This window comes from Procambarus clarkii, chromosome 89 (genome assembly GCF_040958095.1).
Source record: "Procambarus clarkii isolate CNS0578487 chromosome 89, FALCON_Pclarkii_2.0, whole genome shotgun sequence".
Lineage (NCBI taxonomy): Eukaryota > Metazoa > Arthropoda > Malacostraca > Decapoda > Cambaridae > Procambarus > Procambarus clarkii.
In genome coordinates, this window is record NC_091238.1 from 20,717,870 (window position 1) to 20,789,958 (window position 72,089).

The window sequence follows — 72,089 nt, forward strand, 5'->3', positions numbered from 1 at the left end:
GAAACGTCGTAATTTGAAACTGAAAATAGGCGCAGAGTCAGAATTCGGCTCAAAAACAACGCTCAGGAGTCAAATTTCCGATATTTCAGACATTTTGAAAACTGCAGGGGGGTTTGGGCAAAATATGACCCATCGCCGTTTTCAGTAATTTGCATTTTTTCGCTATGAAATGTTGTAATTTGAAACTGAAAATAGGTGCAGAGAGTCAGAATTCGGCTCAAAAAACACGCTCAGGAGTCAAATTTCCGACATTTCAGACATTTTGAAAACTGCAGGGGGGTTTTAGCAAAATATGACCCATTGCCGTTTACAGTAGTTGGCATATTTTCGGTATGAAACGTCGTAATTTGAAACTGAAAATAGGCGCAGAGAGTCAGAATACGGTTCAAAAATCACGCTCACTAGTCAAATTTAAGACATTTGGAAAACTGCAGGGGGTTTGGGCAAAATATGACCCATCGCCGTTTACAGTAATTGGTATATTTTCGGTATGAAACGTCGTAATTTGAAACTGAAAATAGGCGCAGAGAGTCAGAATACGGCTCAAAAATCACGCTCAGAAGTCAAATTTCCGACATTTCAGACATTTTGAAAATTGCAGGGGGGTTTGGGCAAAATATGACCCATCGCCGTTTACAGCAATTGGTATATTTTCGGTTTGAAACGTCGTAATTTGAAACTGAAAACAGGCGCAGAGAGTCAGAATTCGGCTCAAAATCACGCTCAGGAGTCAAATTTCCGACATTTCGGACATTTTGAAAACTGCAGGGGGGCTTGGGCAAAATATGACCCATCGCCGTTTACAGTAATTGGCATATTTTCGGTGTGAAACGTCGTAATTTGAAACTGAAAATAGGCGCAGAGAGTCAGAATACGGCTCAAAAATCACGATCAGAAGTCAAATTTCCGACATTTCAGACATTTTGAAAATTGCAGGGGGGTTTGGGCAAAATATGACCCATCGCCGTTTTCAGTAATTGGCATATTTTCGGCATGAAACGTCGTAATTTGAAACTGAAAATTGGTGCAGAGAGTCAGAATTCGGCTCAAAAATCACGCTCAGGAGTCAAATTTCCGACATTTCGGACATTTTGAAAACTGCAGGTGGGTTTGGGCAAAATATGACCAATCGCCGTTTACAGTAATTGGTATATTTTCGGTATGAAACGTCGTAATTTGAAACTGAAAAAAGGCGCAGAGAGTCAGAATTCGGCTCAAAATCGCGCTCAGGAGTCAAATTTCCGACATTTCGGACATTTTGAAAACTGCAGGGGGGTTTGGGCAAAATATGACCCATCGCCGTTTACAGTAATTGGCATATTTTCGGTATGAAACGTCATAATTTGAAACTGAAAATAGGCGCAGAGAGTCAGAATACGGCTTAAAAATCACGCTCAGGAGTCAAATTTCCGACATTTCAGACATTTTGAAAACTGCAGGGGGATTTGGGCAAAATATGACCCATCGCCGTTTTCAGTAATTGGCATTTTTTCGGTATGAAACGTCGTAATTTGAAACTGAAATAAGGTGCAGAGAGTCAGAATTCGGCTCAAAAATCACGCTCAGGTGTCAAATTTCCGACATTTCAGACATTTTGAAAACTGCAGGGGGGTTTGGGCAAAATATGACCCATCGGCGTTTACAGTAATTGGCATATTTTCGGTATGAAACTTCGTAATTGGAAACCGAAAATAGGCGCAGAGTCAGAATTCGGCTCAAAAATCACGCTCAGGAGTCAAATTTCCGACATTTCAGACATTTTGAAAACTGCAGGGGGGTTTGGGCAAAATATGACCCATCGCCGTGAACAGTAATTGGCATATTTTCGGTATGAAACGTCGTAATTTGGAACTGAAAATAGGCGCAGAGAGTCAGAATACGACTCAAAAATCACGCTCAGGAGTCAAATTTCCGACATTTCAGACATTTTGAAAACTGCATTGGGGTTTGGGCAAAATATGACCCATCGCCGTTTTCAGTAATTGGCATATTTTCGGTATGAAACGTCGTAATTTGAAACTGAAAATAGGCGCAGAGAGTCAGAATTCGGCTCAAAAATCACGATCAGGAGTCAAATTTCCGACATTTCAGACATTTTGAAAACTGCAGGGGGGTTTGGCCAAAATATGACCCATTGTCGTTTTCAGTCATTGGCATATTTTCGGTATGAAACGTCGTAATTTGAAACTGAAAATAGGTGCAGAGAGTCAGAATTCGGCTCAAAAATCACGCTCAGGAGTCAAATTTCCGACATTTCAGACATTTTGAAAACTGCGGGGGGGTTTGGGCAAAATATGACCCATCGCCGTTTTCAGTAATTGGCATATTTTCGGTATGAAACGTCGTATTTTGAAACTGAAAATATGCGCAGAGAGTCAGAATTCGGCTCAAAAATCACGCTCAGGAGTCAAATTTCCGACATTTCGGACATTTTGAAAACTGCAGGGGGATTTGGGCAAAATATGACCCATCGCCGTTTTCAGTAATTGGCATTTTTTCGGTATGAAACGTCGTAATTTGAAACTGAAAATAGGTGCAGAGAGTCAGAATTCGGCTCAAAAATCACGCTCAGGTGTCAAATTTCCGACATTTCAGACATTTTGAAAACTGCAGGGGGGTTTGGGCAAAATATGACCCATCGCCGTTTACAGTAATTGGCATATTTTCGGTATGAAACGTCGTAATTTGAAACTGAAAATAGGCGCAGAGAGTCAGAATAAGGTTCAAAAATTACGCTCAGGAGTCAAATTTCCGACATTTCAGTCATTTTGAAAACTGCAGGGGGGGTTTGGGCAAAATATGACCCTTTGCCGTTATTAGTCATTGGCATATTTTCGGTATGAAACGTCGTAATTTGAAACTGAAAATAGGTGCAGAGAGTCAGAATTCGGTACAAAAATCACGCTCAGGAGTCAAATTTCCGACATTTCGGACATTTTGAAAACTGCAGGGGGGTTTGGGCAAAATATGACCCATCGCCGTTTACAGTAATTGGCATATTTTCGGTATGAAACGTCGTAATTTGAAACTGAAAATAGGCGCAGAGTCAGAATTCGGCTCAAAAAACACGCTCAGGAGTCAAATTTCCGACATTTCAGACATTTTGAAAACTGCAGGGGGGTTTGGGCAAAATATGACCCATCGCCGTTTTCAGTAATTTGCATATTTTCGCTATGAAATGTTGTAATTTGAAACTGAAAATAGGTGCAGAGAGTCAGAATTCGGCTCAAAAAACACGCTCAGGAGTCAAATTTCCGACATTTCAGACATTTTGAAAACTGCAGGGGGGTTTTAGCAAAATATGACCCATTGCCGTTTACAGTAGTTGGCATATTTTCGGTATGAAACGTCGTAATTTGAAACTGAAAATAGGCGCAGAGATTCAGAATACGGTTCAAAAATCACGCTCACTAGTCAAATTTAAGACATTTGGAAAACTGCAGGGGGTTTGGGCAAAATATGACCCATCGCCGTTTACAGTAATTGGTATATTTTCGGTATGAAACGTCGTAATTTGAAACTGAAAATAGGCGCAGAGAGTCAGAATACGGCTCAAAAATCACGCTCAGAAGTCAAATTTCCGACATTTCAGACATTTTGAAAATTGCAGGGGGGTTTGAGCAAAATATGACCCATCGCCGTTTACAGTAATTGGTATATTTTCGGTATGAAACGTCGTAATTTGAAACTGAAAACAGGCGCAGAGAGTCAGAATTCGGCTCAAAATCACGCTCAGGAGTCAAATTTCCGACATTTCGGACATTTTGAAAACTGCAGGGGGGTTTGGGCAAAATATGACCCATCGCCGTTTACAGTAATTGGCATATTTTTGGTATGAAACGTCGTAATTTGAAACTGAAAATAGGCACAGAGAGTCAGAATACGGCTCAAAAATCACGATCAGAAGTCAAATTTCCGACATTTCAGACATTTTGAAAATTGCAGGGGGGTTTGGGCAAAATATGACCCATCGCCGTTTTCAGTAATTGGCATATTTTCGGTATGAAACGTCGTAATTTGAAACTGAAAATAGGTGCAGAGAGTCAGAATTCGGCTCAAAAATCACGCTCAGGAGTCAAATTTCCGACATTTCGGACATTTTGAAAACTGCAGGTGGGTTTGGGCAAAATATGAGCAATCGCCGTTTACAGTAATTGGTATATTTTCGGTATGAAACGTCGTAATTTGAAACTGAAAAAAGGCGCAGAGAGTCAGAATTCGGCTCAAAATCGCGCTCAGGAGTCAAATTTCCGACATTTCGGACATTTTGAAAACTGCAGGGGGGTTTGGGCAAAATATGACCCATCGCCGTTTACAGTAATTGGCATATTTTCGGTATGAAACGTCATAATTTGAAACTGAAAATAGGCGCAGAGAGTCAGAATACGGCTCAAAAATCACGCTCAGAAGTCAAATTTCCGACATTTCAGACATTTTGAAAATTGCAGGGGGGTTTGGGCAAAATATGACCCATCGCCGTTTACAGTAATTGGCATATTTTCGGTATGGAAGGTCGTAATTTGAAACTGAAAATAGGCGCAGAGAGTCAGAATACGGCTCAAAAATCACGCTCAGGTGTCAAATTTCCGACATTTCAGACATTTTGAAAACTGCAGGGGGGTTTGGGCAAAATATGACCCATCGCCGTGAACAGTAATTGGCATATTTTCGGTATGAAACGTCGTAATTTGGAACTGAAAATAGGCGCAGAGAGTCAGAATACGACTCAAAAATCACGCTCAGGAGTCAAATTTCCGACATTTCAGACATTTTGAAAACTGCATTGGGGTTTGGGCAAAATATGACCCATCGCCGTTTTCAGTAATTGGCATATTTTCGGTATGAAACGTCGTAATTTGAAACTGAAAATAGGCGCAGAGAGTCAGAATTCGGCTCAAAAATCACGATCAGGAGTCAAATTTCCGACATTTCAGACATTTTGAAAACTGCAGGGGGGTTTGGCCAAAATATGACCCATTGTCGTTTTCAGTCATTGGCATATTTTCGGTATGAAACGTCGTAATTTGAAACTGAAAATAGGTGCAGAGTCAGAATTCGGCTCAAAAATCACGCTCAGGAGTCAAATTTCCGACATTTCAGACATTTTGAAAACTGCGGGGGGGGTTTGGGCAAAATATGACCCATCGCCGTTTTCAGTAATTTGCATATTTTCGCTATGAAATGTTGTAATTTGAAACTGAAAATAGGTGCAGAGAGTCAGAATTCGGCTCAAAAAACACGCTCAGGAGTCAAATTTCCGACATTTCAGACATTTTGAAAACTGCAGGGGGGTTTTAGCAAAATATGACCCATTGCCGTTTACAGTAGTTGGCATATTTTCGGTATGAAACGTCGTAATTTGAAACTGAAAATAGGCGCAGAGATTCAGAATACGGTTCAAAAAACACGCTCACTAGTCAAATTTAAGACATTTGGAAAACTGCAGGGGGTTTGGGCAAAATATGACCCATAGCCGTTTACAGTAATTGGTATATTTTCGGTATGAAACGTCGTAATTTGAAACTGAAAATAGGCGTAGAGAGTCAGAATACGGCTCAAAAATCAGGATCAGGAGTCAAATTTCCGACATTTCAGACATTTTGAAAACTGCAGGGGGATTTGGGCAAAATACGACCCATCGCCGTTTTCAGTAATTGGCATTTTTTCGGTATGAAACGTCGTAATTTGAAACTGAAATAAGGTGCAGAGAGTCAGAATTCGGCTCAAAAATCACGCTCAGGTGTCAAATTTCCGACATTTCAGACATTTTGAAAACTGCAGGGGGGTTTGGGCAAAATATGACCCATCGCCGTTTACAGTAATTGGCATATTTTCGGTATGAAACTTCGTAATTGGAAACCGAAAATAGGCGCAGAGAGTCAGAATTCGGCTCAAAAATCACGCTCAGGAGTCAAATTTCCGACATTTCAGACATTTTGAAAACTGCAGGGGGGTTTGGGCAAAATATGACCCATCTCCGTGAACAGTAATTGGCATATTTTCGGTATGAAACGTCGTAATTTGGAACTGAAAATAGGCGCAGAGAGTCAGAATACGACTCAAAAATCACGCTCAGGAGTCAAATTTCCGACATTTCAGACATTTTGAAAACTGCATTGTGGTTTGGGCAAAATATGGCCCATCGCCGTTTTCAGTAATTGGCATATTTTCGGTATGAAACGTCGTAATTTGAAACTGAAAATAGGCGCAGAGAGTCAGAATTCGGCTCAAAAATCACGATCAGGAGTCAAATTTCCGACATTTCAGACATTTTGAAAACTGCAGGGGGGTTTGGCCAAAATATGACCCATTGTCGTTTTCAGTCATTGGCATATTTTCGGTATGAAACGTCGTAATTTGAAACTGAAAATAGGTGCAGAGTCAGAATTCGGCTCAAAAATCACGCTCAGGAGTCAAATTTCCGACATTTCAGACATTTTGAAAACTGCGGGGGGGTTTGGGCAAAATATGACCCATCGCCGTTTTCAGTAATTGGCATATTTTCGGTATGAAACGTCGTATTTTGAAACTGAAAATAGGTGCAGAGAGTCAGAATTCGGCTCAAAAATCACGCTCAGGAGTAAAATTTCCGACATTTCGGACATTTTGAAAACTGCAGGGGGGTTTGGGCAAAATATGACCCATCGCCGTTTACAGTAATTGGCATATTTTCGGTATGAAACGTCGTAATTTGAAACTGAAAATAGGCGCAGAGAGTCAGAATAAGGTTAAAAAATTACGCTCAGGAGTCAAATTTCCGACATTTCAGTCATTTTGAAAACTGCAGGGGGGGTTTGGGCAAAATATGACCCTTTGCCGTTTTTAGTCATTGGCATATTTTCGGTATGAAACGTCGTAATTTGAAACTGAAAATAGGTGCAGAGAGTCAGAATTCGGTTCAAAAATCACGCTCAGGTGTCAAATTTCCGACATTTCAGACATTTTGAAAACTACAGGGGGGTTTGGGCAAAATATGACCCATTGCCGTTTACAGTTGTTGGCATATTTTCGGTATAAAACGTCGTAATTTGAAACTGAAAATAGGCGCAGAGAGTCAGAATACGGTTCAAAAATCACGCTCAGGAGTCAAATTTCCGACATTTCAGACATTTGGAAAACTGCAGGGGGTTTGGGCAAAATATGACCCATCGCCGTTTACAGTAATTGGTATATTTTCGGTATGAAACGTCGTAATTTGAAACTGAAAAAAGGCGCAGAGAGTCAGCATTCGGCTCAAAAATCACGCTCAGGAGTCAAATTTCCGACATTTCGGACATTTTGAAAACTGCAGGTGGGTTTGGGCAAAATATGACCCATCGCCGTTTACAGTAATTGGCATATTTTCGGTATGAAACGTCGTAATTTGAAACTGAAAATAGGCGCTGAGAGTCAGAATACGGCTCAAAAATCACGCTCAGAATTCAAATATCCGACATTTCAGACATTTTGAAAATTGCAGGGGGGTTTGGGCAAAATATGACCCATCGCCGTTTTCAGTAATTGGCATATTTTCGGTGTGAAACGTCGTAATTTGAAACTGAAAATAGGTGCAGAGAGTCAGAATTTGGCTCAAAAATCAGGCTCAGGAGTCAAATTTCCGACATTTCGGACATTTTGAAAACTGCAGGTGGGTTTGGGCAAAATATGACCCATCGCCGTTTACAGTAATTGGCATATTTTCGGTATGAAACTTCGTAATTTGGAACTGAAAATAGGCGCAGAGAGTCAGAATACAACTCAAAAATCACGCTCAGGAGTCAAATTTCCGACATTTCAGACATTTTGAAAACTGCAGGGGGGTTTGGGCAAAATATGACCAATCGCCGTTTTCAGTAATTGGCATTTTTTCGGTATGAAACGTCGTAATTTGAAACTAAAAATAGGTGCAGAGAGTCAGAATTCGGCTCAAAAATCCCGCTCAGGAGTCAATTTTCCGACATTTCAGACATTTTAAAAACTGCAGGGGGGTTTGGGCAACCTATGACCCATCGACGTTTACAGTAATTGGCATATTTTCGGTATGAAACGTCGTAATTGGAAACCGAAAATAGGCGCAGAGAGTCAGAATTCGGCTCAAAAATCATGCTCAGGAGTCAAATATCCGACATTTCAGACATTTTGAAAACTGCAGGGGGGTTTGGGCAAAATATGACCCATCGCCGTTTTCAGTAATTTGCATATTTTCGGTATGAAACGTCGTAATTTGAAACTGAAAATAGGTGCAGAGAGTCAGGCTTCGGCTCAAAAATCACGCTCAGGAGTCAAATTTCCGACATTTCAGACATTTTGAAAACTGCAGGGGGGTTTGGGCAAAAAATGACCCATTGTCGTTTTCAGTCATTGGAATATTTTCGGTATGAAACGTCGTAATTTGAAACTGAAAATAGGTGCAGAGAGTCAGAATTCGGCTCAAAAATCACGCTCAGGTGTCAAATTTCCGACATTTCAGACATTTTGAAAACTGCAGGGGGGTTTGGGCAAAATATGACCCTTTGCCGTTTTTAGTCATTGGCATATTTTCGGTATGAAACGTCGTAATTTGAAACTGAAAATAGGTGCAGAGAGTCAGAATTCGGTTCAAAAACCACGCTCAGGAGTCAAATTTCCGACATTTCGGACATTTTGAAAACTGCAGGGGGGTTTGGGCAAAATATGACCCATCGCCGTTTACAGTAATTGGCATATTTTCGGTATGAAACGTCGTAATTTGAAACTGAAAATAGGCGCAGAGTCAGAATTCGGCTCAAAAAACACGCTCAGGAGTCAAATTTCCGACATTTCAGACATTTTGAAAACTGCAGGGGGGTTTGGGCAAAATATGACCCATTGCCGTTTACAGTTGTTGGCATATTTTCGGTATAAAACGTCGTAATTTGAAACTGAAAATAGGCGCAGAGAGTCAGAATACGGTTCAAAAATCACGCTCAGGAGTCAAATTTCCGACATTTCAGACATTTGGAAAACTGCAGGGGGTTTGGGCAAAATATGACCCATCGCCGTTTACAGTAATTGGTATATTTTCGGTATGAAACGTCGTAATTTGAAACTGAAAAAAGGCGCAGAGAGTCAGCATTCGGCTCAAAAATCACGCTCAGGAGTCAAATTTCCGACATTTCGGACATTTTGAAAACTGCAGGTGGGTTTGGGCAAAACATGACCCATCGCCGTTTACAGTAATTGGCATATTTTCGGTATGAAACGTCGTAATTTGAAACTGAAAATAGGCGCTGAGAGTCAGAATACGGCTCAAAAATCACGCTCAGGAGTAAAATTTCCGACATTTCGGACATTTTGAAAACTGCAGGTGGGTTTGGGCAAAATATGACCCATCGCCGTTTTCAGTAATTGGCATATTTTCGGTATGAAACGTCGTATTTTGAAACTGAAAATAGGTGCAGAGAGTCAGAATTCGGCTCAAAAATCACGCTCAGGAGTAAAATTTCCGACATTTCGGACATTTTGAAAACTGCAGGGGGATTTGGGCAAAATATGACCCTTCGCCGTTTTCAGTAATTGGCATTTTTTTGGTATGAAACATCGTAATTAGAAACTGAAAATAGGTGCAAAGAGTCAGAATTCGGCTCAAAAATCACGCTCAGGTGTCAAATTTCCGACATTTCAGACATTTTGAAAACTGCAGGGGGGTTTGTGCAAAATATGACCCATCGCCGTTTACAGTAATTGGCATATTTTCGGTATGGAAGGTCGTAATTTGAAACTGAAAATAGGCGCAGAGAGTCAGAATACGGCTCAAAAATCACGCTCAGGAGTCAAATTTCCGACATTTCAGACATTTTGAAAACTGCAGGGGGATTTGGGCAAAATATGACCCATCGCCGTTTTCAGTAATTGGCATTTTTTCGGTATGAAACGTCGTAATTTGAAACTGAAAATAGGTGCAGAGAGTCAGAATTAGGCTCAAAAATCACGCTCAGGTGTCAAATTTCCGACATTTCAGACATTTTGAAAACTGCAGGGGGGTTTGGGCAAAATATGACCCATCGCCGTTTACAGTAATTGGCATATTTTCGGTATGAAACGTCGTAATTTGAAACTGAAAATAGGCGCAGAGTCAGAATTCGGCTCAAAAAACACGCTCAGGAGTCAAATTTCCGACATTTCAGACATTTTGAAAACTGCAGGGGGGTTTGGGCAAAATATGACCAATCGCCGTTTTCAGTAATTGGCATTTTTTCGGTATGAAACGTCGTAATTTGAAACTAAAAATAGGTGCAGAGAGTCAGAATTCGGCTCAAAAATCCCGCTCAGGAGTCAATTTTCCGACATTTCAGACATTTTAAAAACTGCAGGGGGGTTTGGGCAACCTATGACCCATCGACGTTTACAGTAATTGGCATATTTTCGGTATGAAACGTCGTAATTGGAAACCGAAAATAGGCGCAGAGAGTCAGAATTCGGCTCAAAAATCACGCTCAGGAGTCAAATATCCGACATTTCAGACATTTTGAAAACTGCAGGGGGGTTTGGGCAAAATATGACCCATCGCCGTTTTCAGTAATTTGCATATTTTCGGTATGAAACGTCGTAATTTGAAACTGAAAATAGGTGCAGAGAGTCAGGCTTCGGCTCAAAAATCACGCTCAGGAGTCAAATTTCCGACATTTCAGACATTTTGAAAACTGCAGGGGGGTTTGGGCAAAAAATGACCCATTGTCGTTTTCAGTCATTGGAATATTTTCGGTATGAAACGTCGTAATTTGAAACTCAAAATAGGTGCAGAGAGTCAGAATTCGGCTCAAAAATCACGCTCAGGTGTCAAATTTCCGACATTTCAGACATTTTGAAAACTGCAGGGGGGTTTGGGCAAAATATGACCCTTTGCCGTTTTTAGTCATTGGCATATTTTCGGTATGAAACGTCGTAATTTGAAACTGAAAATAGGTGCAGAGAGTCAGAATTCGGTTCAAAAACCACGCTCAGGAGTCAAATTTCCGACATTTCGGACATTTTGAAAACTGCAGGGGGGTTTGGGCAAAATATGACCCATCGCCGTTTACAGTAATTGGCATATTTTCGGTATGAAACGTCGTAATTTGAAACTGAAAATAGGCGCAGAGTCAGAATTCGGCTCAAAAAACACGCTCAGGAGTCAAATTTCCGACATTTCAGACATTTTGAAAACTGCAGGGGGGTTTGGGCAAAATATGACCCATTGCCGTTTACAGTTGTTGGCATATTTTCGGTATAAAACGTCGTAATTTGAAACTGAAAATAGGCGCAGAGATTCAGAATACGGTTCAAAAATCACGCTCAGGAGTCAAATTTCCGACATTTCAGACATTTGGAAAACTGCAGGGGGTTTGGGCAAAATATGACCCATCGCCGTTTACAGTAATTGGTATATTTTCGGTATGAAACGTCGTAATTTGAAACTGAAAAAAGGCGCAGAGAGTCAGCATTCGGCTCAAAAATCACGCTCAGGAGTCAAATTTCCGACATTTCGGACATTTTGAAAACTGCAGGTGGGTTTGGGCAAAATATGACCCATCGCCGTTTACAGTAATTGGCATATTTTCGGTATGAAACGTCGTAATTTGAAACTGAAAATAGGCGCTGAGAGTCAGAATACGGCTCAAAAATCACGCTCAGAATTCAAATATCCGACATTTCAGACATTTTGAAAATTGCAGGGGGGTTTGGGCAAAATATGACCCATCGCCGTTTTCAGTAATTGGCATATTTTCGGTATGAAACGTCGTAATTTGAAACTGAAAATAGGCGCAGAGAGTCAGAATTCGGCTCAAAAATCACGATCAGGAGTCAAATTTCCGACATTTCAGACATTTTGAAAACTGCAGGGGGGTTTGGCCAAAATATGACCCATTGTCGTTTTCAGTCATTGGCATATTTTCGGTATGAAACGTCGTAATTTGAAACTGAAAAAAGGAGCAGAGAGTCAGAATTCGGCTCAAAAATCACGCTCAGGAGTCAAATTTCCGACATTTCGGACATTTTGAAAACTGCAGGGGGGTTTGGGCAAAATATGACCCATCGCCGTTTACAGTAATTGGCATATTTTCGGTATGAAACGTCGTAATTTGAAACTGTAAATAGGCGCAGAGAGTCAGAATACGGCTCAAAAATCACGCTCAGAAGTCAAATTTCCGACATTTCAGACATTTTGAAAATTGCAGGGGGGTTTGGGCAAAATATGACCCATCGCCGTTTTCAGTAATTTGCATATTTTCGCTATGAAATGTCGTAATTTGAAACTGAAAAAAGGTGCAGAGAGTCAGAAATCGGCTCAAAAATCACGCTCAGGAGTCAAATTTCCGACATTTCAGACATTTTGAAAACTGCAGGGGGGTTTTGGCAAAATATGACCCATTGCCGTTTACAGTAGTTGGCATATTTTCGGTATGAAACGTCGTAATTTGAAACTGAAAATAGGCGCAGAGAGTCAGAATACGGTTCAAAAATCACGCTCAGGAGTCAAATTTCCGACATTTCAGATATTTGGAAAACTGCAGGGGGTTTGGACAAAATATGACCCATCGCCGTTTACAGTTATTGGTATATTTTCGGTATGAAACGTCGTAATTTGAAACTGAAAAAAGGCGCAGAGAGTCAGAATTCGGCTCCAAAATCACGCTCAGGAGTCAAATTTCCGACATTTCGGACATTTTGAAAACTGCAGGGTGGTTTGGGCAAAATATGACCCATCGCCGTTTACAGTAATTGGCATATTTTCGGTATGAAACGTCGTAATTTGAAACTGAAAATAGGTGCAGAGAGTCAGAATTCGGCTCAAAAATCACGCTCAGGAGTCAAATTTCCGACATTTCAGACATTTTGAAAACTGCGGGGGGGTTTGGGCAAAATATGACCCATCGCCGTTTTCAGTAATTGGCATATTTTCGGTATGAAACGTCGTATTTTGAAACTGAAAATAGGTGCAGAGAGTCAGAATTCGGCTCAAAAATCACGCTCAGGAGTCAAATTTCCGACATTTCGGACATTTTGAAAACTGCAGGGGGATTTGGGCAAAATATGACCCATCGCCGTTTTCAGTAATTGGCATTTTTTCGGTATGAAACGTCGTAATTTGAAACTGAAAATAGGTGCAGAGAGTCAGAATTCGGCTCAAAAATCACGCTCAGGTGTCAAATTTCCGACATTTCAGACATTTTGAAAACTGCAGGGGGGTTTGGGCAAAATATGACCCATCGCCGTTTACAGTAATTGGCATATTTTCGGTATGAAACGTCGTAATTTGAAACTGAAAATAGGCGCAGAGAGTCAGAATAAGGTTCAAAAATTACGCTCAGGAGTCAAATTTCCGACATTTCAGTCATTTTGAAAACTGCAGGGGGGGTTTGGGCAAAATATGACCCTTTGCCGTTATTAGTCATTGGCATATTTTCGGTATGAAACGTCGTAATTTGAAACTGAAAATAGGTGCAGAGAGTCAGAATTCGGTACAAAAATCACGCTCAGGAGTCAAATTTCCGACATTTCGGACATTTTGAAAACTGCAGGGGGGTTTGGGCAAAATATGACCCATCGCCGTTTACAGTAATTGGCATATTTTCGGCATGAAACGTCGTAATTTGAAACTGAAAATAGGCGCAGAGTCAGAATTCGGCTCAAAAAACACGCTCAGGAGTCAAATTTCCGACATTTCAGACATTTTGAAAACTGCAGGGGGGTTTGGGCAAAATATGACCCATCGCCGTTTTCAGTAATTTGCATATTTTCGCTATGAAATGTTGTAATTTGAAACTGAAAATAGGTGCAGAGAGTCAGAATTCGGCTCAAAAAACACGCTCAGGAGTCAAATTTCCGACATTTCAGACATTTTGAAAACTGCAGGGGGGTTTTAGCAAAATATGACCCATTGCCGTTTACAGTAGTTGGCATATTTTCGGTATGAAACGTCGTAATTTGAAACTGAAAATAGGCGCAGAGATTCAGAATACGGTTCAAAAATCACGCTCACTAGTCAAATTTAAGACATTTGGAAAACTGCAGGGGGTTTGGGCAAAATATGACCCATCGCCGTTTACAGTAATTGGTATATTTTCGGTATGAAACGTCGTAATTTGAAACTGAAAATAGGCGCAGAGAGTCAGAATACGGCTCAAAAATCACGCTCAGAAGTCAAATTTCCGACATTTCAGACATTTTGAAAATTGCAGGGGGGTTTGGGCAAAATATGACCCATCGCCGTTTACAGTAATTGGTATATTTTCGGTATGAAACGTCGTAATTTGAAACTGAAAACAGGCGCAGAGAGTCAGAATTCGGCTCAAAATCACGCTCAGGAGTCAAATTTCCGACATTTCGGACATTTTGAAAACTGCAGGGGGGTTTGGGCAAAATATGACCCATCGCCGTTTACAGTAATTGGCATATTTTTGGTATGAAACGTCGTAATTTGAAACTGAAAATAGGCACAGAGAGTCAGAATACGGCTCAAAAATCACGATCAGAAGTCAAATTTCCGACATTTCAGACATTTTGAAAATTGCAGGGGGGTTTGGGCAAAATATGACCCATCGCCGTTTTCAGTAATTGGCATATTTTCGGTATGAAACGTCGTAATTTGAAACTGAAAATAGGTGCAGAGAGTCAGAATTCGGCTCAAAAATCACGCTCAGGAGTCAAATTTCCGACATTTCGGACATTTTGAAAACTGCAGGTGGGTTTGGGCAAAATATGACCAATCGCCGTTTACAGTAATTGGTATATTTTCGGTATGAAACGTCGTAATTTGAAACTGAAAAAAGGCGCAGAGAGTCAGAATTCGGCTCAAAATCGCGCTCAGGAGTCAAATTTCCGACATTTCGGACATTTTGAAAACTGCAGGGGGGTTTGGGCAAAATATGACCCATCGCCGTTTACAGTAATTGGCATATTTTCGGTATGAAACGTCATAATTTGAAACTGAAAATAGGCGCAGAGAGTCAGAATACGGCTCAAAAATCACGCTCAGAAGTCAAATTTCCGACATTTCAGACATTTTGAAAATTGCAGGGGGGTTTGGGCAAAATATGACCCATCGCCGTTTACAGTAATTGGCATATTTTCGGTATGGAAGGTCGTAATTTGAAACTGAAAATAGGCGCAGAGAGTCAGAATACGGCTCAAAAATCACGCTCAGGTGTCAAATTTCCGACATTTCAGACATTTTGAAAACTGCAGGGGGGTTTGGGCAAAATATGACCCATCGCCGTGAACAGTAATTGGCATATTTTCGGTATGAAACGTCGTAATTTGGAACTGAAAATAGGCGCAGAGAGTCAGAATACGACTCAAAAATCACGCTCAGGAGTCAAATTTCCGACATTTCAGACATTTTGAAAACTGCATTGGGGTTTGGGCAAAATATGACCCATCGCCGTTTTCAGTAATTGGCATATTTTCGGTATGAAACGTCGTAATTTGAAACTGAAAATAGGCGCAGAGAGTCAGAATTCGGCTCAAAAATCACGATCAGGAGTCAAATTTCCGACATTTCAGACATTTTGAAAACTGCAGGGGGGTTTGGCCAAAATATGACCCATTGTCGTTTTCAGTCATTGGCATATTTTCGGTATGAAACGTCGTAATTTGAAACTGAAAATAGGTGCAGAGTCAGAATTCGGCTCAAAAATCACGCTCAGGAGTCAAATTTCCGACATTTCAGACATTTTGAAAACTGCGGGGGGGTTTGGGCAAAATATGACCCATCGCCGTTTTCAGTAATTTGCATATTTTCGCTATGAAATGTTGTAATTTGAAACTGAAAATAGGTGCAGAGAGTCAGAATTCGGCTCAAAAAACACGCTCAGGAGTCAAATTTCCGACATTTCAGACATTTTGAAAACTGCAGGGGGGTTTTAGCAAAATATGACCCATTGCCGTTTACAGTAGTTGGCATATTTTCGGTATGAAACGTCGTAATTTGAAACTGAAAATAGGCGCAGAGATTCAGAATACGGTTCAAAAAACACGCTCACTAGTCAAATTTAAGACATTTGGAAAACTGCAGGGGGTTTGGGCAAAATATGACCCATAGCCGTTTACAGTAATTGGTATATTTTCGGTATGAAACGTCGTAATTTGAAACTGAAAATAGGCGTAGAGAGTCAGAATACGGCTCAAAAATCACGATCAGGAGTCAAATTTCCGACATTTCAGACATTTTGAAAACTGCAGGGGGATTTGGGCAAAATACGACCCATCGCCGTTTTCAGTAATTGGCATTTTTTCGGTATGAAACGTCGTAATTTGAAACTGAAATAAGGTGCAGAGAGTCAGAATTCGGCTCAAAAATCACGCTCAGGTGTCAAATTTCCGACATTTCAGACATTTTGAAAACTGCAGGGGGGTTTGGGCAAAATATGACCCATCGCCGTTTACAGTAATTGGCATATTTTCGGTATGAAACTTCGTAATTGGAAACCGAAAATAGGCGCAGAGAGTCAGAATTCGGCTCAAAAATCACGCTCAGGAGTCAAATTTCCGACATTTCAGACATTTTGAAAACTGCAGGGGGGTTTGGGCAAAATATGACCCATCTCCGTGAACAGTAATTGGCATATTTTCGGTATGAAACGTCGTAATTTGGAACTGAAAATAGGCGCAGAGAGTCAGAATACGACTCAAAAATCACGCTCAGGAGTCAAATTTCCGACATTTCAGACATTTTGAAAACTGCATTGTGGTTTGGGCAAAATATGACCCATCGCCGTTTTCAGTAATTGGCATATTTTCGGTATGAAACGTCGTAATTTGAAACTGAAAATAGGCGCAGAGAGTCAGAATTCGGCTCAAAAATCACGATCAGGAGTCAAATTTCCGACATTTCAGACATTTTGAAAACTGCAGGGGGGTTTGGCCAAAATATGACCCATTGTCGTTTTCAGTCATTGGCATATTTTCGGTATGAAACGTCGTAATTTGAAACTGAAAATAGGTGCAGAGTCAGAATTCGGCTCAAAAATCACGCTCAGGAGTCAAATTTCCGACATTTCAGACATTTTGAAAACTGCGGGGGGGTTTGGGCAAAATATGACCCATCGCCGTTTTCAGTAATTGGCATATTTTCGGTATGAAACGTCGTATTTTGAAACTGAAAATAGGTGCAGAGAGTCAGAATTCGGCTCAAAAATCACGCTCAGGAGTAAAATTTCCGACATTTCGGACATTTTGAAAACTGCAGGGGGGTTTGGGCAAAATATGACCCATCGCCGTTTACAGTAATTGGCATATTTTCGGTATGAAACGTCGTAATTTGAAACTGAAAATAGGCGCAGAGAGTCAGAATAAGGTTAAAAAATTACGCTCAGGAGTCAAATTTCCGACATTTCAGTCATTTTGAAAACTGCAGGGGGGGTTTGGGCAAAATATGACCCTTTGCCGTTTTTAGTCATTGGCATATTTTCGGTATGAAACGTCGTAATTTGAAACTGAAAATAGGTGCAGAGAGTCAGAATTCGGTTCAAAAATCACGCTCAGGTGTCAAATTTCCGACATTTCAGACATTTTGAAAACTACAGGGGGGTTTGGGCAAAATATGACCCATTGCCGTTTACAGTTGTTGGCATATTTTCGGTATAAAACGTCGTAATTTGAAACTGAAAATAGGCGCAGAGAGTCAGAATACGGTTCAAAAATCACGCTCAGGAGTCAAATTTCCGACATTTCAGACATTTGGAAAACTGCAGGGGGTTTGGGCAAAATATGACCCATCGCCGTTTACAGTAATTGGTATATTTTCGGTATGAAACGTCGTAATTTGAAACTGAAAAAAGGCGCAGAGAGTCAGCATTCGGCTCAAAAATCACGCTCAGGAGTCAAATTTCCGACATTTCGGACATTTTGAAAACTGCAGGTGGGTTTGGGCAAAATATGACCCATCGCCGTTTACAGTAATTGGCATATTTTCGGTATGAAACGTCGTAATTTGAAACTGAAAATAGGCGCTGAGAGTCAGAATACGGCTCAAAAATCACGCTCAGAATTCAAATATCCGACATTTCAGACATTTTGAAAATTGCAGGGGGGTTTGGGCAAAATATGACCCATCGCCGTTTTCAGTAATTGGCATATTTTCGGTGTGAAACGTCGTAATTTGAAACTGAAAATAGGTGCAGAGAGTCAGAATTTGGCTCAAAAATCAGGCTCAGGAGTCAAATTTCCGACATTTCGGACATTTTGAAAACTGCAGGTGGGTTTGGGCAAAATATGACCCATCGCCGTTTACAGTAATTGGCATATTTTCGGTATGAAACTTCGTAATTTGGAACTGAAAATAGGCGCAGAGAGTCAGAATACAACTCAAAAATCACGCTCAGGAGTCAAATTTCCGACATTTCAGACATTTTGAAAACTGCAGGGGGGTTTGGGCAAAATATGACCAATCGCCGTTTTCAGTAATTGGCATTTTTTCGGTATGAAACGTCGTAATTTGAAACTAAAAATAGGTGCAGAGAGTCAGAATTCGGCTCAAAAATCCCGCTCAGGAGTCAATTTTCCGACATTTCAGACATTTTAAAAACTGCAGGGGGGTTTGGGCAACCTATGACCCATCGACGTTTACAGTAATTGGCATATTTTCGGTATGAAACGTCGTAATTGGAAACCGAAAATAGGCGCAGAGAGTCAGAATTCGGCTCAAAAATCATGCTCAGGAGTCAAATATCCGACATTTCAGACATTTTGAAAACTGCAGGGGGGTTTGGGCAAAATATGACCCATCGCCGTTTTCAGTAATTTGCATATTTTCGGTATGAAACGTCGTAATTTGAAACTGAAAATAGGTGCAGAGAGTCAGGCTTCGGCTCAAAAATCACGCTCAGGAGTCAAATTTCCGACATTTCAGACATTTTGAAAACTGCAGGGGGGTTTGGGCAAAAAATGACCCATTGTCGTTTTCAGTCATTGGAATATTTTCGGTATGAAACGTCGTAATTTGAAACTGAAAATAGGTGCAGAGAGTCAGAATTCGGCTCAAAAATCACGCTCAGGTGTCAAATTTCCGACATTTCAGACATTTTGAAAACTGCAGGGGGGTTTGGGCAAAATATGACCCTTTGCCGTTTTTAGTCATTGGCATATTTTCGGTATGAAACGTCGTAATTTGAAACTGAAAATAGGTGCAGAGAGTCAGAATTCGGTTCAAAAACCACGCTCAGGAGTCAAATTTCCGACATTTCGGACATTTTGAAAACTGCAGGGGGGTTTGGGCAAAATATGACCCATCGCCGTTTACAGTAATTGGCATATTTTCGGTATGAAACGTCGTAATTTGAAACTGAAAATAGGCGCAGAGTCAGAATTCGGCTCAAAAAACACGCTCAGGAGTCAAATTTCCGACATTTCAGACATTTTGAAAACTGCAGGTGGGTTTGGGCAAAATATGACCCATCGCCGTTTACAGTAATTGGCATATTTTCGGTATGAAACGTCGTAATTTGAAACTGAAAATAGGCGCTGAGAGTCAGAATACGGCTCAAAAATCACGCTCAGGAGTAAAATTTCCGACATTTCGGACATTTTGAAAACTGCAGGTGGGTTTGGGCAAAATATGACCCATCGCCGTTTTCAGTAATTGGCATATTTTCGGTATGAAACGTCGTATTTTGAAACTGAAAATAGGTGCAGAGAGTCAGAATTCGGCTCAAAATCACGCTCAGGAGTAAAATTTCCGACATTTCGGACATTTTGAAAACTGCAGGGGGATTTGGGCAAAATATGACCCTTCGCCGTTTTCAGTAATTGGCATTTTTTTGGTATGAAACATCGTAATTAGAAACTGAAAATAGGTGCAAAGAGTCAGAATTCGGCTCAAAAATCACGCTCAGGTGTCAAATTTCCGACATTTCAGACATTTTGAAAACTGCAGGGGGGTTTGTGCAAAATATGACCCATCGCCGTTTACAGTAATTGGCATATTTTCGGTATGGAAGGTCGTAATTTGAAACTGAAAATAGGCGCAGAGAGTCAGAATACGGCTCAAAAATCACGCTCAGGAGTCAAATTTCCGACATTTCAGACATTTTGAAAACTGCAGGGGGATTTGGGCAAAATATGACCCATCGCCGTTTTCAGTAATTGGCATTTTTTCGGTATGAAACGTCGTAATTTGAAACTGAAAATAGGTGCAGAGAGTCAGAATTAGGCTCAAAAATCACGCTCAGGTGTCAAATTTCCGACATTTCAGACATTTTGAAAACTGCAGGGGGGTTTGGGCAAAATATGACCCATCGCCGTTTACAGTAATTGGCATATTTTCGGTATGAAACGTCGTAATTTGAAACTGAAAATAGGCGCAGAGAGTCAGAATAAGGTTAAAAAATTACGCTCAGGAGTCAAATTTCCGACATTTCAGTCATTTTGAAAACTGCAGGGGGGGTTTGGGCAAAATATGACCCTTTGCCGTTTTTAGTCATTGGCATATTTTCGGTATGAAACGTCGTAATTTGAAACTGAAAATAGGTGCAGAGAGTCAGAATTCGGTTCAAAAATCACGCTCAGGAGTCAAATTTCCGACATTTCGGACATTTTGAAAACTGCAGGGGGGTTTGGGCAAAATATGACCCATCGCCGTTTACAGTAATTGGCATATTTTCGGTATGAAACGTCGTAATTTGAAACTGAAAATAGGCGCAGAGTCAGAATTCGGCTCAAAAAACACGCTCAGGAGTCAAATTTCCGACATTTCAGACATTTTGAAAACTGCAGGGGGGTTTGGGCAAAATATGACCAATCGCCGTTTTCAGTAATTGGCATTTTTTCGGTATGAAACGTCGTAATTTGAAACTAAAAATAGGTGCAGAGAGTCAGAATTCGGCTCAAAAATCCCGCTCAGGAGTCAATTTTCCGACATTTCAGACATTTTAAAAACTGCAGGGGGGTTTGGGCAACCTATGACCCATCGACGTTTACAGTAATTGGCATATTTTCGGTATGAAACGTCGTAATTGGAAACCGAAAATAGGCGCAGAGAGTCAGAATTCGGCTCAAAAATCACGCTCAGGAGTCAAATATCCGACATTTCAGACATTTTGAAAACTGCAGGGGGGTTTGGGCAAAATATGACCCATCGCCGTTTTCAGTAATTTGCATATTTTCGGTATGAAACGTCGTAATTTGAAACTGAAAATAGGTGCAGAGAGTCAGGCTTCGGCTCAAAAATCACGCTCAGGAGTCAAATTTCCGACATTTCAGACATTTTGAAAACTGCAGGGGGGTTTGGGCAAAAAATGACCCATTGTCGTTTTCAGTCATTGGAATATTTTCGGTATGAAACGTCGTAATTTGAAACTCAAAATAGGTGCAGAGAGTCAGAATTCGGCTCAAAAATCACGCTCAGGTGTCAAATTTCCGACATTTCAGACATTTTGAAAACTGCAGGGGGGTTTGGGCAAAATATGACCCTTTGCCGTTTTCAGTAATTGGCATATTTTCGGTATGAAACGTCGTAATTTGAAACTGAAAATAGGCGCAGAGTCAGAATTCGGCTCAAAAAACACGCTCAGGAGTCAAATTTCCGACATTTCAGACATTTTGAAAACTGCAGGGGGGTTTGGGCAAAATATGACCCATTGCCGTTTACAGTTGTTGGCATATTTTCGGTATAAAACGTCGTAATTTGAAACTGAAAATAGGCGCAGAGAGTCAGAATACGGTTCAAAAATCACGCTCAGGAGTCAAATTTCCGACATTTCAGACATTTGGAAAACTGCAGGGGGTTTGGGCAAAATATGACCCATCGCCGTTTACAGTAATTGGTATATTTTCGGTATGAAACGTCGTAATTTGAAACTGAAAAAAGGCGCAGAGAGTCAGCATTCGGCTCAAAAATCACGCTCAGGAGTCAAATTTCCGACATTTCGGACATTTTGAAAACTGCAGGTGGGTTTGGGCAAAATATGACCCATCGCCGTTTACAGTAATTGGCATATTTTCGGTATGAAACGTCGTAATTTGAAACTGAAAATAGGCGCTGAGAGTCAGAATACGGCTCAAAAATCACGCTCAGAATTCAAATATCCGACATTTCAGACATTTTGAAAATTGCAGGGGGGTTTGGGCAAAATATGACCCATCGCCGTTTTCAGTAATTGGCATATTTTCGGTATGAAACGTCGTAATTTGAAACTGAAAATAGGCGCAGAGAGTCAGAATTCGGCTCAAAAATCACGATCAGGAGTCAAATTTCCGACATTTCAGACATTTTGAAAACTGCAGGGGGGTTTGGCCAAAATATGACCCATTGTCGTTTTCAGTCATTGGCATATTTTCGGTATGAAACGTCGTAATTTGAAACTGAAAAAAGGAGCAGAGAGTCAGAATTCGGCTCAAAAATCACGCTCAGGAGTCAAATTTCCGACATTTCGGACATTTTGAAAACTGCAGGGGGGTTTGGGCAAAATATGACCCATCGCCGTTTACAGTAATTGGCATATTTTCGGTATGAAACGTCGTAATTTGAAACTGAAAATAGGCGCAGAGAGTCAGAATACGGCTCAAAAATCACGCTCAGAAGTCAAATTTCCGACATTTCAGACATTTTGAAAATTGCAGGGGGGTTTGGGCAAAATATGACCCATCGCCGTTTTCAGTAATTGGCATATTTTCGGTATGAAACGTCGTAATTTGAAACTTAAAATAGGTGCAGAGAGTCAGAATTCGGCTCAAAAATCACGCTCAGGAGTCAAATTTCCGACATTTCGGACATTTTGAAAACTGCAGGTGGGTTTGGGCAAAATATGACCCATCGCCGTTTACAGTAATTGGCATATTTTCGGTATGAAACGTCGTAATTTGAAACTGAAAATAGGCGCAGAGTCAGAATTCGGCTCAAAAAACACGCTCAGGAGTCAAATTTCCGACATTTCAGATATTTTGAAAACTGCAGGGGGGTTTGGGCAAAATATGACCCATCGCCGTTTTCAGTAATTTGCATATTTTCGCTATGAAATGTCGTAATTTGAAACTGAAAAAAGGTGCAGAGAGTCAGAAATCGGCTCAAAAATCACGCTCAGGAGTCAAATTTCCGACATTTCAGACATTTTGAAAACTGCAGGGGGGTTTTGGCAAAATATGACCCATTGCCGTTTACAGTAGTTGGCATATTTTCGGTATGAAACGTCGTAATTTGAAACTGAAAATAGGCGCAGAGAGTCAGAATACGGTTCAAAAATCACGCTCAGGAGTCAAATTTCCGACATTTCAGATATTTGGAAAACTGCAGGGGGTTTGGACAAAATATGACCCATCGCCGTTTACAGTTATTGGTATATTTTCGGTATGAAACGTCGTAATTTGAAACTGAAAAAAGGCGCAGAGAGTCAGAATTCGGCTCGAAAATCACGCTCAGGAGTCAAATTTCCGACATTTCGGACATTTTGAAAACTGCAGGGTGGTTTGGGCAAAATATGACCCATCGCCGTTTACAGTAATTGGCATATTTTCGGTATGAAACGTCGTAATTTGAAACTGAAAATAGGCGCAGAGAGTCAGAATACGGCTCAAAAATCACGCTCAGAAGTCAAATTTCCGACATTTCAGACATTTTAAAAATTGCAGGGGGGTTTGGGCCAAATATGACCCATCGCCGTTTTCAGTAATTGGCATATTTTCGGTATGAAACGTCGTAATTTGAAACTGAAAATAGGTGCAGAGAGTCAGAATTCGGCTCAAAAATCACGCTCAGGAGTCAAATTTGCGACATTTCGGACATTTTGAAAACTGCAGGTGGGTTTGGGCAAAATATGACCCATCGCCGTTTACAGTAATTGGCATATTTTCGGTATGAAACTTCGTAATTTGGAACTGAAAATAGGCGCAGAGTGTCAGAATACGACTCAAAAATCACGCTCAGGAGTCAAATTTCCGACATTTCAGACATTTTGAAAACTGCAGGGGGGTTTGGGCAAAATATGACCCATCGCCGTTTTCAGTAATTGACATTTTTTCGGTATGAAACGTCGTAATTTGAAACTAAAAATAGGTGCAGAGAGTCAGAATTCGGCTCAAAAACCCCGCTCAGGAGTCAATTTTCCGACATTTCAGACATTTTAAAAACTGCAGGGGGGTTTGGGCAAACTATGACCCATCGCCGTTTACAGTAATTGGCATATTTTCGGTATGAAACTTCGTAATTTGAAACTGAAAATAGGCGCAGAGAGTTAGAATTCGGCTCAAAAATCACGCTCAGGAGTCAAATTTCCTACATTTCAGACATTTTGAAAACTGCAGGGGGGTTTGGGCAAAATATGACCCATCGCCGTTTATAGTAATTGGCATATTTTCGGTATGAAACGTCGTAATTTGAAACTGAAAATAAGTGCAGAGAGTCAGAATTCGGCTCAAAACTCACGCTCAGGAGTCAAATTTCCGACATTTCAGACATTTTGAAAACTGCATGGGGGTTTGGGCAAAATATGACCCATCACCGTTTTCAGTAATTGGCATTTTTTCGGTATGAAACGTCGAAATTTGAAACTGAAAATAGGTGCAGAGAGTCAGAATTCGGCTCAAAAATCACGCTCAGGAGTCAAATTTCCGACATTTCAGACATTTTGAAAATTACAGGGGGGTTTGGGCAAAATATGACCCATCGCGGTTTCAGTAATTGGCATATTTTCGGTATGAAACGTCGTAATTTGAAACTGAAAATAGGTGCAGAGAGGCAGAATTCGGCTCAAAAATCACGCTCAGGAGTCAAATTTCCGACATTTCGGACATTTTGAAAACTGCAGGGGGATTTGGGCAAAATATGACCCATCGCCGTTTTCAGTAATTGGCATTTTTTCGGTATGAAACGTCGTAATTTGAAACTGAAAACAGGTGCAAAGAGTCAGAATTCGGCTCAAAACTCACGCTCAGGTGTCAAATTTCCGACATTTCAGACATTTTGAAAACTGCAGGGGGGTTTGTGCAAAATATGACCACTCGCCGTTTACAGTAATTGGCATATTTTCGGTATGAAACGTCGTAATTTGAAACTGAAAATAGGCGCAGAGAGTCAGCATACGGTTTAAAAATCACGCTCAGGAGTCAAATTTCTGACATTTCAGACATTTTGAAAACTTCTGGGGGGTTTGGGCAAAAAATGACCCTTTGCCGTTTTCAGTCATTGGCATATTTTCGGTATGAAACGTCGTAATTTGAAACTGAAAATAGGTGCAGAGAGTCAGAATTCGGTTCAAAAATCACGCTCAGGAGTCAAATTTGCGACATTTCGGACATTTTGAAAACTGCAGGTGGGTTTGGGCAAAATATGACCCATCGCCGTTTACAGTAATTGGCATATTTTCGGTATGAAACTTCGTAATTTGGAACTGAAAATAGGCGCAGAGAGTCAGAATACGACTCAAAAATCACGCTCAGGAGTCAAATTTCCGACATTTCAGACATTTTGAAAACTGCAGGGGGGTTTGGGCAAAATATGACCCATCGCCGTTTTCAGTAATTGGCATTTTTTCGGTATGAAACGTCGTAATTTGAAACTAAAAATAGGTGCAGAGAGTCAGAATTCGGCTCAAAAACCCCGCTCAGGAGTCAATTTTCCGACATTTCAGACATTTTAAAAACTGCAGGGGGGTTTGGGCAAACTATGACCCATCGCCGTTTACAGTAATTGGCATATTTTCGGTATGAAACTTCGTAATTTGAAACTGAAAATAGGCGCAGAGAGTTTGAATTCGGCTCAAAAATCACGCTCAGGAGTCCAATTTCCTACATTTCAGACATTTTGAAAACTGCATGGGGGTTTGGGCAAAATATGACCCATCGCCGTTTATAGTAATTGGCATATTTTCGGTATGAAACGTCGTAATTTGAAACTGAAAATAGGCGCTGAGAGTCAGAATACGGCTCAAAAAACACGTTCAGGAGTCAAATTTCCGACATTTCAGACAATTTGAAAAGTGCATGGGGGTTTGGGCAAAATATGACCCATCGCTATTTTCAGTAATTTGCATTTTTTCGGTATGAAACGTCGTAATTTGAAACTGAAAATAGGTGCAGAGAGTCAGAATTCGGCTCAAAACTCACGCTCAGGAGTCAAATTTCCGACATTTCAGACATTTTGAAAACTGCATGGGGGTTTGGGCAAAATATGACCCATCACCGTTTTCAGTAATTGGCATTTTTTCGGTATGAAACGTCGAAATTTGAAACTGAAAATAGGTGCAGAGAGTCAGAATTCGGCTCAAAAATCACGCTCAGGAGTCAAATTTCCGACATTTCAGACATTTTGAAAATTACAGGGGGGTTTGGGCAAAATATGACCCATCGCAGTTTCAGTAATTGGCATATTTTCGGTATGAAACGTCGTAATTTGAAACTGAAAATAGGTGCAGAGAGGCAGAATTCGGCTCAAAAATCACGCTCAGGAGTCAAATTTCCGACATTTCGGACATTTTGAAAACTGCAGGGGGATTTGGGCAAAATATGACCCATCGCCGTTTACAGTAATTGGCATATTTTCGGTATGAAACGTCGTAATTTGAAACTGAAAATAGGCGCAGAGAGTCAGCATACGGTTTAAAAATCACGCTCAGGAGTCAAATTTCTGACATTTCAGACATTTTGAAAACTTCTGGGGAGTTTGGGCAAAAAATGACCCTTTGCCGTTTTCAGTCATTGGCATATTTTCGGTATGAAACGTCGTAATTTGAAACTGAAAATAGGTGCAGAGAGTCAGAATTCGGTTCAAAAATCACGCTCAGGAGTCAAATTTCCGACATTTCGGACATTTTGAAAATTGCAGGGGGGTTTGGGCAAAATATGACCCATCGCCGTTTACTGTAATTGGCATATTTTCGGTATGAAACGTCGTAATTTGAAACTGAAAATAGGCGCAGAGTCAGATTTCGGCTCAAAAAACACGCCCAGGAGTCAAATTTCCGACATTTCAGACATTTTGAAAACTGCAGGGGGGTTTGGGCAAAATATGACCCATCGCCGTTTTCAGTAATTGGCATATTTTCGCTATGAAATGTCGTAATTTGAAACTGAAAATAGGTGCAGAGAGTCAGAATTCGGCTCAAAAATCACGCTCAGGAGTCAAATTTCCGACATTTCAGACATTTTGAAAACTGCAGGGGGGTTTTGGCAAAATATGACCCATTGCCGTTTACAGTAGTAGGCATATTTTCAGTATGAAACGTCGTAATTTGAAACTGAAAATAGGCGCAGAGAGTCAGAATACGGTTCAAAAATCACGCTCAGGAGTCAAATTTCCGACATTTCAGACATTTGGAAAACTGCAGGGGGTTTGGGCAAAATATGACCCATCGCCGTTTACAGTAATTGGTATATTTTCGGTATGAAACGTCGTAATTTGAAACAGAAAAAAGGCGCAGAGAGTCAGCATTCGGCTCAAAAATACCGCTCAAGAGTCAAATTTCCGACATTTCGGACATTTTGAAAACTGCAGGGGGGTTTGGGCAAAATATGACCCATCGCCGTTTACAGTAATTGGCATATTTTCGGTATGAAACGTCGTAAATTGAAACTGAAAATAGGCGCAGAGAGTCAGAATACGGCTCAAAAATCACGCTCAGAAGTCAAATTTCCGACATTTCAGACATTTTGAAAATTGCAGGGGGGTTTGGGCAAAATATGACAAATCGCCGTTTTCAGTAATTGGCATATTTTCGGTATGAAACGTCGTAATTTGAAACTGAAAATAGGTGCAGAGTGTCAGAATTCGGCTCAAAAATCACGCTCAGGAGTCAAATTTCCGACATTTCGGACATTTTGAAAACTGCAGGGGGGTTTGGGCAAAATATGACCCATCGCCGTTTACAGTAATTGGCATATTTTCGGTATGAAACTTCGTAATTTGGAACTGAAAATAAGCGCAGAGAGTCAGAATACGACTCAAAAATCACGCTCAGGAGTCAAATTTCCGACATTTCAGACATTTTGAAAACTCAAGGGGGTTTGGGCAAAATATGACCCATCGCCGTTTTCAGTAATTGGCATTTTTTCGGTATGAAACGTCGTAATTTGAAACTGAAAATAGGTGCAGAGAGTCAGAATTCGGCTCAAAAATCACGCTCAGGTGTCAAATTTCCGACATTTCAGACATTTTAAAAACTGCAGGAGGGTTTGGGCAAAATATGACCCATCGCCGTTTACAGTAATTGGCATATTTTCGGCATGAAACGTCGTAATTTGAAACTGAAAATAGGCGCAGTCAGAATACGGTTCAAAAATCACGCTCAGGAGTCAAATTTCCGACATTTCAGACATTTTGAAAACTGCAGGGGGGTTTGGGCAAAATATGACCCTTTGCCGTTTTCAGTCATTGGCATATTTTCGGTATGAAACGTCGTAATTTGAAACTGAAAATAGGTGCAGAGAGTCAGAATTCGGTTAAAAAATCACGCTCAGGAGTCAAATTTCCGACATTTCGGACATTTTGAAAACTGCAGGGGGGTTTGCGCAAAATATGACCCATCGCCGTTTACAGTAATTGGCATATTTTCGGTATGAAACTTCGTAATTTGGAACTGAAAATAAGCGCAGAGAGTCAGAATACGACTCAAAAATCACGCTCAGGAGTCAAATTTCCGACATTTCAGACATTTTGAAAACTGCAGGGGGTTTGGGCAAAATATGACCCATCGCCGTTTCCAGTAATTGGCATTTTTTCGGTATGAAACGTCGTAATTTGAAACTGAAAATAGGTGCAGAGAGTCAGAACTCGGCTCAAAAATCACGCTCAGGTGTCAAATTTCCGACATTTCAGACATTTTAAAAACTGCAGGGGGGTTTGGGCAAAATATGACCCATCGCCGTGTACAGTAATTGGCATATTTTCGGCATGAAACGTCGTAATTTGAAACTGAAAATAGGCGCAGTCAGAATACGGTTCAAAAATCACGCTCAGGAGTCAAATTTCCGACATTTCAGACATTTTGAAAACTGCAGGAGGGTTTGGGCAAAATATGACCCTTTGCCGTTTTCAGTCAATGGCATATTTTCGGTATGAAACGTCGTAATTTGAAACTGAAAATAGGCGCAGAGTCAGAATTCGGCTCAAAAAACACGCTCAGGAGTCAAATTTCCGACATTTCAGACATTTTGAAAACTGCAGGGGGGTTTGGGCAAAATATGACCCATCGCCGTTTTCAGTAATTTGCATATTTTCGCTATGAAATGTCGTAATTTGAAACTGAAAAAAGGCGCAGAGAGTCAGAATTCGGCTCAAAAATCACGCTCAGGAGTCAAATTTCCGACATTTCGGACATTTTGAAAACTGCAGGGGGGTTTGGGCAAAATATGACCCATCGCCGTTTACAGTAATTGGCATATTTTCGGTATGAAACGTCGTAATTTGAAACTGAAAATAGGCGCAGAGAGTCAGAATACGGCTCAAAAATCACGCTCAGAAGTCAAATTTCCGACATTTCAGACATTTTGAAAATTGCAGGGGGGTTTGGGCAAAATATGACCCATCGCCGTTTTCAGTAATTGGCATATTTTCGGTATGAAACGTCGTAATTTGAAACTTAAAATAGGTGCAGAGAGTCAGAATTCGGCTCAAAAATCACGCTCACGAGTCAAATTTCCGACATTTCGGACATTTTGAAAACTGCAGGTGGGTTTGGGCAAAATATGACCCATCGCCGTTTACAGTAATTGGCATATTTTCGGTATGAAACGTCGTAATTTGAAACTGAAAATAGGCGCAGAGTCAGAATTCGGCTCAAAAAACACGCTCAGGAGTCAAATTTCCGACATTTCAGACATTTTGAAAACTGCAGGGGGGTTTGGGCAAAATATGACCCATCGCCGTTTTCAGTAATTTGCATATTTTCGCTATGAAATGTCGTAATTTGAAACTGAAAAAAGGTGCAGAGAGTCAGAATTCGGCTCAAAAATCACGCTCAGGAGTCAAATTTCCGACATTTCAGACATTTTGAAAACTGCAGGGGGGTTTTGGCAAAATATGACCCATTGCCGTTTACAGTAGTTGGCATATTTTCGGTATGAAACGTCGTAATTTGAAACTGAAAATAGGCGCAGAGAGTCAGAATACGGTTCAAAAATCACGCTCAGGAGTCAAAATTCCGACATTTCAGACATTTGGAAAACTGCAGGGGGTTTGGGCAAAATATGACCCATCGCCGTTTACAGTAATTGGTATATTTTCGGTATGAAACGTCGTAATTTGAAACTGAAAAAAGGCGCAGAGAGTCAGAATTCGGCTCCAAAATCACGCTCAGGAGTCAAATTTCCGACATTTCGGACATTTTGAAAACTGCAGGGTGGTTTGGGCAAAATATGACCCATCGCCGTTTACAGTAATTGGCATATTTTCGGTATGAAACGTCGTAATTTGAAACTGAAAATAGGCGCAGAGAGTCAGAATACGGCTCAAAAATCACGCTCAGAAGTCAAATTTCCGACATTTCAGACATTTTGAAAACTGCATGGGGGTTTGGGCAAAATATGACCCATCGCTGTTTTCAGTAATTTGCATATTTTTGGTATGAAACGTCGTAATTTGAAACTGAAAGTAAGTGCAGAGAGTCAGAATTCGGCTCAAAACTCACGCTCAGGAGTCAAATTTCCGACATTTCAGACATTTTGAAAACTGCATGGGGGTTTGGGCAAAATATGACCCATTGCCGTTTACAGTAATTGGCATATTTTCGGTATGAAACGTCGTAATTTGAAACTGAAAATAGGCGCAGAGAGTCAGAATTCGGCTCAAAAATCACGCTCAGGAGTCAAATTTCCAACATTTCGGACATTTTGAAAACATTTTGACATTTTGAAAACTGCAGGGGGGTTTGTGCAAAATATGACCCATCGCCGTTTTCAGTAATTGGCATTTTTTCGGTATGAAACGTCGTAATTTGAAACTAAAAATAGGTGCAGAGAGTCAGAATTCGGCTCAAAAATCCCGCTCAGGAGTCAATTTTCCGACATTTCAGACATTTTAAAAACTGCAGGGGGGTTTGGGCAAACTATGACCCATCGCCGTTTACAGTAATTGGCATATTTTCGGTATGAAACTTCGTAATTTGAAACTGAAAATAGGCGCAGATAGTCAGAATTCGGCTCAAAAATCACGCTCAGGAGTCAAATTTCCGACAATTCAGACATTTTGAAAACTGCAGGGGGGTTTGGGCAAAATATGACCCATCGCCGTTTTCAGTAATTGGCATTTTTTCGGTATGAAACGTCGTAATTTGAAACTAAAAATAGGTGCAGAGAGTCAGAATTCGGCTCAAAAACCCCGCTCAGGAGTCAATTTTCCGACATTTCAGACATTTTAAAAACTGCAGGGGGGTTTGGGCAAACTATGACCCATCGCCGTTTACAGTAATTGGCATATTTTCGGTATGAAACTTCGTAATTTGAAACTGAAAATAGGCGCAGAGAGTCAGAATTCGGCTCAAAAATCACGCTCAGGAGTCAAATTTCCGACATTTCAGACATTTTGAAAACTGCAGGGGGGTTTGGGCAAAATATGACCCATCGCCGTTTATAGTAATTGGCATATTTTCGGTATGAAACGTCGTAATTTGAAACTGAAAATAGGCGCAGAGAGTCAGAATACGGCTCAAAAAACACGTTCAGGAGTCAAATTTCCGACATTTCAGACAATTTGAAAACTGCATGGGGGTTTGGGCAAAATATGACCCATCGCTGTTTTCAGTAATTTGCATATTTTCGGTATGAAACGTCGTAATTTGAAACTGAAAATAAGTGCAGAGAGTCAGAATTCGGCTCAAAACTCATGCTCAGGAGTCAAATTTCCGACATTTCAGACATTTTGAAAACTGCATGGGGGTTTGGGCAAAATATGACCCATTGCCGTTTTCAGTAATTGGCATATTTTCGGTATGAAACGTCGTAATTTGAAACTGAAAATAGGCGCAGAGAGTCAGAATTCGGCTCAAAAATCACGCTCAGGAGTCAAATTTCCGACATTTCAGACATTTTGAAAACTGCATGGGGGTTTTGGCTAAATATGACCCATCGCTGTTAACAATAATTGGCATATTTTCGGTATGAAACGTCGTAGTTTGAATATGAAAAAAGGCGCAGAGAGTCAGAATTCGGCTCAAAAATCACGCTCAGGAGTCAAATTTCCGGCATTTCAGACATTTTGAAAACTGCAGGGGGGTTTTGGCAAATTATGACCCATCGCCGTTTACAGTAATTGGCATATTTTCGGTATGAAACGTCGTAATTTGAAACTTAAAAAGGGTGCAGAGAGTCAGAATTCGGCTCAAAAATCACGCTCAGGAGTCAAATTTCCGACATTTCGGACATTTTGAAAACTGCAGGTGGGTTTGGGCAAAATATGACCCATCGCCGTTTACAGTAATTGGCATATTTTCGGTATGAAACGTCGTAATTTGAAACTGAAAATAGGCGCAGAGTCAGAATTCGGCTCAAAAAACACGCTCAGGAGTCAAATTTGCGACATTTCAGACATTTTGAAAACTGCAGGGGGGTTTGGGCAAATTATGACCCACCGCCGTTTTCAGTAATTTGCATATTTTCGCTATGAAATGTCGTAATTTGAAACTGAAAATAGGTGCAGAGAGTCAGAATTCGGCTCAAAAATCACGCTCAGGAGTCAAATTTCCGACATTTCAGACATTTTGAAAACTGCAGGGGGGTTTTGGCAAAATATGACCCATTGCCGTTTACAGTAGTTGGCATATTTTCGGTATGAAACGTCGTAATTTGAAACTAAAAATAGGCGCAGAGAGTCAGAATACGGTTCAAAAATCACGCTCAGGAGTCAAATTTCCGACATTTCAGACATTTGGAAAACTGCAGGGGGTTTGGGCAAAATATGACCCATCGCCGTTTACAGTAATTGGTATATTTTCGGTATGAAACGTCGTAATTTGAAACTGAAAAAAGGCGCAGAGTCAGAATTCGGCTCCAAAATCACGCTCAGGAGTCAAATTTTCGACATTTCGGACATTTTGAAAACTGCAGGGTGGTTTGGGCAAAATATGACCCATCGCCGTTTACAGTAATTGGCATATTTTCGGTATGAAACGTCGTAATTTGAAACTGAAAATAGGCGCAGAGAGTCAGAATACGGCTCAAAAATCACGCTCAGAAGTCAAATTTCCGACATTTCAGACATTTTGAAAATTGCAGGGGGGTTTGGGCAAAATATGACCCATCGCCGTTTTCAGTAATTGGCATATTTTCGGTATGAAACGTCGTAATTTGAAACTGAAAATAGGTGCAGAGAGTCAGAATTCGGCTCAAAAATCACGCTCAGGAGTCAAATTTCCGACATTTCGGACATTTTGAAAACTGCAGGTGGGTTTGGGCAAAATATGACCCATCGCCGTTTACAGTAATTGGCATATTTTCGGTATGAAACTTCGTAATTTGGAACTGAAAATAGGCGCAGAGAGTCAGAATACGACTCAAAAATCACGCTCAGGAGCCAAATTTCCGACATTTCAGACATTTTGAAAATTGCAGGGGGGTTTGTGCAAAATATGACCCATCGCCGTTTTCAGTAATTGGCATTTTTTCGGTATGAAACGTCGTAATTTGAAACTAAAAATAGGTGCAGAGAGTCAGAATTCGGCTCAAAAATCCCGCTCAGGAGTCAATTTTCCGACATTTCAGACATTTTAAAAACTGCAGGGGGGTTTGGGCAAACTATGACCCATCGCCGTTTACAGTAATTGGCATATTTTCGGTATGAAACTTCGTAATTTGAAACTGAAAATAGGCGCAGAGAGTCAGAATTCGGCTCAAAAATCACGCTCAGGAGTCAAATTTCCGACATTTCAGACATTTTGAAAACTGCAGGGGGGTTTTGGCAAAATATGACCCATTGCCGTTTACAGTAGTTGGCATATTTTCGGTATGAAACGTCGTAATTTGAAACTGAAAATAGGCGCAGAGAGTCAGAATACGGTTCAAAAATCACGCTCAGGAGTCAAATTTCCGACATTTCAGACATTTGGAAAACTGCAGGGGGTTTGGGCAAAATATGACCCATCGCCGTTTACAGTAATTGGTATATTTTCGGTATGAAACGTCGTAATTTGAAACTGAAAAAAGGCGCAGAGTCAGAATTCGGCTCCAAAATCACGCTCAGGAGTCAAATTTTCGACATTTCGGACATTTTGAAAACTGCAGGGTGGTTTGGGCAAAATATGACCCATCGCCGTTTACAGTAATTGGCATATTTTCGGTATGAAACGTCGTAATTTGAAACTGAAAATAGGCGCAGAGAGTCAGAATACGGCTCAAAAATCACGCTCAGAAGTCAAATTTCCGACATTTCAGACATTTTGAAAATTGCAGGGGGGTTTGGGCAAAATATGACCCATCGCCGTTTTCAGTAATTGGCATATTTTCGGTATGAAACGTCGTAATTTGAAACTGAAAATAGGTGCAGAGAGTCAGAATTCGGCTCAAAAATCACGCTCAGGAGTCAAATTTCCGACATTTCGGACATTTTGAAAACTGCAGGTGGGTTTGGGCAAAATATGACCCATCGCCGTTTACAGTAATTGGCATATTTTCGGTATGAAACTTCGTAATTTGGAACTGAAAATAGGCGCAGAGAGTCAGAATACGACTCAAAAATCACGCTCAGGAGCCAAATTTCCGACATTTCAGACATTTTGAAAATTGCAGGGGGGTTTGTGCAAAATATGACCCATCGCCGTTTTCAGTAATTGGCATTTTTTCGGTATGAAACGTCGTAATTTGAAACTAAAAATAGGTGCAGAGAGTCAGAATTCGGCTCAAAAATCCCGCTCAGGAGTCAATTTTCCGACATTTCAGACATTTTAAAAACTGCAGGGGGGTTTGGGCAAACTATGACCCATCGCCGTTTACAGTAATTGGCATATTTTCGGTATGAAACTTCGTAATTTGAAACTGAAAATAGGCGCAGAGAGTCAGAATTCGGCTCAAAAATCACGCTCAGGAGTCAAATTTCCGACATTTCAGACATTTTGAAAACTGCAGGGGGGTTTGTGCAAAATATGACCCATCGCCGTTTTCAGTAATTGGCATTTTTTCGGTATGAAACGTCGTAATTTGAAACTAAAAATAGGTGCAGAGAGTCAGAATTCGGCTCAAAAATCCCGCTCAGGAGTCAATTTTCCGACATTTCAGACATTTTAAAAACTGCAGGGGGGTTTGGGCAAACTATGACCCATCGCCGTTTACAGTAATTGGCATATTTTCGGTATGAAACTTCGTAATTTGAAACTGAAAATAGGCGCAGAGAGTCAGAATTCGGCTCAAAAATCACGCTCAGGAATCAAATTTCCGACATTTCAGACATTTTGAAAACTGCAGGGGGGTTTGGGCAAAATATGACCCATCGCCGTTTATAGTAATTGGCATATTTTCGGTATGAAACGTCGTAATTTGAAACTGAAAATAGGCGCTGAGAGTCAGAATTAAGGCTCAAAAAACACGTTCAGGAGTCAAATTTCCGACATTTCAGACAATTTGAAAACTGCATGGGGGTTTGGGCAAAATATGACACATCGCTGTTTTCAGTAATTTGCATATTTTCGGTATGAAACGTCGTAATTTGAAACTGAAAATAAGTGCAGAGAGTCAGAATTCGGCTCAAAACTCACGCTCAGGAGTCAAATTTCCGACATTTCAGACATTTTGAAAACTGCATGGGGGTTTGGGCAAAATATGACCCATTGCCGTTTACAGTAATTGGCATATTTTCGGTATGAAACGTCGTAATTTGAAACTGAAAATAGGCGCAGAGAGTCAGAATTCGGCTCAAAAATCACGCTCAGGAGTCAAATTTCCGACATTTCAGACATTTTGAAAACTGCAGGGGGGTTTTGGCAAAATATGACCCATCGCTGTTTACAATAATTGGCATATTTTCGGTATGAAACGTCGTAGTTTGAAACTGAAAATACGCGCAGAGAGTCAGAATTCGGCTCAAAAATCACGCTCAGGAGTCAAATTTCCGACATTTCAGACATTTTGAAAACTGCAGGGGGGTTTTGGCAAATTATGACCCATCGCCGTTTACAGTAATTGGCATATTTTCGGTATGAAACGTCGTAATTTGAAACTGAAAATAGGTGCAGAGAGTCAGAATTCGGATAAAAAATCACGCTCAGGAGTCAAATTTCCGACATTTCAGACATTTTGGAAACTGCAGGGGGGTTTGGGCAAAATATGACCCATCGCCATTTACAGTAATTGGCATATTTTCGGTATGAAACGTCGTAATTTGAAACTGAAAATAGGTGCAGAGAGTCAGAATTCGGCTCAAAAATCACGCTCAGGAGTCAAATTTCCGATATTTCAGACATTTTGAAAACTGCAGGGGGGTTTCGGCAAAATATGACCCATCGCCGTTTTCAGTAATTGGCATATTTTTAGTATAAAAAGTCGTAATTTGAAACTGAAAATAGGTTGACCCCGCTTGGGTAAAAAATCGGGCTATTTTCGCCGCTAGCGGCCAAAAATCGCCCGATTTTCGACACTAGCGGCCAAAAATCGTCCGAATTTCGACGCTAGCAGCCAAAAATCGCCCGATTTTTTACCCTAGCGGCCAAAAACCGCCCGATTTTCGACGCTAGAGTCCGAAAATCGGGCAATTTTTGCAACTACCAGCCAAAAATTGCGTGATTTTCGCAGCTAGCGGCCCAAAATCGGGCGATTTTCGACGCTAGCAGCCAAAAATCGCCCGATTTCTTACCCTAGCGGCCAAAAATCGCCCGATTTTCGACGCTAGAGTCCGAAAATCGGGCAATTTTTGCAACTAGCGGCCAAAAATTGCGTGATTTTCGCCGCTAGCGGCCCAAAATCGGGCGATTTTCTCCAGTAGCGGGCAAAAATCTGGCGAATTTCGCCGCTAGCGGCAAAATTCGGGCGAATTTCAGAGCTAGAGCTAAAAAATCGGGAGATTTTCGCCGCTAGCGTGCAAAAATCGTGCGAGTTTCGCCGCTAGCGGGCAAAATTCGCGCGATTTTTGCCGCTAGCGGTCAAAAATCGTGCGATTTTCACCGCTAGCGTCCAAAAATCAGGCGATTTTCACCGTTAGCGGCCAAAAATCGACCAATTTTCGCGGCTAGCAGCCATAAAACGGGCTATTTTCGCCCCTACCGTCCAAAAATCGGGCGATTTTCGCCGCTAGCGGCCCAAAAATCGGGCGATTCTCACCGCTAGCGGCCAAAAAACGGGCGATTTTTGCCGCTAGCGGCCAAAAATCGGAAGATTTTTTACCCTTGCGGCCAAAAATCAGGCGATTTTTGCCGCAAGCGGTCAAAAATCGGGCGATTTTCACCGCTAGTGTCCAAAAATGATGCGATTTTCACCACTAGCGGCCAAAAATCGACCAATTTTCGCCGCTAGCAGCCAAAAAAAGGGCTATTTTCGTCCCTAGCGGCCAAAAATCGGGCGATTTTCGAAACTAGAGGCCGAAAATCGGGCGATTTTCACCGCTCGCGACCATAAAATCGGGCGATTCTCGCCGCTAGCGGCCAAAAATCGGGCTATTTTCGCCGCTAGCGGCCAAAAATCGCCCGATTTATGGCCGCTAGCGGCGAAAATAGCCCGATTTTCGACGCTAGCGGCTAAAATCGTCCGATTTTCTACGCTATCAGCCAAAAATCGCCCGATTTTTTACCCTAGCAGCCAAAAATCGCCCGATTTTCGACGCTAGAGTCCAAAAATCGGGCAATTTTTGCAGCTAGCAGCCAAAAATCGCGCGATTTTCGCCGCTAGCGGGCCAAAATCGGGCGATTTTCGCCGCTAGCGGGCAAAAATCGTGCGATTTTCGCCGCTAGGGGCCAAAAATTGGGAGATTTTCGCAGCTACCAGCCAAAAATCGGGTGATTTTTGCCGCTAGCGGCCAAAAATCGGGCTATTTTAGCCGCTAGCGGCCAAAAATCGGGCTATTTTCGCCGCTAGCGGCCAAAAATCGCACGATTTTCGACACTAGCGGCCAAAAATCGACCGATTTTCAACGCTAGCGGCAAAAAATCGCCCGATTTTTTACCCTAGCTGCCAAAAATCGCCCGATTTTTGACGCTAGAGTCCAAAAATCGGGCAATTTTTGCCGCTAGCGGCCAAAAATCGGGCGATTTTCGCCGCTAGCGGCAAACTACTTTACAAAGTAGCGAAAGTTGCCTAATTTTGGGCTACAAAGTATAGAAAGTAGCCCAATTTTGGGCTACAAAGTTTCGAAAGTAGCCCAAATTTGGGCTACTAGGTAGCGAAAGTAGCCCAAATTTGGGTTACTAAGTAGCGAAAGTAGCCCAAATTTGGGCTACAAAGTAGCGAAAGTAGCCCAAATATGGGCTACAAAGTAGCGAAAGGAGCCCAAATTTGGTCTACAAAGTAGCGAAAGGAGCCCAAATTTTGGCTACAAAGTAGCGAAAGTAGCCCAAATTTGGGCTACAAAGTAGCAAAAGTAGCCCAAATTTGGGCTTCAAAGTTGCGATAAATCGGCGAAAATTGCCCGATTTTTGCCCGCTAGCGGTAAAAATCGGGCGAGTTTCGCTGCTAGCGCCAAAAAATCATGCGATTTTGGCCGCTAGCGGCCAAAAAACGTGCGAATTTTGCCGCAAGCGGCCAAAAATCATGCGAATTTCGCCGCTAGCGGGAAAATTTCGCGTGATTTTCGCAGCTAGCGGGCAAAAATCGGGCGATTTTCGCCTCTAGCGGCCAAAAATTGGGCGATTTTCGCCGCTATCAGCCAAAAACCGGGCGATTTGTGGCCGCTAGCGGCGAAAATAGCCCGATTTTCGACGCTAGCGGCCAAAAATCGTCCGATTTTCGACGCTATCAGCCAAAAATCGCCCGATTTATTACCCTAGCAGCCAAAAATCGCCCGATTTTCGACGCTAGAGTCCGAAAATCGGGCAATTTTTGCAGCTAGCAGCCAAAAATCGCGCGATTTTCGCCGCTAGCGGGCCAAAATTGGGCGATTTTCGCCGCTAGCGGGCCAAAATTGTGCGAGTTTCGCCGCTTGAGGCCAAAATTCGCGCAATTTTTGCCGCTAGCGGTCAAAAATCGGGCGATTTTCACCGCTAGCGTCCAAAAATCAGGCGATTTTCACCGCTAGCGGTCAAAAATCGACCAATTTTCGCTGCTAGCAGCCAAAAAACGGGCTATTTTCGCCCCTAACGGCTAAAAATAGGGCGATTTTCGACGCTAGAGGCCGAAAATCGGGCGATTTTCGCCGCTAGCAGCCAAAAATCGCGCTACTTTTGCCACTAGAGGCCCCAAAATCTGGCGATTTTCGCCGCTAGGGGCCAAAAATTGGGAGATTTTCGCAGCTACCAGCCAAAAATCGGGCGATTTTTGCCGCTAGCGGCCAAAAATCAGGCTATTTTAGCCGCTAGCGGCCAAAAATCGGGCTATTTTCGCCGCTAGCGGCCAAAAACCGCACGATTTTTTTATCTAGCGGCCAAAAATCGACCGATTTTCGACGCTAGCGGCAAAAAATCGCCCGATTTTTTAACCTAGCGGACAAAAATCGCCCGATTTTCGACGCTAGAGTCCGAAATTTGGGCAATTTTTGCCGCTAGCAGCCAAAAATCTTGCGATTTTCGCCGCTAGCGACAAACTACTTTACAAAGTAGCGAAAGTTGCCCAATTTTGGGCTACAATGTATAGAAAGTAGCCCAATTTTGGGCTATAAAGTATTGTAAGTAGCCCAAATTTGGGCTACTAAGTAGCGAAAGTAGCCCGAATTTGGGCTACTAAGTAGCAAAAGTAGCCCATATTTGGGCTACAAAGTAGCGAAAGGAGCCCAAACATGGGCTACAAAGTAGCGAAAGGAGCCCAAATTTGGTCTACGAAGTAGCGAAAGAAGCCCAAATTTTGGCTACAAAGTAGCGAAAGTAGCCCAAATTTGGGCTACAAAGTAGCAAAAGTATCCCAAATTTGGGATTCAAAGTTCCGAAAAATCGGCGAAAATTGCCCAATTTTTGCCCGCTAGCGATAAAAATCGGGCGATTTTCGCTGCTAGCGCCAAAAAATCATGCGATTTTGGCCGCTAGCGGCCAAAAAACGTGCGAATTTTGCCGCAAGCTGCCAAAAATCGTGCGAATTTCGCCGCTAGCGGGAAAATTTCGCGTGATTTTCGCAGCTAGCGGGCAAAAATCGGACGATTTTCGCCGCTAGCGGCCAAAAATAGGGCGATTTTTGCCGCTATCAGCCAAAAATCGCCCGATTTTTTACCCTAGCAGCCAAAAATCGCCCGATTTTTTACCCTAGCAGCCAAAAATCGCCCGATTTTCGACGCTAGAGTCCGAAAATCGGGCAATTTTTGCAGCTAGCGTGCAAAAATCGCGCGATTTTTGCCGCTACCGACCCAAAATCGGGCAATTTTCGCCGCTATCGGGCAAAAATCGTGCGAGTTTCGCCGCTAGCGGGCAAAATTCGCGCAATTTTTGCCGCTAGCGGTAAAAAATCGGGTGATTTTCGCCGCTAGCGGCGAAAATAGCCCGATTTTCGACGCTAGCGGCCAAAAAACGTCCGATTTTCGACGCTATCAGCCAAAAATCGCCCGATTTTTTACCCTAGCAGCCAAAAATCGCCCGATTTTCGACGATAGAGTCCGAAAATCAAGCAATTTTTGCAGCTAGCAGCCAAAAATCGGGCGATTTTTGCCGCTAGCGTCCAAAAATCAGGCGATTTTCACCTCTAGCGGTCAAAAATCGACCAATTTTCGCGGCTAGCAGCCAAAAAACGGGCTATTTTCGCCCCTAGCGGCTAAAAATAGGGCTATTTTCGCCGCTAGCGGCCAAAAATCGCACAATTTTCGAATCTAGCGGCCAAAAATCGACCGATTTTCGACGCTAGCGGCAAAAAATCGCCTAATTTTTTACCCTAGCGGCCAAAAATCGCCCGATTTTCGACGCTAGAGTCCGAAAATCGGGCAATTTTTGCCGCTAGCGGCCAAAAAACGGGCGATTTTCGCCGCTAGCGGCAAACTACTTTACAAAGTAGCGAAAGTTGCCCAATTTTAGGCTACAAAGTATGGAAAGCAGCCCAATTTTGGGCTACAAAGTATCGAAAGTAGCCCAAATTTGGGCTACTAAGTAGCGAAAGTAGCCCAAATTTGGGCTACTAAGTAGCGAAAGTAGCCCAAATTTGGGCTACAAAGTAGCGAAAGTAGCCCAAATATGGGCTACAAAGTAGCGAAAGGAGCCCAAATTTGGGCTACAAAGTAGCGAAAGGAGCCCAAATTTGGGCTACAAAGTAGCAAAAGTAGCCCAAATTTGGGCTTCAGAGTTGCGAAAAATCGGCGAAAATTGCCCGATTTTTGCCCGCTAGCGGTAAAAATCGGGCGATTTTCGCTGCTAGCGGCAAAAAATCATGCGATTTTGCCGCAAGCGGCCAAAAATCGTGCGAATTTCGCCGCTAGCGGGAAAATTTCGCGTGATTTTTGCAGCTAGCGGACAAAAATCGGGCGATTTTTGCCGCTAGCGGCCAAAAATTGGGCGATTTTCGCCACTATCAGCCAAAAATCGGGCGATTTTTGGCCGCTAGCGGCGAAAATAGCCCGATTTTCGACGCTAGCGGCCAAAAAACGTCCGATTTTCGACGCTATCAGCCAAAAATCGCCCGATTTTTGACCGCTAGCGGCGAAAATAGCCCGATTTTTGGCCGCTAGCAGCGAAAATAGCCCGATTTTCGACGCTAGAGGAAAAAAATCGTCCGATTTTCTTCGCTATCAGCCAAAAATCGCCCGATTTTTTACCCTAGCAGCCAAAAATCGCCCGATTTTCGACGCTAGAGTCCAAAAATCGGGCAATTTTTGCACCTAGCGGCCAAAAATCGCGCGATTTTCGCCGCTAGTGGGCCAAAATCGTGCGAGTTTCGCCGCTACGGGCAAAATTCGCGCGTCTTTTGCAGCTAGCGTCCAAAAATCAGGAAATTTTCACCGCTAGCGGTCAAAAATCGACCAATTTTCGCGGCTAGCAGCCAAAAAACGGGCTATTTTCGCCCCTAGCGGGTAAAAATAGGGCGATTTTCGACGCTAGAGGCCGAAAATCGGGCAATTTTCCCCGCTAGCAGCCAAAAATCGCGCTATTTTTGCCACTAGAGGCCCTAAAATCTGGCGATTTTCGCCGCTAGGGGCCAAAAATTGGGAGATTTTCGCAGCTACAAACCAAAAATCGGGCTATTTTCGCCGCTAGCAGCCAAAAATCGCACGATTTTCGACTCTAGCGGCCAAAAATCGACCGATTTTCGACGCTAGCGGCCAAAAATCGCTTGATTTTTTACCCTAGCGGCAAAAAATCGCCTGATTTTCGACGCTAGAGTCCGAAAATCGGGCAATTTTTGCCGCTAGCAGCCAAAAATTAGGCGATTTTCGCCGCTATCAGCCAAAAATCGCCCGATTTTTTACCCCTAGCAGCCAAAAATCGCCCGATTTACGACGATAGAGTCCGAAAATCGGGCAATTATTGCAGCTAGCGTCCAAAAATCGCGCGATTTACGCCGCTACCGGCCCAAAATCGGGCAATTTTTGCCGCTAGCGGTCAAAAATCGGGCGATTTTCGCCGCTATCAGCCGATTTTTGGCCGCTAGCGGCGAAAATAGCCCGATTTTCGACGCTATCAGACAAAAATCGCCCGATTTTTTACCCTAGCAGCCAAAAATCGCCCAATTTTCGACGCTAGAGTCCAAAAATCGGGCAATTTTTGCAGCTAGCGGCCAAAAATCGCGCGATTTTCGCCGCTAGTGGGCCAAAATCGGGCGATTTTCGCCGCTAGCGGGCAAAATTCGTGCGAGTTTCGCCGCTAGCGGGCAAAATTCGCGCGATTTTTGCCGCTAGCGTCCAAAAATCAGGCGATTTTCACCGCTAGCGGTAAAAAATCGACCAATTTTCGCAGCTAGCAGCCAAAAAACGGGCTATTTTCGCCCCTAGTGGCTAAAAATAGGGCGATTTTCGACGCTAGAGGCCGAAAATCGGGCGATTTTCGCCGCTAGCAGCCAAAAATCGCGCTATTTTTGCCACTAGAGGCCCCAAAATCTGGCGATTTTTGCCGCTAGGGGCCAAAAATTGGGAGATTTTCGCAGCTACCAGCCAAAAATCGGGCGATTTTTGCCGCTAGCGGCCAAAAATCGGGCAATTTTAGCCGCTTGCGGCCAAAAATCGGGCTATTTTCGCCGCTTGCGGCCAAAAATCGCACGATTTTCGACGCTAGCGGCAAAAAATCGCCTAATTTTTTACCCTAGCGGCCAAAAATAGCCCGATTTTCGACGCTAGAGTCCGAAAATCGGGCAATTTTTGGCGCTAGCGGCCAAAAATCGGGCGATTTTCGCCGCTAGCGGCAAACTACTTTACAAAGTAGCGAAAGTTGCCCAATTTTGGGCTACAAAGTATGGAAAGTAGCCCAATTTTGGGCTACAAAGTATCGAAAGTAGCCCAAATTTGGGCTACTAAGTAGCGAAAGTAGCCCAAATTTGGGCTACTAAGTAGCGAAAGTAGCCCAAATTTGGGCTACAAAGTAGCGAAAGTAGCCCAAATATGGGCTACAAAGTAGCGAAAGTAGCCCAAATTTGGGCTTCAGAGTTGCGAAAAATCGGCAAAAATTGCCCGATTTTTGTCCGCTAGCGGTAAAAATCGGGCGATTTTCGCTGGTAGCGCCAAAAAATCATGCGATTTTGGCAGTTAGCGGCGAAAAATCTAGCGAATTTCGCCGCTATCGGGAAAATTTCGCGTGATTTTCGCAGCTAGCGGGCAAAAATCGGGCGATTTTCGCCGCTAGCGGCCAAAAATTGGGCGATTTTCGCCGCTATCAGCCAAAAATCGGACGATTTTTGGCCGCTAGCGGGCAAAATTCGCGCGATTTTTGCCGCTAGCGGTCAAAAATCGGGCGATTTTCACCGCTAGCGTCCAAAAATCAGGCGATTTTCACCGCTAGCGGTCAAAATTCGACCAATTTTCGCGGCTAGCAGTCAAAAAACGGGTTATTTTCGCCACTAGCGGCTAAAAATAGGGCGATTTTCAACGCTAGAGGCCGAAAATCGGGTGATTTTCACCGCTAGCATCCAAAAATCGCACTATTTTTGCCACTAGAGGCCCCAAAATCTGGCGATTTTCGCCGCTAGGGGCCAAAAATTGTGAGATTTTCGCAGCTACCAGCCAAAAATCGGGCGATTTTTGCCGCTTGCGGCCAAAAATCGGGCTATTTTAGCCGCTAGCGGCCAAAAATCGGGCTATTTTCGCCGCTAGCGGCCAAAAATCGCACGATTTTCGACTCTAGCAGCCAAAAATCGACCGATTTTCGACGCTAGCGGCAAAAAATCGCCCGATTTTTTACCCTAGCTGCCAAAAATCGCCCGATTTTCGACGCTAGAGTCCGAAAATCGGGCAATTTTTGCCGCTAGCGGCCAAAAATCGGGCAATTTTCGCCGCTAGCGGCAAACTACTTTACAAAGTAGCGAAAGTTGCCCAATTTTGGGCTACAAAGTATGGAAAGTAGCCCAATTTTGGCCTACAAAGTATCGAAAGTAGCCCAAATTTGGGCTACTAAGTAGCGAAAGTAGCTCAAATTTGGGCTACTAATTAGTGAAAGTAGCCCAAATTTGGGCTACAAAGTAGCGAAAGTAGCCCAAATATGGGCTACAAAGTAGCGAAAGGAGCCCAAATTTGGGCTACAAAGTAGCGAAAGTAGCCCAAATTTGGGCTACAAAGTAGCAAAAGTAGCCCAAATTTGGGCTTCAAAGTTGCGAAAAATCGGCGAAAATTTTTACCGCTAGCGTGCAAAAATCGGGCGATTTTCGCTGCTAGCGCCAAAAAATCATGCGATTTTGGCCGCTAGCAGCCAAAAAACGTGCGAATTTTGACGCAAGCGGCCAAAAATCATGCGAATTTCGCCGCTAGCGGGAAAATTTCGCGTGATTTTCGCAGCTAGCGGGCAAAAATCGGGCGATTTTCGCCGCTATCAGCCAAAAATCGGGTGATTTTTGCCGCTAGCGGCCAAAAGTAGGGCTATTTTCGCCGCTAGCGGCCAAAAATCGGGCGATTTTCACTGCTAGAGGCCAAAATTTGGGAATTTTCGCCGCTAGCGGCCAAAAATCGCGCAATTTTTGCCCCTAGCGGCCGAAAATCGGGCAATTTTCGCCGCAAGCGGCCATAAATTGGGCGACTTTCGCCACTAGCGGCCCCCAAATCGGGCGATTTTTGCCACTAGCGGCCAAAAATTGGGCGATTTTCGCAGCTACCAGCCAAAAATCGGCCGATTTTTGCAGCTAGCGGCCAAAAATCGGGCTATTTTAGCCGCTAGCGGGCAAAAATCGGGCTTTTTTCGGCGCTAGCGGCCAAAAATCGCCCGATTTTCGACGCTAGCGGTAAAAAATCGCTTGATTTTTGCCGCTAACGGCCAAAAATCGGGCTATTTTCGCTCCTAGCGACCAAAAATCAGGCGAGTTTCGCCGCTAGCGGCCAAAAATCGTTTAATTTTCGCCGCTAGCGGGCAAAAATCGGGCGATTTTCGCCGCTAGCGGCAAACTAATTGGCAAACTACTTTACAAAGTAGCGACAGTTGCCCAATTTTTGGCTACAAAGTATCAAAAGTAGCACAATTTTGGGCTACAAAGTATCGAAAGTAGCCCAAATTTGGGCTACTAAGTCTCGAAAGTAGCCCAAATTTGGGCTACAAAGTAGCGAAAGTAGCCCAAACTTGGGCTACAAATTAGCGAAAGTAGCCCAAATTTGGGCTACAAAGTTTCGAAAAATCGGCGAAAATCGCCCGATTTTTGCCCGCTAGCGGTTAAAATCGCGCGAATTTCGTCGCAAGCGGCCAAAAATCGGGCGATTCTTGATGCTAGCGGTCGAAATTCGTGCGAATTTCGCCGCTAGCGGGAAAATTTCGCGTCATTTTCGCAGCTAGAGGGCAAAAATCGGGCGGGCCAAAATGTAGGGCAAAAATCGGGCGATTTTCGCCGCTACGAGCCAAAAATCGGGCGATTTTTGCAGCTAGAGGCCAAAAATTGCGCGATTTTCGCCGCTAGCGGCCCAAAATCGGGCGATTTTCGCCGGTAGCGGGCAAAAATCGGGCGAATTTCGCCGCTAGCGGTACAAAATCGGGCGATTTTCGCCGCTAGCGGCCAAAAATTGGGCGATTTTCGCCGCTAGCGGCCCTAAATCGGGCGATTTTCCCGCTAGTGTCCAAAAATAAGGCAATTTTCACCGCTAGCGGCCAAAAATCGACCAATTTTTGCCGTTAGCAGCAAAAAAAAATTTTTGGCCGCTAGTGGCGAAAATCGCCCGATTTATGGCCGCTAGCGGCGAAAATTACCCGATTTTTGGCCGCTAGGGGCAAAAATAGCGCGATTTTTGGCCGCTAGCGGCAAAAATCGCCACATTTTGGCCTCTAGCGTCCAAAATCTCCCGATTTTTGGGCTGCTAGCGGTAAAATTCGCACGATTTTTATCCGCTAGCGGCAAAATTCGCGCAATTTTTACCGCTAGCGGGCAAAAATCGGGGGATTTTCGCCGATTTTTCGCAACTTTGTAGCCCAAATTTGGGCTACTTTCGCTACTTTGTAGCCCAAGTTTGGGCTACTTTTGCTACTTTGCAGCCCAAATTTGGGCTACTTTTGCTACTTTGTAGCCCAAGTTTGGGCTACTTTTGCTACTTTGCAGCCCAAATTAGGGCTACTTTCGCTACTTTGTAGCCCAAGTTTGGGGTACTTTTGCTACTTTGCATCCCAAATTTGGGCTACTTTCACTACTTTGTAGCCCCAAGTTTGGGCTACTTTTGCTACTTTGCAGCCCAAATTTGGGCTACTTTCGCTACTTTGTAGCCCAAGCTTGGGCTACTTTGCAGCCCAAATTTGGGCTACTTTCGTTAATTACTTTGTAGCCCAAGTTTGGGCTAATTTTGCTACTTTGCAGCCCAAATTTGGGCTACTTTCGTTACTTTCTAGCCCAAGTTTGGGCTACTTTTTCTACTTTGCAGCCCAAATTTGGGCTACTTTCGCTACTTTGTAGCCCAAGTTTGGGCTACTTTCGCTGCTTTGTAGCCCAAATTTGGGCTACTTTCGCTACTTTGCAGCCCAAATTTGGGCTACTTTCGCCTCTTTGCAGCCCAAATTTGGGCTACTTTCGCTACTTTGCAGCCCAAATTTGGGCTACTTTCGCTACTTTGCAGCCCAAATTTGGGCTACTTTCGCTACTTTGCAGCCCAAATTTGGGCTACTGTCGCTACTTTGCAGCCCAAAATTGCGCTACTTTCGCTACTTTGCTGCCCAAATTTGGGCTACTGTCGCTACTTTGCAGCCCAAAATTGCGCTACTTTCGCTACTTTGCAGCCCAAATTTGGGCTACTTTCGCTACTTTGTAGCCCAAATTTGGGCTACTTTCGCTACTTTGTAGCCCAAATTTGGGCTACTTTCGCTACTTTGTAGCCAATATTTGGGCTACTTTCGCTACTTTGTAGCTCAAGTTTGGGCTACTTTCGCAACTTTGTAGCCCAAATTTATGCTACTTTCGATACTTTGTAGCCCAAAATTGTGCAAATTTCGTTACTTTGTAAAGTAGTTTGCCGCTAGCGGTGAAAATCGCCCGATTTTTGCCCCCTAGTGGCGAAATTCGCTCGAATTTTACCCGCTAGCGGCAAAATTCATGCTATTTTTACCGCTAGCGGGCAAAAATCAGGCGATATCGCCGATTTATCGCAACTTTGTAGCCCAAATTTGGGCTACTTTCGCTACTTTGTAGCCCAAATTTGGGCTACTTTCGCTACTTAGTAGCCCAAATTTGGGCTACTTTCGCATCTTAGTAGCTCAAATTTGGGCTACTTTCGATACTTTGTAGCCCAAAATTGGGTTACTTTCGATACTTTGTAGCCCAAAATTTGGCAACTTTCGCTACTTTGTAAAGTAGTTTGCCAATTACTTTGCCGCTAGCGGCGAAAATTAACCGATTTTTGGCCGCTAGCGGCGAAAATCGCCTGATTTTTGGCCGCTAGCGGCAAAAATTGACCGATTTTCGGAATCTAGCGTCGAAAATCGGGCAATTTTTGGCCGCTAGGGTAAAAAATCGGGCTATTTTTGGCCGCTAGCGTCGATAATAGGACGGTTTTTGGCCGCTAGCGTCGAAAATCGGGCGATTTTTGGCCGCTAGCGGCGAAAATAGCCCGATTTTTGGCCGCTAGTGGATAAAATAGCCCGATTTTTGGCCGCTAGCGGCAAAGATCGCCCGATTTTTGGCTGGTAGCTGCGAAAATCTCCCAATTTTTGGCCGATAGCGGCGAAAATCGCCCAATTTTTGGCTGGTAGCTGCGAAAATCTCCCAATTTTTGGCCGATAGCGGCAAAAATCGCCACATTTTGGCGTCTAGCGTCCAAAATTGCCCGATTTTTGGTCGCTAGTTGTGAAAATCGCCCGATTTTCGGCCTCTAGCGTCGAAAATCGCCCGATTTGTGGCCGCTAGGGGCGAAAATAGCCCTTTTTTTTGGCTGCTAGCGGCGAAAATGGGTCGATTTTTGGTCGCTAGCGGTGAAAATCGCCTTATTTTTGGACACTAGCGTTGAAAATCGCCCGATTTTTTACCGCTAGCGGCAAAAATCCCGCGAATTTTGCCCGCTAGCGGCGAAACTTGCACGATTTTTGCCCGCTAGCGGCGAAAATCTCCCGATTTTTTGGCGCTAGCTGCGAAATTCACACGATTTTTGCCACTAGCGGCGAAAATCGCGCGAATTTTGCCGCTAGCGGCGAAATTCGCCCGATTTTTGCCCGCTACCGGCGAAAATCGCCTGATTTTTGCCCGCTTCCGGCAAAAATCGCCCGATTTTGTGCCGCTAGCGGCGAAAATCGCGCAATTTTTGGCCGCTAGGTGCAAAAATCGCCCGATTTTTGGCTGGTAGCGGCGAAAATCGTGCAATTCTTGGCCGCTACCTACTAAATTAGCCTGATTTTTGGCCGCTAGTGGTGAAACTCGCACGATGTTTGGCCGCTAACGGCAAAAATCGCCCGATTTTGGGGACGCTAGTGGCGAAAATTGCCCGATTTTTGGCCGCTAGCGGCGAAAATTGCCCGTTTTTTGGCCTCTGAGGGCAAAAATAGTGCGATTTTTGGCCGTTAGCGGAAAAAATCGCCACATTTTGGCCTCTAGCGTCCAAAATCGCCCGATTTTTGGCCGCTTGGGTCAAAAATCTTCCGATTTTTAGCCACTAGCGGCAAAAATCGCCGGATTTTTGGCCGCTAGCGGTGAGAATCGCCCGATTTTTGGGCCGTTAGCGGCGAAAATCGCCCGATTTTCGGCTGCTAGCCGCGAAAATTGGTCGATTTTTGGCCGCTAGCGGTGAAAATCGCCTGATTTTTTAACGCTAGCGGTGAAAAATCTCCCGATTTTTGACTGCTAGCGGCAAAAATCGCGCGAATTTTGCCCGCTAGCTGCGAAACTCGTCCGATTTTTGCCCGCTACCGACGAAAATCTCCCAATTTTTTGGCCCGATCGCCCGATTTTTGGCCGCTAGGGGCGAAAATAGCCCATTTTTTGGCTGCTAGCCGCGAAAATTGGTCGATCTTTTGGCCGCTAGCGGTGAAAATCGCCTGATTTTTTAACGCTAGCGGTGAAAATCGCCCGATTTTTGACCGCTAGCGGCAAAAATCGAGCGAATTTTGTCCGCTAGCTGCGAAACTCGTCCGATTTTTGCCTGCTACCAGCGAAAATCTCCCTATTTTTTGGCGCTAGCTGTGAAATTCACCCGATTTTTGCCGCTAGCGTCAAAATTCACCCGATTTTTGCCCGCTACCGGCGAAAATCGCCCGATTTTGGGCCGCTAACGGCAAAAATCGCGTAATTTTTGGCCGCTAGCTGCAAAAATTGCCCGATTTTCGAACTCTAGAGTCGAAAATCGGGCGATTTTTGGCCGCTAGAGTAAAAAATCGGGAGATTTTTGGCTGCTTGCGACGAAAATCGGACGATTTTTGGCCGCTAGCGTCGAAAATCGGGCGATTTTTGGCCGCTAGCGGAGAAAATAGCCCGATTTTTGGCCGCTAGCGGCGAAAATCGCCTAATTTTTGGCCACTAGCGGCGAAAATCGCCCGATTTAGGGGCCGCAAGTGGCGAAAATCGCCAGATTTATGGCCGCTAGCGGCTAAAATTGCCCGATTTTTGGCCGCTAGGGGCAAAAGTAGCGCGATTTTTGGCCGCTAGGGTAAAAAATCTTCCTATTTTTGGCCGCTATCGGCGAGAATCGCCCAATTTCTGGGCCGCTAGCTACGATCGGCCTCTAGCATCGAAAATCGCCCGATTTTTGGCTGCTACCGGCGAAAATTGGTCGATTTTTGGTAAAAACGCCCGTTTTTTGGCCGCTAACGTTGAAAAACGCCCGATTTTTGGCCGCTAGCGTCGAAAATCGGACGATTTTTTACCGCTAGCGTCAAAAATCGGGCGATTTTTGGCCGCTAGCGGCGAAAATAGTCCGATTTATGGCCGCTACCGGCGAAAATAGCCCTATTTTTGGCCGCTAGCGGCGAAAATAGCCCGATTTTTAGCTGGTAGCTGCGAAAATCGCCCAATTTTTGGCCGCTAGCGGCGAGAATTGCCCGATTTGCGGCCGCTAGGGGCAAAAAAAGCGCGATTTTTGGCCGCTAGCGGCAAAAATCCCCACATTTTGGCCTCTAGCGTCCAAAATCACCCGATTTTTGGCTGGTAGCGGCGAAAATCGCCCAATTTTTGGCCGCTAGCGGCGAGAATCGCCCGACTTTTTGCCGCTAACGGCGAAAATCGCCCGATTTTTGCCCGCTAGCTATGAAAATCACGCGAAATTTTCCCGCTAGCGGCGAAATTCGCACGATTTTTGGCCGCTACGGTAAAAAATGTGGCGATTTTTGGCCGCTACGGTAAAAAATGGGGCGATTTTTGGCCGCTAGCGTCGTAAATCGGACGATTTTTGGCCGCTAGCGTCGAAAATCGCCCGATTTTTGCCCGCTAGCGTCTAAAATAGCCCGATTTTTGGCCGCTAGCGGCAAAAATCGCCCGATTTTTGGCTGGTAGCTGCGAAAATCTCCCAATTTTTGGCCGCTAGCGGCGAAAATCGCCAGATTTTGGGGCCGCTAGCGGCGAAAATCGCCAGATTTTGGGGCCGCTAGCGGCGAAAATCGCCCGATTTATGGTCGCTAGCGGCGAAAATTGCCCGATTTTTGGCCGCTAGGGGCAAAAATAGCGCGATTTTTGGCTGGTAGCTGCGAAAATCGCCCGATTTTGGGGCCGCTAGTGGCGAAAATCGCCCGATTTATGGCCGCTAGCGGCGAAAATTACCCGATTTTTGGCCGCTAGGGGCAAAAATAGCGCGATTTTTATCCGCTAGCGGCAAAATTCGCGCAATTTTTACCGCTAGCGGGCAAAAATCGGGGGATTTTCGCCGATTTTTCGCAACTTTGTAGCCCAATTTTGGGCTACTTTTGCTACTTTGTAGCCCAAATTTGGGCTACTTTCGCTACTTTGTAGCCCAAATTTGGGCTACTTTCGCTACTTTGTAGCCCAAATTTGGGCTACTTTTGCTACTTTGCAGCCCAAATTTGGGCTACTTTCGCTACTTAGTAGCCCAAATTTGGACTACTTTTGCTACTTTGCAGCCCAAATTTGGGCTACTTTCGCTACTTTGTAGCCCAAATTTGGGCTACTTTTGCTACTTTGTAGCCCAAAATTGGGCTACTTTCGCTACTTTGTAGCCCAAAATTGGGCTACTTTCGCTACTTTGTAGCCCAAAATTGGGCTACTTTCGCTACTTTGTAAAGTAGTTTGCCAATTAGTTAGCCGCTAGTGGCGAAAATCGCCCGATTTTTGATGGGTGATGGAGTGCGAAAAGATACGTGAATTGAATGACAATTCTATAACAAATGATCAAGAGATGTGTAAATATTTAAAAATTATCTGTTACTGATAACTTATCCAAATACCTCTGGTTTGCTAACTGTAGGTAGTAACTAAGTAGTTGTTACCTATCCACCGCTGCCCACTGGATGCGGCGTGGAGGAGGCAGTGTGCAGGATAAACATATCAATTGTTAAACTAACTTTCCACACGTGTCCACTACGGGATCACTATAGCTAATGCTACTTGGAAGTTTTGTTCTGAGTAGCTAAATCTAAAACAACAACAACATGCTCTCAACATATGCCAGCTGCTTAATTTAAAAACTATACTTGGGGTCGGGGTCTAGCCCATTGTTAATGTGACGCTGTGCATTTAATTTTGTAACTAGCTCATCAAGACTGTAACTTGCTTAGCTACATGAATTGTGAGGTTCAGTTCCTGAGCCCATTATGTGCCTCTGTAACCCTTTCCACTACCGTCCACAGGATGGGTATGGGATGCATAATAAATGAACTTTTTTGTCACAACTTTGTTAGTGGAAAGGTTTGTGACTAGGCAGTTGGTAGATGAAAAGTTTGTGACGTTGTGTACCCTTACTTTAGCAAAACGTATGATACAGTGCCACATGAAAGATTGATTAAAAAGAGAGGCTCACGGTAATGGGGGGGGGGGGTTGCTATATTAAGTTGGATTAGGGCATGGCTATACCAAAGGCTCACGAAACAAAGAGTTAGCATGAATGGAGTAAAGTTTGAGTGGGAAAATGTTGTACATGAAGAAGAACGTTCCTCTTATGTACCATTTAAACAAACATTGTCACTCATTCACAGTATCTTTCGCATAACGTTTTCCACCTGTCATTTACAGAAGACAGTCATGACACAAGTGACTTTGGTCATCTGGAGTAAGTCAAACCCATGAACGTGCATTTTCCTCCCTTCAAATTAAATCAGCCTTGAAAACAAACTCTAGAGAGCTCATATATAAGGTGTAGGTTTTCACCCTCGAGAGGAAGTGAATCTTGATCATGTAAATGGTAAAATAATTCTCTCTTATTTGAAGTTTGAAAGTGCACAGTTTGAAGTACTTTAGCAACTGGTGGCAGGAGGCCGCGTCTCGGCTCTTCCAGGTGCCATATATTTCTTCAAGAGCCTAATTTTGGCAAAATTTTTGGAATAATTGTACTCTGGAACAGTGTTCCCGATTTCGTACACAATAGCAGCAACGCTTCGTTCTGTTATTGAAAATCAATGGTAGGCGGCTCATGTTAATGTTTCCCTTCACTTGGTGCCCAATGGTAGGCGGCTCATGTTAATGTTTCCCTTCACTTGGTGTCCAATGTGCGCGTAACCGAACGAATCATTACGTTTCAGTTTTCTTATTATGTTGTCGAGTGTGTGTGAGAGTGCTCTCTCAGTGCAAAAACTTATTGCTTGCATGGCAAGCACGATTGCTTACATGGGGCAACTCTGGTATTTCGTATCCAGAGTTGCCCAAGTTTGGAATCAAAGCACTCAGTACAACGAGAGGGGTGCAATGAGGTCAACAGTTTGTCACCTGTGTGCGCTGCAATGAATAATGCAGAACTTTGTTACCAGGAGTAAGATACTACCCACCCGGGGAGGGGTAATTTTAGCTGTAGAGTGGTAGTGGAGGGGGAGGGGGGAGGTTAAAAGGAGGACCTCCCTCCCAAAACCGTTGGCCGGCCTGGCCACCAAACCCCCCAACCACCGTCGGAAGCAATGAGGCACTGTTGGGGTGCCGTTGACGCCAGCTCCGACTTAGCCGGCAAAAACAGGTGCAAGAACCAATGGGAGCCTAGTTTTGGCGCGACAGGCCTATGGCTCTTATTAGCCAAGGAGAGATGACGTCATGGCGCCCAGGCGTTTGCGTCAAGGGCCATGTACCGCATTCGGGTCAGGAAATCCAGGAAGACAGCAGGCCACTTTCAGGAGCTCAAAGAAGGCCTTTACTTGCCCTCGTCCTAAAGTATTGTTACCTTTGCACCAGTAATTATTCCAGGTACTGGATCGCTGGGATATTGCTGATGTCCAGAGGATTAAATTTCCAAGAACAAGAAGGATTAACGACGTTACACGACAGTTACACGAGGTTACATGACAGAGAAGCTGGACCACCTGTGGTATACTAATATCGGCAGTGTTGAGATACCCCATCAATGGGTCACGTGCATCATCCTGGTTGGATTGTTAATTATGCAGTTGTGGAAAGGCTGTGTATCACGTGGGGTTGTGTGTTATGACTCAGTCATCTGTAACTCTGATTGGAAATGATTGTCAAGTCATCTGTGGGATAATCAAGTGGTGAATATTTCCCAAACGTGTGAATAGCTTTGGCCATAGCGAGACTGGTATTTCGTGGGAGTGTGGATGTTGAGGGTTTGTAGCATTTTCCCTCACGCGTATTTGTGTTAGTCATTGTGATTAATGTAATTATTTTGTCTCTGTGACAAGTATTGATTTTCAGTACTGTGCGTTGTTGGATTGTCTTAGTGATATCTTTGTTATTGATCCATTAACGTAATTAGTAAAGACTGCATCTTTATTAATCAATAGCTGTCAGTTATTTTTTTTTTTTTCATTTTTACTTGTAAAGCATGCAATTTAAATACAATAAAAACAATACAGAATATATAACAAAGGAAAACAATAGACCACCGGCCAAAAGGGCCGACAGCATAGCACAACAAAACACATACACGAGAAAAACAGAAAAATACAGCATACATCAAACACAAAACATAATACAATGGCAAACTAGCAATCACAGTAACATCCAGAGGCATAACAGGAAACAAAACAGGACAATCACAATACATTCCAAACAAAACAAAACAAAGAACACGTACAACAGGTAAAGCAATATGAAAACACCAGGTCAAACGTACAGCACAGAAACAATACAGGAATAAAAACACTCACACCAAACCATCCGCCCCGTAACAAAGAAAGGGCGAGGCCAAAATAAACAATAATAAGAAACAAGCAAAACACGCACACCTGAAAACAAAACAGGTACAAACACAACAACATACATACACTGGCCTGAAGGACCGAGAATAAAACACAACATAAAGTACATCAAGAAACATAACAAGACACTTCGCACAGCACCCAACTAGCCAAGAATACCAACAAAAACAACAACTACAGTAACATGAAATCAGCGTACATATTTGCCCGGGAACATATCCGGTGGAAATCGCACATTGAACGCCTCCCAAAGCAGCCACGTTGTCGGAAAATCCGACACCATTTAATAATCAGACAGATAATAATTGCTGCTGTATTACCAACAAGTAACCTATAGAAAACGTAACTTGTAGTGGAATTACCGTCTATAGAAAACGGGATATCATCACCACATACTATTATAAATCATCACCTATTATGGTGAGAATTATTCTTAAATACATTAGTCTTTGGACTTTACCATCATAAAAACATCTCATATAAATTAACTTAATTATCAATATTAAAGTAGAGTAAATGTGACCCCTTCTATCACTTTCTGTCATGTGGACAATGTAAGCCAGGAGTCAGAGTGAGGAAGGAGGGCAGCCATTGTTGTGTCACCTCCGAGACGTGTGGAGCAAATTTGGCTCCTATCATATCTGGACAATGTCGGCCAGTAGCGTCAATAGTATGGAGTGTTAGACAGCCATTGTTTATACTGAGACCAGAGGCTCACGGGAGCAAATACGGCTCCTGTTAATTTTACTTGGACGTAGTGTTATGGAAACCAAAGGTGTACCATCTTCAACACGCTGTCTACAAATCAAGTTAAGTGTTCTTTCCGAAACCCGTATATCTATCATTAGTGGCCATTAATGTCATTGGGTAGGGTGACCCGGTTAGAACGCGAGGCAGCCTCAAACTAAAGGTAATTAAGCCAGGTCTTCATGTTCCATGTATAGTGTTTTCTCTGATATAGCTTGTCATATATAGGTATCTGGCTTTACAGCTAGCGCCCTTTTGACAGGTCAAGATGAGGAAGACTTTGTGCACCAGTTACTGGGTGATGGAAGCTACCTCAAAGAGGATAATTTGGTGTCTACACCCTAGTTATACCTGGTGGACTAACCTGCTGTACTATAAGATAAGGAACCTTTTCAATGTATGTAGTTAATACTGTAGTTTGATTGGCTGCATATATAAATTAATTTAATATAAACCCCCCTAATGTGTAGAGGATCGATTTGTGAGATTATTGCAGAAATACAGTCCACTTATCATTATACAAATTGCTATTGAAGTATATAAATTAACGTAAATATAAATTCATATAAATTAAATAAATATAAATCTCACAGGTCGGTTCCCACACACTTTGTCCAGGAGGCGTGACCTAACACCGGGGGCGCCATGTGAACCGGAACCCCGGAAACAAACACCCACAGACGTGGAACCCACACTGTGTCCCTCCGGACACCAGTAGCCGCCACCCGATCCAATACACCCGGAACCCGCCCACCAGAAAAGTCCTCCGGCCGTTCAAGCAGCAGGAACTCAGCAACCCGGGCCTCCAGGTCCTCAAGGCACAACACCGCAGGAGGGGGCTCGACAGATGGCTCGACAGAGGGCTCAACAGAGGGCACCACCACAGGGGCACCAGCGGCCATGGGCACACAACCAGACGACTGCAGGGAATCATGGCGGTGCATATCCTTACGTAAAGTCACCACCAGGCCGTGCCCAGCACCAGCATCCGCACTATCCCTGGCAGCGATAGCCACCACACCCCACTGCGAAGAGCCCCCAGGCGAGGAAGAAACAGGAGACACCCGAGACACGGGCATCGTCACCAGCAGGCACATGAACCTCCGCCACCACCAACTGCGGAGACAACGACTCAGCCGGATCCACGCCGTCAACACTTGAAGACCCACAGTCACTAAAGTCCCCAACATCAGCCCAGGCGGTAGACGAATGCCTGGAACGTTTGGGCTCCGGCCGGATATCGTCAGAGCCGGAAGCAGATCCAGAGGCACGGGCACCACTAGCCGGACGAACCGACATTCGACGCAGAACGGCAGCAGCCTCTACCACAGGGGGAACCGGACCACACACAGCCAGAGGCTCCGCAGCCACCCCAGCACCCAGCACAGACGGCGAGGGTGCAGGGACCAGGACAGACGCAGCATAGGAAGAACTGGAAGACGAGGGGCCCGAGCAGATGGCAGACGGAAGAGGCTCAGGAACCCCAGCCGGAGCAGGCTGAGCACTAGGTGAGAACACAACCACCGGAGGAGAGGCGACAACAACAGGGGGCGCAACAGGCGGAGCAACAGCTGATACAGAGGGCACCTCCTCAGCCGAAGAGATGTCCACATCCACCGAATCATCCCCCACAGGAAGCGGCGGAAAATCCTCCTCACTGAAGAGATTCACTGGTGCAACGGCAGGCGCAGAACAAGCAGCAGCCTGATGGCCCAAAAGACCACAACGATAACACGTCCGCGGCTGGCGGGCGTAAAACACCCGAACGTTGTACCCCATAAGGCGCACAGAGGACGGAATATCCGCCCGGAGTCTCATGCCCAGGGTGCGAATGTTAGTCCTCACACCCTTAAGAGGACTGGAAGACACCACGTTCACCCGCACACTAACTACTGCGCCAAACCGGCCGAAATACGGCCGTAGCAGACCCTCCAGAAACTCCAAGGGAGCCCCATGCACACTGGCGTAAGTAAGTGCACCACTTCTATCAGAGAGGGTCACAGTGCCCGCACCATCCGGCAGGGGAAATGTCCGCCCCTCGTATCGCCGGAGAAAATCGCGATACGCCACCTCCTCTGTGAACTTCACAATCGCCCTGCGGGCCGTTACCAACTCGACCCCATGAATCTCAAACACAGGGAAAGAGAGCATATCACAAGCCAGCGCAATCTCTGGGTAACCGGCCTGCACAGAGAACTCTAGTCCCACAGACTGAGCCCGGACGACAGGGGGGAGAGGGACCCCCATCGTAACGCCACGTCAGCACAGGCGAGCAGACACACACCCGCCCCCAACCGGCTGAACTGGTAAACAACACCAACTGCCGGAGCGCCGATGCAACACGTCTGTCCCCTACCGAAGCTAGGGCCAGACTCTTGTGTTGGTGAAGTGGTTGATTTGACAAGAGTGTTCACGAAGTGTTTCAGTTTAGTTTCATTGTTGTTTATGACCTGTCCTGTAGATCGACACTTTGTGTCTCTATACACCTGTCAGGTGGTGGTCAAGGAGACCTACTGCAAAGTGGTGTTTGACACACTTGAAGTGACACTCTTCGTTTAACGTAAAGTGTGGGATTGTGTATTAGATAACAAGTTTAATGAATAAATTGTTATATTATTTACTCAGGCCTTTATGTCATTTCCTCATTCTGCAGTACTGCCTCCAATTATACCTAACTTACAAATTTCAAAGAGTCACTTGAGCTGCTTCAGGCTCCAGCCTCTAACCCCAATCACTGAATATAAAATTCGGTGTAAGGACACGTCTTCTACCTGCTTTTTTTGCTGCAAGCGAGTTGCAGAGATAACAACCCAGTGAGAGAAGGACCTGTGGTGCATCGTAAAGGCGAAGACCACCTTGGTCTTCATCCTTCTCCTGTACTAAGGGACCTTTGGCGGTTGCTCTTGCCTATATCTCTCTCTCCTTTTCGGATTACTCATTCGACGCATCTGGCCTCCCTGCATGGAGTCTGGGTGTGTGTGGTTGCAGTTGACCCGGAAGGATAATGTCGCATCTGGCATACCAATTTAGGGCTAAGGTACTTTACAGTAAATAAGCTCCATAGATGTCGGATGGCGAGGGTTAGAATCTCACATCGAGGTCGCGTTAATATGTTGATGAACACGTTGAAAGCTTAACATTGTTAGAGCAGTGTTTCCATGGGGACGTCGATGGTAATGACTCAGCACTGTGGGAGGCCAACTGATCCCGCTAACAACCCCCCCCCCCCTCCCCAACCATCTCTCCCACTCAACCATCATGTTCATCCTTCAAAATTAATTAATTATTTAGCAATAGATGTGCAGATCACTATGGCAACTGTGGATGGTCTACCAATTATAAGTATTTCATCACCTCATGGAGGCCTGGTCGAGAACCGGGCCGCGGGGACGTTGATCCCCGAAATCCTTGCAAGCTAACCTCGCTCAGCACTGCTGCTCGCGTCTTTCGTGCAGAACTTACATGGGCAAAAAACAGGAATATTAATTATATGTTCATATGAATATAGGAAGCAGCAGGAAGCGTACTGACCGATACGAGGCTGTTCCATCTTATTCCCAGCCAAGCTCATATATATGTTTACCTTGTGCTTGAAACATCACACGACTCCTCTATTATTATGTTACTGCAAGGGGGTACCCGGCACAACTCGGGAACACCCGGGAACGTTGCATCGTTCAAGTGGTGGGAGCTACCGGGTTGTAAATCTTCCATCAAACATGTGTTTAGACATGTCTTCCACTCACCAACTTCATCAGGTCTGTGAAGGCGGTAATGAGGCCGTCCCTGTCCCTCTACGAACCGTTGAAATACTCACACCAACTGTCTATAAATATTTTGAAGGGTTTGTTGCAGATCCCACGGCTGTAGAACCTAATGTTCCCCATCATTTTGACAATGGACACGGACGTCTCCATGCAACCATTAATCATCCCTGCAAACTTTACTGGGACTCGCCCCAAACATCTGGCCACCTATGTGGAAAAATCCTAGCAGCTTTAATTCTTTTTTAATTCTGTAAATACTAAATATTTTTACCCTTTTAATTGACTTTAATATGATAATTTTATTTGATTACTTTTTCTTAGTTCTTAGTAATAAGTTAGCTAATTAAGCAAGTAAGTAATTAAGTAAGTAAGTGAGTGGACTGTATGTACTGATTCAGCTGCCGGAATTTATCTCACAAAATTGGGGGGACAATTTGCAGCTTAAACCACTTTGAGATGACTCCTTCATAAACCACAAATTGTTTACCTAATCTTCAATATATATAAATTATAAATCATACCACATATGGTGGTCTAATCTACTATTATTATAACAATAATGAATTTATAATTACTAATACTATGTCTACAGTATTGTACAAAAAAGGGGCTTAGCCGTTCCTGTTGATGTGGCCTGCTAAGGCTGTGTAATTGAGGCATCAAAATTGGGTGTGGCTCTGTTCCTCTGAGTGCCACGTAATGGCGGCTGTCTGGAGGCCTACAAAGCTTGATAGATAGTTAATGGAAGGATTTTCTATAATTATGTTGGGAGCCAGCTTCCTGCTTCACTAACTTCCCTCACAATTACCTGTTTGGGATGTAAGGAATTAATAAAGGTTCCCTAAACATATATTTACAGATATGACACGTAATATGTGTGTGTAGAGCTGAGTACGTACGTGTTGGTGGGTTTTCACCCACATTATAACCGCCTACCTATTTATGAATAAACCGGCCAAATTTATACAAAAATACTTGGTTAGACGGATACTGGTGTTCCTGTGGTTGTAGAGGTAATGTTGTTGTAGATCTCTTGGGATAGAGTATGTCTATCGTGCGAGACTAGTATCACAATTCTCTGGAACACTCTCCTGTCCTTTGTTATGATTCTCGCTCTCAAGTGACGCTCCCTCCCTCCTTGTTCCAATGTTTTGGTTCTACTTCTAGATTTAATTTTACAGTCTACACCGACTCGGCCACTTGTTCACGCTGGAACACTTCTAGAGTTCAGAATTGTCCTGGCTGAAGTGATTCCTGTTGACCACGATACTCTCCACGTCATGGGTCTCTACGGTCTAAAATGTGATTAGCAAGACCAGCTACACTGGGATCAAATCCGAGAACAATCTTCTACCGTGTAACAGAATATTTGGTTTGAGAGGGGGAGGGGGGTTGCTCAACAGATGGCATTGTCATGGTCACAAGTCCCTTAACAGAGGGCGTCCATATCGTCACACCTACCTTCACTTATGTAGCCCTGCTTTACTCTATGTAACTCTGCCTTGCCCTGTGTAACCCACTACTCTGCCCAGTGTAACCAGACCTTCCCTCATGTAAAACTGTGTAACCCTGTTTGCCTGTGTAACCCCGCCTTGCCCTGTGTAACCCTGTCTACACAGAACAATTCCAACACAATTCACACAAAATAATTAAATCAAAACAAAAATAAATCAAAATCTATGAAAATTCAATTTATCAATGCAATCAGAAACATTGAAAAGGAATTGAAACATATTTAGTATAGCATGTATGTTGCTCTTACAAGCAACAGATGGCGCTGTTTTTCAAGAAAAACATACTTTTATCTGTCACAGGTGTAGCATCTATACATATACTTATGAAATGAACGGTATGGTAAACAGCACAGCTCAATTCCAACACAATGTCACACAAAATATTTCAATAAAAAATAATATAAATCGAAATCTATGATAATAAAATTTATCATGCAATTGTAAACATTGAAATGGAATTCGAAACATATTTAGTATAGCGAATATGTTGTTATTATGTGCAAAAGATGGCACTGTTTTTTGACAATGCATGTTTTTACCTGTCACAGGGGTGGCATCTATATAGTAGATATATTATGTGCAACAGATAGCACTGTTTTTTGACAATGCATGTTTTTACCTGTCACAGGGGTGGCATCTATATAGTAGATATATTATGTGCAACAGATGGCACTGTTTTTTAACAATGCATGTTTTTATCTATCACAGGGGTGGCATCTATATAGTAGATATATAAAAAGACGCGCCTATTCGAATGCAACGTTGTGTCAAAATTTCAAAGCAATCGGTAAAGAGGTCTCGAATATTTCCCTCACATGAAAAACACTTGAAAAACACAGTCTTTCAGAATAAAGCATGTTTTTTTTTACCGTCATGGACGTGACATCTATATACCATGTATATAAAAACCTGCTCAGATGCGAATGGAACGTTGTATGACAATTTCAAAGCAATCGGTGAAGAACTTCCGGAGATTAGCGGTTATGCACTTACGAACATTTCACTGATGTAGAGTCACTGTTTACTGACGTACATGTGGATGAAACAATCGGAATGATAGCGAACAGAGTGTATCGTGATCCGGCTTGCACTCTTCAGGACATACCAGAAAACATATTAAACACTTTAACGCAATCAGACCGTAAATATACGGCCCACTCGGCTAACGAGTTCCGCAACCGCGCCGTAAATAGCGGGCCGATCTAAAAAAAAAAAACATATAAAATCCAATTTATATGCCAATTGGCCAACAGCCAATTCTTATTCGATCGACTTGGGGTTAGCATGAAATGTTTGCCATTAAATTTTCGTTTTCTCTAATAGGCTCATGGCCTATTTGAGAAAACGGCATTGTATTGTAACTTAGAGGAGAGACTATTGAGTTGTTGACACAACGAGGGTAATCGCCCACTTCACACACTCTTGGTGTGGGCCGCGATCATGATTCTACATTTATATGCATATGTCTGTGTAGGGAATTTTATTGCGAGTTCAGTGATTTAAAATATAACGCTGTAGGACTAATGTGGAGCTGACAACAAACAAAAGAGTATGGACAACAAACAAAAGAGTATGAACACTTTGTTGCTGTTTGGGCGTCACGGCGAGTGATCTACGTTTTATTTATTTCGTGGTGGGATAGCTAATGCTTTGGTGACATGTTATACATATGATCTTGTAGGGAATGTTATTGCCAACACATTGATACCAAAATGAAATACGTAGCTTGTGAATTGGTGTCAGGAGAGTGAAAAGATTACACACTTTTTGGTGTTTACGCTCAAGAGTTCAAAACGCCCCGCGCACAATGCACTATTTTTTTTTCACGGGGGCCCGCGTGCTTTAAAGTGTTAAGGAAACTACTCCAAGCCTGCACTAAAGAGGCACCCTTCTTGAGCCCAGGCGGGCACATGTATAAGCAAGTAAATGGGGCCACCATGGGTTCTCCCCTAGGTGTCCTGTTTGCGAACTTGTACATGGGTTCCATCGAGCAGAAGCTCTTAGTTGACATGGACTTGAACCCTGCCATATACTGCAGGTATGTTGACAACATTTTTACACAGGTACCTGATGTCAGACGTCTGCAGGAGCTGAAGGAGGTATTCATGCAGAATTCTGTATTGAGTTTCATTTATGAGATGGAGAATGATGGGAAGCTGCCCTTTCTAGATCTAACAGTCATGGCGGAAAGGAGGGAGGCTTCTACACTGCAGTTTACACTAAGGAAACAAACATAGGAATGTGCCTCAATCCAACAGTGACTGCCCAGACAGGTACAAGAGGAGTGTTGTCAATGCTTACGTCGACCGTACTCTCAGCCACAGCTCAGGATGGAAGCAAGTCGATGAAGAACTCTGTAGGGTAAGGCCGGTCCTTGTCAACAATGGCTTCTCTAATGGTTTTGTTGAAGACATCATAAAAAGAAAGGTAAAACGCCATGCAACCTCTGAAGAGTCAACTAACACAACACATGTACCCCTTATTAGGCTATTTTACAGGAACTTCTTTTCGACAGCTCATAAAACGGAGGAAAGGGTCCTGAAAGATAATGCTGATAGGAACGTTATCCCTACAGACAAAAATCAGAAAATACAATTGACGATTTACTATAAAACCAAAAAAAAAACGGCCAACCTACTCATGAAAAACTCTCCAGACACAAAGCAGAATGCCTTGAAGGAAACCAACGTCGTCTATGCCTTCAAATGCCCACTTGAGGACTGTAAGCCCGAAAGAACTCAATATATGGGCAAGACAACAACGTCTCTTTCCAGGCGATTAACAATGCATAAACAACAAGACTCCATAAAGGAACATATAACCTCTTCTCACAACCAGACCATCACCAGAGAAATCTTAACAAACAACACAGAAATAATCGATAGGTACAGTGATAACAGGCGGCTCGACATCAGTGAGGCACTACATCTCAAAAAGTGAACACCAGCAATCAACAGCCAATTAATGCACAACTGTATTCTTTCCACTTCAAGACCCCGAACCAATATGAAAGCAACAAGAGGAAGTATGGGCCTTTGTCAAATTTTTTTGTGTAATGACATTTTAAAATAAAGTTACATAGATATACACACGCACTAAATGAATAGGGGTGGTAGGGGAAGAAAATATCAAAGTGTTCAGTGAGGATCTACAAGGTCTTCTCTGAGTACTCATTATTTTCTTCTCCGAGGCTATGGGTCCTTACACTTGCACAAGAGGTGGTGCCCCCTTTTAGGGTTAATAAATATATATATATATATATATATATATATATATATATATATATATATATATTGTGACGGTAACGCGTTGGTGTTCGGCTGTTTAAGGCTAGGGGTATGGCCTCGTCACATAGTTATAAAAAAAAATAGAAAAACTGGAACTTCGTCTGTGGTAAGGTAAGGAGAAGACACACAAAACACAAGTAAAACTTTAACAATGAAATTTTAATTACGTTAAATAAATCAAAACATGAAAATATGGACAAACAAATTCTTATAATAAAATCAATGAATCAAAATAATAAGAATACTTAAATGACACAATGAAAGTTACGTTAAGGCAAAATAATAAGAAGTGCAACACAAAAGTTAAGTGGGAGGTGCTGGAATATTGGCTTAAAGCCACCACCTCTCTCAGTACACGCTAACGTCTAGCTGGGAGGAGTGCTGGCTACGAAAGCACGGAACATTCTGAGGACTGATGTTGGGGCGACCCCAGACATCAGGTAGTATTGGGGGCGAGTGCAGGTGCAGCCAGACCGGCGACCAATCAGCGGAGCCGTAGCGATCAACGGGTAGTTTGGTGGTTGGAGTTCGAACAGGTGGCTGGTTGCATACGTTTCTGCTCTCCCTGGCAAGCCTTGCTGGTGTTTGTTGTCGTTGTTGGACATTTCTTCCATAGTCTTTTATATAGTTGTGAAGACGTAATTATGGAGGGAAGAGCAGGCTCAATCTCTTGAAGGAGATTATCGTCACAACTCTCCCCCGAAGCCTGCGGTTCTGGAAGAAGTACGTCGTTATGTGGTGGAGTTGCTTCTACTTCATAAACTCTGGAGAGATCATGGGCTAAGATGTTGTCAGACTCTTGGTATAGCGTGTCTCCAGGTTGAATTTCTGCAGGTAGCAAGCCCATAGTAGAAGACGTTGAGATGAGAAGTGGGCGTGCTGCAGGAGGTGTAGGGTGGTGTGGTCCGTATTGATGGTGGACCGAGCACTTTTCAGGTGTGGAGTGAAGTGCTGAAGCTTCAGGATGAGGAAGAGTAGCTCCTTGCCAATTGTTCCGTAGATCCTTGTAGCAGTAGTCGCTGACAGGTGTATTCTTCTCGCCTCGTTGCTGCATCACGACACCACCCACGTCGGTACCATTGGCGTCGACATGGAGGATGAAGGGCTTATCTGACGAGGTGAGAGTGGAATTAGAAGAGGGCATAGGAGCACGAGTATTATCCTGAAAGCATTTGGGAAGATCATTAAGGATTTTGGAATTAGAAAGCGCCGACTCCTTGTCAGTGCTTTCGGGAGAAGAAGCCGGGATGGTCTCACTGTGGATGTAGGGTTCTGTGAAGGTAGAACAATTAATCAAGACAGTGGGAGGAGTACCATTATATTGCTTCAGGAGGTTGACGTGGCACAGCTGGGTCTTCCGCCGCCTATCTGGAGTCTCTATCACATAATTATTATTATTCCTGCACTCTTTGACGCAGTAGGGTCCTGAAAATCTGTTCTGTAAAGGTGAACCTGGGATAGGGAAATAAGCAAGGACGAAGTCTCCCGGCTTGAATTTTCTTACTTTGCTGGTCTGGTCGTAATGAGTCTTCATTCTCACCTGGGCTTTCAATAGATTATCATGGGCAAAGCGGTGGACTCTCTCTAGAATGTGCTGAAGGTTTTGAAGAAACTGGGGCACATTCTGATGCTCACTGAAGGTGGCATCTCTGAGAGAGTCTTTGAAAGCCTTAAGGGGAGTACGGCACTTACGGCCGTAGAGCATCTCATAAGGAGATACTCCTAGGGACTCATTGGGGAGACTTCTGAAAATACACATTATTAGGTCAATCTGCTTATCCCAATCCTTTGAGGTTTCACTACAAAACTTTTTCAAGAGTGCTTTGATGGTCTGATGACTACGTTCAAGAGAACCCTGTGAAGCAGGATGATAGGGGCTGGACAATACCTGTTTGATGTTGAACTCCTCCAGTGTCCTTTTGAAGAGATCACTGGTGAAGTTGGTGCCACAGTCACTTTGAATCTCCCTGGGAAATCCGTATTGAGTGAAGATCTTCAGTAGCTGTTTGATAACCGTAGCAGCCGTGATGTTCTTCACTGGAACTGCTATGGGAAATCTGGTGGTAGGACACAGGATGGTTAGGATGTAGGCGTTACCTGAACTGGTCCGAGGTAAAGGACCAACACAGTCTATTATGAGTCTGTGGAAAGGTTCCGCAGGCACCTGTATGGGAATCAGTGGTGCTCTGGGAATGGAGACGTTCGGTTTGCCTGCCATCTGACATGTATGACACTGTTTTACGTACTGTTTGACGTTGTTTACCATACCTGGCCAGTAGTAGTCTTGACGAATCCCATGGTAAGTCTTGTTGAAGCCGTAGTGGGAGAATGCTCCATGGGCCAGGTGTAGAATAGTGGGCCGCAGGCTGGTGGGAATCACAAGTTGTTCGGTGTTGGCCCAATCGTCCTCCTCCTTCAGTTTACTGGGTCTATATCTGCGGTAGAGCAAGTCGTTCTCTAGGAAGAACCCAGGAATACTGTCGGGTTGAGTCTCAGCCTGGAAAAACAATGGTGTTAAAGTAAGATCTTCCCTCTGCAACTTACGGAACTCCAACTTGGTCAGATGCGGGGGTAGTTTCTGAGGGTCTTGAGGGACAGCGGTAGCAGTAGAGTCAGCTGGCTGTGGACGTGCGGCTTGTGCACGGGTGGTCACGAGAACCGGAGGAGAAACTTCATCACTCTCTTGAACCTCTGCTGGAACATACTCGAGAATAGGATTTATGGGCACAGAGTTACACACCTGGGGTTTGTCCATGACGATCAGGTTGGTCGGTTGCAGGTCTTCTGCCAAGTCGTTGCCTAGGAGAAGTTGCACTCCAGGCATGGGAAAAGGCTTTTCCCTGACGGCGACTTGGACTTCCCCGTTCACGTAGGGACAATCCAGGTGGACTCTGGCGAGAGGGTATGGAGTAGTAGCAGTGAGGTCAGTGATGAAGACTGTTTCCCCGGTGTAGACTATGTTGGGCACAGCCGACTTCAAGATGATTGATTGTAGAGCCGCTGTGTCCCTCAAGATCTTCAATTTGAAACGTCCCTCCGGATTTGAACCGTTGGCAGAGACAGTTCCAGTATACAGGTGGTTACTGAAAAGAGAAAGATCATTAACATCAACACCAACATTCATCACAGGCTTACCGGACTTAGGAGGAGTTGGTTTGGGTCGTTGTTGGTCAGTGGTTCCCTTGTATTGAGACTTACCACACTTGTCTATGGTATGTCCATAGAGTCTACAATACTTGCAGTACAGTTGTGAACCAGCTTGATCGGGGCTCACCTTCTCGTAACTGTACCACGACTTCTTACTGGAGGATGGTTCAGGTGTCAGCCGGTGGATGAGGCTGTAAGTGTCAGCCGACTTAGCACACTTCAGGTAGTCGGTTTCTTCTTTATCTGCTAAGTAGAGGCGGACAGGAGGCGGCACACGTCTCAAGAATTCTTCAACAAGCATCAGGTTCACGAGTTCTGTAAAAGTAGAGACATGTGCTGCTTCCAGCCATTTCATGAAATACCTCCGTTTCGTGTTAGCAAACTCGAGGAAGGTAGTGGTACTTGCCTTCAGGTGGTCACGGAATTTCCTTCTATAACTTTCAGTAGAGAGGAGGTAGGCGTCCAACACTGCTTGTTTCAGAGTGTAGTAGTCATTCTCAGACGCCAAAGTACTGAGTGTGACTGCAGCTCTACCTGTAAGATGGACTCTGAGAAGTGTGGCCCATTGGTCGACAGGCCAACTGAGTTGATTAGCAAGGGTTTCAAAGGTGGTAAAGAACACATCAACTTCTGCTTCTACAAAGGATGGCATTAACTTACTTGCATGTGATATATTAAAACTGACGGGAAGATTGGCAGTAGCTTGCTGGCGTTGAGCGAGGTGTGAAGTTTCCAACGTGTATTCCCGTTGACGACACTCAAGAGCCAGAGTCGCTTGTTGCTTGTCATGTTCGCGTTGTATTTCCAACTCGCGTCGTTTGGTTTCAAGCTGTACTCGTTCCCGCTCCTGGAGTAGTGCAACCTCACGTTCCTGGAGGGCGAGTCCACGTTCATGTTCTTCTCTCCTCAAGGCAGCTTCACGTTCTCTGAGGGTGATTTCTCGTTCTTGTTCCTCTCTTCGTATGGCAGCAGCTCGTTCTTGTTGTTCGAGGGCTTCCCTTTGCTGCTCACGTTCAATCTTGGCCAGCTCTAGTTTGAGTTTCAGCGTTGCCAAGTCAGTTTTATCTGCAATATAGTAAGTTTCATGAGTTTCAGAGTCTATCTTACCTTGCTCTAAATAGTAATCCAGCAACAGGTTGTGTAGGTCATTTTTGTTGGCTTGGTAGGGAACTTCTAGTTGATACTCATGTGCAAGAGTTTGTAGTTCAGTCCTCTTGGCACGACTCAAAGTCCCTATTTCACCTGCTGGATTTGCACGGAAAGTTTGGAGACGAAACATGGTGAAATTAGCAAATAAAGGTACACGAATGTTCAATAATGAAATGTCAGAAACAGGACAACGTGGCAACTGGTACCTATCCTGTGTGATCTTTAACAATTAACGTTAAGTGAAAGATATTAAACGATTAAATTAAATCAAGGGCGCAGGAAATCTTGTACCCGGTACTCATGTAAGAGAATAAGGGCAAGAAAATCCTACTAACAAATGAAACAAAGTTTCGAAAACAAATGAAACAGTTAAATGCTTCAAAAGTAAAATTGGTAGTCCAAGGATGTAGGCATACCTTGCCAAGTCTCTAAAGGACATAAAGCAAGTTTTTCCCACTGAATTTAATATGATACTTACAGAATTAGCGAACTTTTGTGCTCTGAAAAAATAAGCTAATTCCCTACCGTTGTATGTATCATCATCTCTGACTGACGTGTAGGGGTGCGAGGTGTCAACTGGTGACGAGAACTGCTGCTGAGGTCCCAATTCAGCAACTAAAGTTCGAGCTAGAGGAACTATGGCCCTCTTTGTCCTCCTACAGTCAGATTGCAGAAGATTGGGTACTCTTGACCCGGGGCAGACCACAGTACCAGGGTACCAATATGATGATCTGTCAGAATGAGAAATATTCAAGGGACATAGATGGTAAATACGAGTAATAACATGGAGGGAGAGATGACCAATTAAGAGTATGACTGAGGCCTACAGTCACCACGTAATCCAAAGTTGTCTCACCTTCACTATATGTTACTCTCGTAATGCACAATACACCGCACCTTATAAAAAATGAAATTGAATGAAAAATAGTAAAGCTACGTTAACAGAGTTAAATACGCTTACCATAAATTACCACTTGGCACCAGTACCTGAGTGAAGCTCCTAGGACAGGCCCCCATATAACTTGTGACGGTAACGCGTTGGTGTTCGGCTGTTTAAGGCTAGGGGTATGGCCTCGTCACATAGTTATAAAAAAAAATAGAAAAACTGGAACTTCGTCTGTGGTAAGGTAAGGAGAAGACACACAAAACACAAGTAAAACTTTAACAATGAAATTTTAATTACGTTAAATAAATCAAAACATGAAAATATGGACAAACAAATTCTTATAATAAAATCAATGAATCAAAATAATAAGAATACTTAAATGACACAATGAAAGTTACGTTAAGGCAAAATAATAAGAAGTGCAACACAAAAGTTAAGTGGGAGGTGCTGGAATATTGGCTTAAAGCCACCACCTCTCTCAGTACACGCTAACGTCTAGCTGGGAGGAGTGCTGGCTACGAAAGCACGGAACATTCTGAGGACTGATGTTGGGGCGACCCCAGACATCAGGTAGTATTGGGGGCGAGTGCAGGTGCAGCCAGACCGGCGACCAATCAGCGGAGCCGTAGCGATCAACGGGTAGTGTGGTGGTTGGAGTTCGAACAGGTGGCTGGTTGCATACGTTTCTGCTCTCCCTGGCAAGCCTTGCTGGTGTTTGTTGTCGTTGTTGGACATTTCTTCCATAGTCTTTTATATAGTTGTGAAGACGTAATTATGGAGGGAAGAGCAGGCTCAATCTCTTGAAGGAGATTATCGTCACAATATATATATATATATATATATATATATATATATATATATATATATATATATATATATATATTTATTATTTTCTGGTTTAGGGCTTCTATCCCTCTAACTATTTTCTTAGCATCAGGGCTTAATTGGAATAGGAGTTCTCCAAAACTCATTTTCGTACTTTTAAGGTGAAGAAAAGAAGTGATTTACTATAGAGTGTATTACACTTATTTGTATAATTTGCACGACGTTTCGAACCTCCATGGTTCATTCTCAAGTGAACAGATCTTACAATACAAGTTGATTTTATACCCGCATTAGGTCAGGTGATAATACAATGAAGGTGAAAAACATGGGGGGATACATAAGGGATAAACATAGGGGCTGCAGAAGGCGTATTGGCCCATACGAGGCATCTCCTATCTAAACACAAAGATTAATCCAGTGTAATTGGCCTGTTATGTTGGACATTGTGTTCTGTGTTGGCATCGATATGTTCTTGTCTTGTCCTTACTCTCATGGTGGGTAGAGTAAATAGTTCCGTGATTTGGGTGTTCATGGTAGGTCGCTCTATTCTTATGTGAATTGCCTCAAGAATTTGTAATCTTCTTGAATCTTGGGTTTTGTCTATTATGCAAGTATTCTTGCTCAACATTTCTCTTGTTAGAGTAATGTCATGGGCTTGTCTCATGTGATTCCTAGGGGCACCAGATTGAAGATGGCATGTCAAACGCCTCGTCAGCATGGTCGACGTCATACCTATGTACTTACATTGAAGGTTACATCCTTCGTGGGGGCAAGTGTACATGTATACAACGCTTGACTGCTGTAGAGGGTTCTCCGTCGGCTTCGGGCTGTTTTTGATAAGGAGTTCGGAAGTCTTCTTGGTTTTGTAGAATATTATCAGGTTTATGTTTTGGTTAGGAGTAGTGCTTTTTACTCCTTTACGGATTATTTCTTTCATTATTTGTTACGAACCCGGATCCAGCGTCCTAGCCTGGAGCAGTGACAAACACGCCATCTGTGGGTCAGCTCCCGAAACCCCCGCCAAACGAACGACGACACCTAGTGAGGACAGCGTGTACTGGCCTCGAGGACCAGTTTCCAGTCTGGTTCAGCGCTCAACACCGCCGCTCCTGACCTCTGGTGAGGTGGTGCTCCGAAGACAGCGCCATCTATGGAGTGGATATGTCGGGCGTTTGTATCTGAGCCTGTGAGTGTGGTGTATTAGTGTCCCGGTTATTAATGACGTGTCTGCTTACAGAGCCGACCTGGGACCACTGTGTTGAAGGTGTAGTCAGTCTACCCGAGGCAGCCAGTCTCCATACAGTGAAGTTTGCTGCAGCTTTTGTGACGTCGTCCCCCCGGAAGAACACTGTGGTGTGTTAGCCTGCCATTGGAGTGGCAGTTAAAGGATTTACCCGGGACCGACGGTTGGAGACGATAATCCACTGGGGTATTGAGGACAGGAGGGTGATTGGTGATATCACACGAGACTCCTGTCTAGGGCGTACCCCTTATATCGTTCGTGGAGTGGCCGTACCAGCCTTGGTGGCTCAGTACCTGCCAGCAGACCTGCTGGACGTGTGGTTGACGGCCTCCACGACGGTGCCCCCAGTGGACCTGTGTTGTGGCTGACCTGTGGCCAGGGTAGACTCGGCGTTCTCAGAGGACACGTCTTGAGGCCACGAAGAAAGCACCGCGGACTCAGCACCTAGCTTCGAGGATCCATAGTCTCCAGCAGAAGACTACAGTGTTGATCCCCTTTGTAAAGTGTTAATACCCCCCCCCCCTTGTGTACGTTTTACTTTTATATATTTAAATGGTGAAGGTTATATTATATTATATTAAGTTCTTACCTTTCTTTCCCTACTCCCTTTAAGTTACTTGCGTCACGGATCGCATCCCTTGATAGCCTCTACTGGCTTGGGGCCGGATATATATCTTCCTCTAACTACATCAGAGTAAGAACCCCGTTGCGTCCCGAGAGGGCCGTAACATTATTCTTTCCTCTTTTATATTTTCAC